The 72,089-nt window shown below is 37.1% G+C and overlaps 6 protein-coding genes across 7 annotated transcripts; 4 read left to right on the forward strand and 2 right to left on the reverse strand.

Moving 5' to 3' along the window:
• Positions 1-6,401: 6,401 nt before the first annotated feature.
• Positions 6,402-7,685, forward strand: LOC18013970 (putative F-box protein At3g16590). The gene is given in 3 exon segments (XM_024153506.1): positions 6,402-6,599; positions 7,012-7,362; positions 7,596-7,685. Coding segments are annotated over 3 exon segments (639 nt in total).
• An 11,789-nt stretch (positions 7,686-19,474) lies between these two features.
• Positions 19,475-22,484, forward strand: LOC112084653. The gene is made up of 4 exons (XM_024153928.1): positions 19,475-19,580; positions 20,335-20,396; positions 20,493-20,592; positions 22,064-22,484. The coding sequence occupies exons 3-4, from the start codon at positions 20,497-20,499 to the stop codon at positions 22,427-22,429; spliced, it is 462 nt and encodes a 153-aa protein (XP_024009696.1). The 5' UTR covers positions 19,475-19,580; positions 20,335-20,396; positions 20,493-20,496; the 3' UTR covers positions 22,430-22,484.
• A 5,591-nt stretch (positions 22,485-28,075) lies between these two features.
• On the forward strand, positions 28,076-28,726 carry LOC18013878 (F-box protein At2g35280). Its single transcript, XM_006418487.2, has one exon. The coding sequence runs from the start codon at positions 28,076-28,078 to the stop codon at positions 28,724-28,726; it is 651 nt and encodes a 216-aa protein (XP_006418550.2).
• A 7,863-nt stretch (positions 28,727-36,589) lies between these two features.
• LOC112084383 lies at positions 36,590-40,778 on the forward strand. The gene is made up of 2 exons (XM_024153508.1): positions 36,590-37,775; positions 37,879-40,778. The coding sequence occupies exons 1-2, from the start codon at positions 36,590-36,592 to the stop codon at positions 40,776-40,778; spliced, it is 4,086 nt and encodes a 1,361-aa protein (XP_024009276.1).
• A 23,370-nt stretch (positions 40,779-64,148) lies between these two features.
• Positions 64,149-65,445, reverse strand: LOC18013978. Of its 2 annotated transcripts, XR_002898322.1 has the most exons (5): positions 65,358-65,445; positions 65,033-65,277; positions 64,823-64,933; positions 64,555-64,716; positions 64,166-64,441 (listed from the first exon to the last, which is right to left on the reverse strand). XR_002898322.1 is itself a non-coding variant. In XM_006418490.2 (4 exons), the coding sequence occupies exons 1-4, from the start codon at positions 65,225-65,227 to the stop codon at positions 64,374-64,376; spliced, it is 507 nt and encodes a 168-aa protein (XP_006418553.1). In that variant the 5' UTR covers positions 65,228-65,277; the 3' UTR covers positions 64,149-64,373. The 2 variants fall into 2 exon arrangements, 1 of the variants encoding a protein (XP_006418553.1); XM_006418490.2 differs by lacking the exon at positions 65,358-65,445 and having other exon boundaries at positions 64,149-64,441; positions 64,852-64,933.
• On the reverse strand, positions 65,426-67,033 carry LOC18013979 (fasciclin-like arabinogalactan protein 7). Its single transcript, XM_006418491.2, has 2 exons — positions 66,934-67,033; positions 65,426-66,422 (listed from the first exon to the last, which is right to left on the reverse strand). Exon 2 carries the CDS (start codon positions 66,377-66,379, stop codon positions 65,609-65,611), a length of 771 nt encoding a protein of 256 aa, XP_006418554.1. The 5' UTR covers positions 66,380-66,422; positions 66,934-67,033; the 3' UTR covers positions 65,426-65,608.
• Between the last annotated feature and the right edge of the window lie 5,056 nt (positions 67,034-72,089).

A 72,089-nucleotide genomic window follows, 5' to 3' on the forward strand; every position in this document is an offset into this window, starting at 1 on the left:
TTCTTAGGGGTTGGCCACTACTTGATAGCTTTTATCTTCTCTTCATCTACTTTAACTCCTCCTGCACTTACTACAAAGCCTAAGAAAACAATTTCGTTAGTGCAGAATGAACATTTAGATAAATTGGCAAAGAGAGATTGAGAGCGCAGAACATCAAGAACCGATCTGATGTGGTCTAGATGTTCTTCCAAACCTTTACTGTAGATGAGGATATCGTCGAAATAAACCACTACAAACACGCCGATGAATGGTCTCAGGGCATGGTTCATTAATCTCATGAAGGTGCTGGGAGAATTGGTGAGGCCAAACGGCATAACTAGCCACTCGTAGAGTCCTTGCTTTGTCTTGAATGTCGTCTTCCACTCATCCCCTTCTTTCATTCTGATCTGATGATACCCACTCTTCAAGTCTATCTTAGAGAAGATTGTCGATCCACAAAGCTCATCCAGCATATCATCTAGCCTTGGAATCGGATGCCTATACTTCACAGTGATGTTGTTGATAGCTCGGCAGTCTACACACATCCTCCATGACCCATCTTTCTTTGGCACTAACAGAACTGGAACCGCACATGGATTCAAGCTTTCTCGGATATGGCCTTTGCTCATCAGCTCTTCCACTTGCTTCTGCAGCTCCTTAGTCTCTACAGGATTGGTTCGGTATGCTGGCCTATTAGGTAATGCTGATCCTGGTACCAAGTCAATCTGATGCTCTATCCCGCGAATTGGAGGTAGCCCTGGTGGAATTTCTTCCGGAAAAACGTCCTTATATTCCTGCAAAATCTCAATCATAGCACTAGGACGTTCCTGTGAAGGGTTAGTACTAAAAGGGATTCCTTGTATACAAACATAAAAGTAGTCATTTCAGGATCAAAGAGTTTAGAAAATTCACTGTAGTTTATGTAGAGGCTGTTGGCGAATTTCTCCTTCTCCTTGAGCTTCATCTGAATCTGATCTTGGTAAATCTCAGTAGGCATGAGAGGTAGGAGAGTAATCTTGCGACCTTTGAACTCAAATGAATGCTTGTTGGTGTAACCGTCGTGTATGACTCTACGATCTGATTGCCACGGTCTGCCTAGCAACACATGACTCGAACCCATGGGAATAACATCACATAGAACTTCATCTTCATACTTCCCAATAGATAAAGAAACCATAACTTGCTGAGATACAGTCAAGGCTCCACTGTCATTCAACCACTGAAGCTTATACGGTCTTGGATGAGGGATAGTCTTGAGCTGGAGTTTCTTAACCATCTCTTCGCTTGCAGCATTAGTACAGCTTCCTCCATCTATGATCATGCTACAAACTTTCTCTTTAATGAAGCATCTCGTATGAAATAGGTTCTCTCGCTGACACGTCTCTTCAGGTTGGTTCTGAACACTCAAAGTCCTTCTTGCAACCAGCATCTCACCCACGGCAGCAGCTTCTTCCTCTTCCTCTAGCTCATATTCGGCCTCTGATTCCTCTTGAGGAACTATCTCTCCTCCCTCTTGTAACAAGAATACCTTCTTGTTTGGACAATCTCGAGAGTAATGTCCCATTCCTTGACATTTGAAACACCTCACGTTGCTGATAGAATTACCACTTCTAGGTTTGAACTCGGTTTTAGCTTCTTCTTTAACCCCAGAAGAGGCCGGTTTGATGTCTCTGGAGTAAGCTGGTTTGCTGCTCTCCTTAGGCTTAGGCACACTAGGCGTGAATGTAGACTTGATGATTCACCTCTTGACTTGAGATTCAACCAATTCAGCCTTTTGCACCATCTCTTGTATATCTACAAAATCCTGAAGTTCTACCTTGTCTTGAATTTCTCGGTTAAGCCCTCCAAGAAATCTCGACATTACCATCTCTTCTTCTTCTCTCAAATCTGCACGAATGAGCAAAGTTTCCAATTCCTGATAGTAATCTCGAACAGACTTTGTACCTTGGACGAGGCGCCTAAGCTTGTTGAGTATTTCGCGCTGATGATGGGCTGGAACGAACCTCTTCCTCATCTTTACAACAAGCTGATCCCAAGTAGTAATCGGAAGTTCTCTAAGGAGATTTCTGGTGACTCCCAACTGCTCCCACCAGAGAAGCGCATACCCATGAAATTCTGAAACTGCGATCTTCACCTTGTTGAGCTAGTAAGTTCCTTGGACCAGAAAATTAGACTCCATCTTCCTTTCCCAATCTAGATAAGCTTCGGGATCATTAGTTCCATGGAAAGGAGGATACTGGATTTTGATATGACGCAGCTGCTGGCGTAGAGGATCATAATCTCGATCATGTCCTCGACCTCGATCTCTTCTCACAGTTTCTCTGCTATGATCAGAAGCTTCGTCCTCCTCATAGTACTCTGGTTCTGATTCCAGGGTAACTCGATGCCCAGCAATATATTCCTCTCTGCGGTGTTTGACGATCTACCCTTGGGCCATCTCGATCTGCACCAGTAGGGTTCCTTCTCGGATTAAACGTAGTCTCTCTGCCCCCAATCTGGTTTCGGTTGGACTTAACTTTAGTCCTGGCTTCAGAAGGTGTTGGGTGGCGTGGGAGTTTCCGTGAAGATCCTATGTGCCCTTTACCCTTAGCTAAGCGCATTGCTTCCGACGGAGTTGGAGTTTGTGACGACTCTTCTCCACTTGCACTAAGATCTTTGAGCAGATCATTCATCTTTGTCTCGAACTTGTCATTGAGTTGTTTGATTTGTTGTGTGAGCTGAGTTGCTATGGCTTGATTCACTTCTTTAATCTGTTGAGACATTTCTCGGTTCAGAGCTTCCATCGCCTCAGCTGAAAGCTCCATAGTACCTAAAAAAAATTAAAAAAAGAACTCGCAGTAACTTGTTTTAAACGAAATCACAAAGACAAAAACTTGATTTAATTAATCTCAACATAAAACAAAAAAAATCGCGTAACCTATAATATCCTATAATAAGTTAACACAGAAAAAGCACAATCAAATACTAAGTAACAACGAATGTTACCGAACTAGAACGTGGACTAACAAAACTCAACGAAACCCTAACACACTAGCTAAACGAAATCATGAAACTCTTAACAAACCTAAACGAAAACGAAAACACGAAGACTCTTGACAACCTAAACGAAAATGAAACACGAAGACTCCTAACAACCTAAACGAAAAAAACAAATCGATAACAGCAGAAACCCTAGACACGATCTATCAGACTCGACACTAAACAAATAAACAGCGATCGATACTGAGGAATGCGCGATGGAAGAGTAGACATGATGATGAAGACTCGAATCCACGAATACTACTATTAAGCCTAACGAAAACGAGAACGGCTGAAACCCTAGACACGAAACAATTAAAAACTCAACCTAACAAAAATTCAAGACGATGAAAGCGGAGATCGACACCAGGTAATCTAGGTTTAGAAACGAAAATTCAAAGCACAGAGATTAGGGTTAGAGATTTCTCAGCCTTTGGTTCAGAGTTGGCTCTGATACCACGTGATAAGATCCTAGGTGATCAACTCTGAAGAAAAAGGCTACAGATGCTGCGATATTCTGGACAGGATGCAACAATGATGCGATGGGGTGGTGATGTTGGCTAGGCGTTCGATTCGATGGGATGATATGGGTGATACGATGATCGGATCGATGATGGTGATGGCTTGATGATCGAGTCGATGGGGTTGTGACAATGGTGTGATGATCGATTCTCAAACAAGGGAATGATATCGAGTTTGTGAGATAGAAGAATCTCTTGTAAACAGATTAGTTTTTAAGAGATTCGAATTTCAGAGTTTGTCTTGTTCTCGAGAGCAAAGAACACAATAAGGTTTTGCTAAAAATTCTTCACTGATTATGACTTAGTCGATTTCTAAGTTATATAGACTTAGAGAAATCGCAGCCCTAAAGACACAATACTACATGAAGTTTGAAATAAAACAACAGGAAGTTTGATCTAAAAATAAAACAGCGAGGCATCCTTTCCAAAATCCTAAGTGGTGCGCCTAAAACTACTAGTGCAAAAGTCATTGTGACTTAGCACATTATTACCCATTAGCAACAACTTCTAAGTAACTCGACGTAGCAATGATTTCTGCCTCGTTAAAAACCTTGGAGAAGAACCTCCTTCCTTCCAAAATCCTCACCAAGGAAAAGAGTACAGAATCATCACCTAAGTTACCTAGTCATTGTTATTGGGTTCTTCATTCTTCAAAATAGAGATGTTGAAGATATGAGCTTTAGCCTCCAGTTGATCGCTGTCCTCTACGGCAATGAGAGCGTGAGCTTCCTTAGCCATCTCCCTAGCTCTGGAACGAGTGATCCTTCCAGCTATCTCCGGCTCCTCCTCCTCTGAGCTTGTCACGATCATATCAAAATTGCTATCCCACGTTTTTTTTTCTGCACTGTATTTTCTTGGCTAATAAATTATTTCAAAAAAATAAACTGTATTCTTTTTCCATTTTAAATGACATAACAATACACTAGCATAAAAAACATATTCATGTATGTTTTTAAATAATCAACGTTGACAAGCTTTTTTTGTGTATATTCATTCTGTGTAAATATGATTTACAATCTAGTAGTTAGGTTTTAATTTTTTTTTATTTTTTTGCATTTTTTATTCCTATTAAAAATATTTTTTTAAATATAATAGAGTTGAAGTTAGTATTCACCTTTTAATCTATTTTTCATTATTTTTAATAAATACAATCATTATTAATAATCAAAATTTTGATTTATTTAAATAACATATACTACAATTTATACCACGAAATTTTTACCAATCAATTATTTTAACAAAATAAAAAAAACTCATATTTTTACAGCAAATTTACCGCAGAAATTTACAGTTTATAAAACATAATTTTTACTGCAGGTTACATCAAATTACAACATCGATTGTAACTCAACTTCAAAACTAGCGGAACTAAACAATTTTTTTTAAAAAGGAAAAAATTAAAATTATTAGTTGATGGGTTTGAAATGGATCCAAAACAATTTTTGAGACTCGGACATTTGAACTTCTAGGAATATGAGAGAGTGTGAAGTTCAAGAAGCTTTCTCGGAGGTTGCGGAATACTTCCAACTCTGACAAGAACGATGGCCAATCCAATGGACATTCTGACATGCTTACCAAATCCAAGCAATCGATCTGAAAGTGGACGGATAAGATCAGTCTATCTTTCATGCAAGATATAGCCCATAAGAGGCTCTCCAACTCAGCATGAAGGGCCGAGACGCTTATACGACAGCCCTGAAGGCCAAAAGTCTCACCACTCCTATCCTCCTTCAGGCTCCGCCCGAGCCCACTAACTAGGCCTCTGCCTATCCAGGATGCATCAAACCAACAAATTGGGAACCTCTAGGCATCAGGTAGAGAAATCGGGAGCGAATGAATGGGAGTAGTCTCGTCTGTTGCGTCTTCTTCTTCTTCCGGGTCGTTTTCAATCATTTAGCTTTCTGATTCAATCTTGGTGTGGATCAAAGTATCTACTGGGGAAATTTCTTTCCCGTTGAAGATCTTGTCGTTCCTTGCTTTCCAAATATACCACATGATCCAAGGATAAATATCCTTTTGTGGATCTTTCATGCCTAGCTCTTTTGTTTTCCAAAAGAGCAAGCTCATATTTTGGTAAATAAAAGTACTCGGGAAGAGGCCCGAAAGGGACGGAAAGTCCGATAACGCCCAGACTTGTAAAGCCGGGGGACATAAAAAGAGTAGATGGTTAATATATTCTTCAGGACTCCCACAGCGGGGGCAATGCTTATCCGTTGCCATATGCCTGTAGATCAGGTTTTGGCAAGTAGCAATACATCCTGATAAAGCTTACCACATAAAATGCTTCATCTTTCCAGGCGTTCGTATTTTCCAAACGTAGCTTTGAAGAGCTATGATACTCGATTCTTTCACGACATCCAAATTTTGTGCAAGCTTCGTTCTTCTAATCAACTCATAACCTGATTTGACCGAATATATCCCTGATTTAGTATGGTTCCACACATATCCGTCTAGGATACGGTTCCTGCTAGGTCTCAACCCAAGGATAAGAGAGACATCCTCAGGTTGGAAAAAATCTCTTAGGAGAGGCTCATCCCATTGCTTCGTATCTTGACGGATAAGATGGTAGACTAACATTCCTGGATCCTGAAAGCTGATTTGAGGGGCTGCTCTTGGAGATCGGGCCCTGGCGTCGGGGATCCAAGGTTCACTCCAGGCTCTGGTGTTTAGTCCCGACCGATTGTCTTCCTGATTGCCATTTTGAGATACGGTTTGGCTGCCAACATACTTCTCCATCCATAAGATGGTGAGTAGACATTTTGATTCTCTAATGGATCTGATTGTCGATAATATCTTCCTTTTATTTTCCCTTTTTTAGTGTTAAAACTCTTATATTATTTATAAAACCGCACAATTTAACGTTTAGGTTAAGTTTAAGAACTAATGGCGTCAGAGAAGGTTCCATCGGAGTTGGAAGAAGACATACTCGTTAGGGTTCCACCTTTATCTATCGCTCGTTTCAGAACTGTTTGTAAATGATGGAACACTCTTTTCAACGTTAAGAGATTTGTCAACAACCACTTGGCTCGTGCCCGTCCTGAGTTCATCTTAAGGGCCAAATGCAACCTTTATTCGGTAAGTGTCAATCCGACAATCTAAAGGAAGAGGAGCGTGAGATAAACTTATATATTCCAGGTTTAGAAGCTCATGATATACATACCAAGTTACTGTGATGGCTTATTGCTTTGTGCTCTGAACAGTGGAGCAACTATTTGGAACCTGTGGTTGAGACAAACTAGACAGAATAAGGTTCAACTATTCAGCTTATATGGCATTAGATACGATAGTAATAGCCTCGAAAGAAGTACAAGATCTTTTTGTATATTTATCATCGAAAAAGTTTCAATCACACTGATGACTATGGACGATTTGCCATCTACTAATTTGCAACCAATGCGTAGTATATTGATGCTTCTTACGCAAACAAGTCATTGTCGAAAATTGCTCAGTGTCACTCATGAATGGAAATTTTTCTTGGATTGCTTATAATAAGGCCACTCTCGAGTATTTCATCAAAATCTTTGATTGTTCCAAGGAGATATTCAAGCCTTTGAGTATTCGACCATGTAAGTACTACGTAAGATACCACTCTCTGGCTGTTTTTAAGGGAGATCAGTTTTTGATATTAGAACAATGCATTAGAACAAAGAGGATTGAGATTTGGGTGACAAAGAATAAAATTAAAAATGAAGATGGAGAGATGGTGTGGATTAAGTTCATGACTGTCTCAATACCAAACTGTATGTTATATAACACATGGCATGGTTCTTCTCCAAGTTACTTCGTCGATAATAATATCTATGGAAAGATAATGGTCGTTGTTGATAGCGTATATCAAACAAGGGTAAAACAGTCATATTTAAATCGTCAATTTTGTTTTATTCTAAGCTTCTACATTCGGAAAAATACAATAAGAGATTAGGTCGTTGGAGGTCTAGGAACTAAATAACAAAGGGAAAACTAGAAGTAAACTTGACGATCTCAAAGCTCTTCACTTTGTGAGGTTTCTCTTTGATATCGAATTTTGGATGATGTGAATAAATGAAGTCCTTTCTATTTATATGATTGCATAATCAGTCTAATTTGCTTTTTCCCCCCGATATGGAATTCATGATTTTCCCTCCAACATTTCTGGCAATCCTCCGTGAAATTCAGAGCTCGGTGTAAATTTGTCAAATTGGGCTTTAATGGGCTTCTTTAAGAGACTTAGGCTGGCCCGCCGATTCAGACTCGATACTAATCATCATTAACAGAGGTTTCTCTAAACCGGTTTTGATTCATATCAGGTTAAATTAGGGGTGTGAAGTACACCACTAAGAGTCGTGTGTTGTAATGATGCATGTGGACAGGCTTGCAATTTTATTGTGAGAGGAGATCATGCCAAAAAGATTAAAATAGATTCTGTGGCAGCCACCGATTCTGTCCAGAGCCACCGATTCTGGTTATAAAGCATCGACGTCGAAACCCTAAACCCTAAACCCTAAAGCATCTATCCTACTATATATACATGTATTACCTACATATATTTTTACATACAAAATCCATCTTCTAAAGTCTAGCAATTTTTATAAAACTCGTCCACCTTGTATATCCCGATCTGGTTTAAATTATATATTTGTTTAGTTGGTTGTTCTTCCATGCTAACCTTTTAATTGTTTTGTTCCGATCGAGATTCTTCTATGCTAACCGGTCAAATATCTATGTTTTTTTTTTTTTTTATCGTATTCTATATTACTATGCATCACAACTGTCTTATTTTTTAACCCCTGTTTTACTCTCTATGCGATTGATCATCGAGATATCATATTTGTGTTCTCTGTTTTGCTTTATAATTCTATACTAGGAATTAACCCGCATATTGTGCGGGATAATATTTTTTAAATTATCTTTAAATTTAAATTTAATTTTTTGGTTAAATTAAAATTAATGGCGAAAATCCTTTAACAAAAATATAAATACTTAAAGTTAGTGACAATTTGATAACAATATATATTTATATATATATATCACACAGCCGATATTTATTTGTATAAATATCATCAAATAGGACTTTGAGTTAGTTTTGTTATCCGATATGTTTTTAAAATATGAAAGTGATATGATGGATTAGAAGTCCATATATATATATATATACGTATATACATTCCAACAAGGATTAGAATCTAAATTTACATATCTATAAAAAAATAATTTAATTGTGAATATTTTATTAGAAACCAACTATCATTTTTAATTAATGAATTATATAATATATGTTAATAATAATTATATATAGAATTTTCGAGTTGACAAACCCGTCTACTTAATCTATTTCACAATTTATTAAAATATTTGATTAGCCAACCTGTAAAAAAGCATAATTAAATTTTGAAAACATATTTCAGTTTTATAAAAATAATTGAATTGATTTTTGAAAATGGTACTAATTAATAATGAAAATACAAATGAAAAATATTGGACAAGTTTAAATAGATTTTTTATATATATGAATTGATTATTATTTAAAATAATATAATATATTTTAATATTTTAATAAGTAAATAAATTAAATACACTTTTGATTTATATCCATATATATTCAAAACATATATGTGAACTCTATATTTAGCTATCTTTTACAAAAGAATATTTAGTTGAGCTTTCTATATTTGTAAAGTTTATTTATGTAATATCTTCTAAATAAAGATTTATTTATGAAATATTTTTTAAATAAAGGTTTATTTATGTAATATATTTTGTAATATCTTACAAATAAATTTTCATTTATGTAAATTTTTACTCAAATAATAATTATATATATAGGATTTTCAAGTGGACAAACGCGTCTACTTAATCTATTTTGCAATTTACTAAAATATTTTTTGGTCAACCCGTAAAAAACACAATTTAAAAATTTGAAAACATATTTCAGTTTTTATAAAAATAATTGAATTGATTTTTGAAAATGGTACTAATTAATAATGAAAATACAAATGAAAAATATTGCACAAGCTTTAACAGATTTTATATATATATATATATAAATTGATTATTATTTAAAATAATACAATATATTTTAATATTTTAATAAGTAAATGATAACACCGTATTTTTACAACTTTTATGGATCGTTTTGAAATACTTTTTCTATGTTTTTAATTGCTTTTAAGTACTTTTATCATGTTTTTCTAGTAGTTCCAAGACTCTTTTCAGGAATCTTAGGGAAACACTTTACAAAATGGATAGAATACCAGATTTTTAGCTCAGAGTCAAACTGTCAGAAGTTCACCCCCGATTGAAGGCCTTCTCACCGTATGATCCAGCTCAAATTTGGAGATCTTAAAGATGGAAGTATCAGCTTTCCAGCACACTTTACAGCTTGGCAATCCAACGGTTCAATCAAAAGATACGCGAAGAGCAAGATGTCTCGTAAACCAGCCGGCAAGCGTTTCCGCCGCGGCCAACAGGTCATTCCCCGCGGTCACAACCATCTCGACCGCGGCCAGCCATCCATTCCCCACGGTCACGCACTTCCCGACCGCGGCCAGCGAACTCCGAGTTTGAAGGCCCATTTTTGAAGCCCGTATCATTTTCCCATCCTCAATTCCGGAACCCTAGACACCAGAGAGTATTGGAGACTATAAATACATGTCATTTAGGTCATATTTAGGGAGAGAAGAAGAGAGACGAAATACTTTACAGAAATTTTACTTAAGCTTTGTTTTTAGGTTATAGGGAGAGAGAGAGATCTATCTCTTGAACCCTTGTTCTTTCTTTTTCAATTTCAGTTTTTGTACTACTTTTTAATACTATGTTTTTGATTTCGTTTATCATGTCTGCGTAATTTTATTGTTGGGCCTCAAGGATTTTCGATGGGGATATATATGTTTGATGAGGATTCCATGAGCTTTTGAGCCGAATCTTAGAACTTTTTCTTCTGAATTGGAATGGAAACCTACCTATGGGCGATTTGTGAATGCTGACGAGTCTTAAACATAATGCACATCTTCTTTTCCAGGGCCAGAGTGGAAACCTACTGGTCAGGGTTAAGAGAGATAGTTGTCTATGATCACAACAGTGGCATATTCATACGTCCGTGACTCCAGTTCGAAAAGTTTAAGCTAAGATCTTATCAAATTTACTCTCTAGAAATGTTTTGAATCGTTCATACCCCTGAGAAAACTTCCTGAACCCCAGCGCTTTCTTTCCTATAGATTTACACTGATTTTCTTTCAAGTTTTAGTCTAGTATTTTCATTCTCCCAATTGATTTTTATTAAAGCAATTAGATTTAACCGTTTTTCTCGTTTTTACTCGTTTTCGTTAAGTTTAGTTATTAGGTCATTTTAATTCCCATATTTTCTCTTTAAGATTCGTTTTTGCGTTTTAAAAACACCACCAAAACCCTTACAAAACTCGCCTGGTTCTAGACTTCCTTACTATATATTTCTTTCGAAGGCTTTTGCAGGAAAGATCCTCCTTCCCTGTGGATTCGATCCCTAAGTACTACAATCGATCAGTTGTGCACTTGCGGCTATTGATTTCATTTAGGGTAAAACTTGAAACCCTCACCACACGACCACAATCAAGTTTTTGGCGCCGTTGCCGGGGAAGGCACGCGTTTTCTTTTCTGCGAAACCCTGAGAAAGGTTGGTAAATCGACTCTAGAACCCTTTTTTCTGCATATTTCCATTTTTCGGTTATTTTGTTTCCACTTCAGAAGCAATGGATCCTATAAATCGAAATCCCTACTATGAGGAAGGTTTTTACAACACTCCTCAAGCCACCAGACGCAGAGAAAAGCAGTACTTACGCGATCTCTACAAAGAAATTCGAACCGAAGACTACAGAACGTTCCAGAACGAGCCCTACGTACCTCCAATGGTAAACCCTAGACATCCTGTTTGTCGTCTGCCTCACCGATATGAAAACGTCCAGCTCAGTCACCGATTGAGTCGACTAGAGAAGGTGGTCATGCACTTAATCGCAGCTCAAGCCACATCAAGAGCCGCCCTTCACGATAAAATTGACAGCATGTCAATTCACTTTAACAAAAAGCTTGATGATCTTTCTGCTCTTACAAAGTAGTCTGTGCCCTAGATGAAGTTGAAGATAAGGTCAAAAAGCTTATGAAAGAATGTGAAACGAACGGTTCAACGCTTCCCATCAAAGATCTTGACCTAAAAGAAGAGGAAATAGAGTTGGAAGACCCAAAAATCAGTTTAGATGGCAAAGGAGAAGATGAAACGGCTGAACCATCTTGGAGTCTCTCTCTCGCGGTCACGACTCAAGCGACCGAGACCAACAACCCTCCAGCCGCGGTCGTGAGCCTCCAACCCGCGGCAACCCACTCTCCACCCGCGGTCGTGCAGCCTCCACCCGCGGAAAATAGTCGGTCAGTTTCGTTTCAGCCCTTTTCTAATCTTACAGGTCAATGTTCATTTGATACATCTGCTGAGACGGTCAAAACTCCTTTTCTTGAGCAAACGGTGGACGCCATCAGCTCCAAAACATCTCAAGAAAAAGATGAGGTACTTCCCTGTAACATAGTCTTAGCATATAAAGATGAATATGAAGGGCAATATCTCGAGGACGAAGACTATCGCCTGTTCATAGAAGGAGGCAATCCAGACAAAATGGTGGAACTAGAAGCACCAATCTCCAGGGAAAGACTCATTGAATTCAACAAGTTTGTGAAATCGATCCCTCTTTATACAGGTTTCAATGATATATGGCACCTTGGTTGTTTGCAAGTTTTCTTTAGGTACAGCAAGGAGACAAAAGAGGATATCCGAACCTATTTTAGGAGGGCCAGACGCCTGACTTTTCCCAGGACATCACCTGATGCTGCAATTTATTCAATCCACCTTCAAAGACCTGAAGACTGCAGCTACTATACCAACAAAATCAGCAAAGAGAAGCTCGACGAATTCAATGATATAGTCCGAAATTTGCCTGAAGAAATCACATTTGCCAGAGCTTGCAAGGACTTCATGATAGGCCATTACTTCTGTGAGAGCAAGGAATCAATCCCTGAGATAGAAGACTTGTTCAATCATGCTAGAGGAGATAAACCTGTTCGAACACTTCACAAAATCGAAGGTGTAGGTCAGTTTCTCATCTCTTGTTCTATAGAGGTGAAATGTTAAAAAAACGTGCTTTGTGATTCTAGAGCTTGTCTTAACATGATGTCCAAGGCAATTGCTTTGAGACTTGGTATTAAGCACCTACGCAGGACAAGAGCAAGAATTAGTCTAGCTGATTATTCCAATGCAACACCTCAAGGAATAGCTCATGATATTCCTTTGAGAATAGGAGATTGCATTGTGCCGGTCGACTTCTACATTGTCGAAACGAGAGACGCAACACATCCAGTGATTCTCGGATGGTCCTTTCTAGCAATTTCCGGAGCTATAATGGACTGGCCAAACTGGTGGATTTCGTTTGCTAATATCGACAAAGATGTCTTCACAGAAGCTGTCCCATACAACGGCAAAGCAGGAAAACGTTCTGCAACAGAAGAGTTTGAAGAAGAACTTTGGAGTGACGAAGAACCTGCTAGGCAAAGCAAGGAGATGTCGAAAATGACTTGTCTCAGGACAAGGCCTTCTTCATTGGACTAAGCCACGTCCAACACCAAAAGTCGAGCTAAACGACTTAAAACAGAAGCGCTTAATGGGAGGCAACCCATTTAGGTATTGTTTTCCTTAGGATTTTTCTTTCTTTTTCCATTGATCTTTTTCTTAGTTTTAGGTGTTTCTTATAAAACAAAAAAGCCAAAAAAATCAAAAAAAAATCGAAAAGACCAAAAAGAAGGATGGTCCCTGACTGCTCGGCTCAGCAGGAACCAAGGAGAAGCAGGAACAGGCCGCGATATAAGCCCCCGCGGTCGCAGATGTTCTGACCGCAGGAAATGCATGTTCCACCGCGGCCGCGTCTTTCTGACTGCGGCCGAGCACCACTTCACCGCGGTCGCGTGGCTCCTGACCGCGGCAAATGGTCGTTGAGACGAAACCCGAATCCAAACCACCCACTTCACCTCATTCCACCTCACCAATCCCCATTCCACCTCATTTATCACTTCCCACCACCTTCATCACCACATATCACCTTCCCAAACCTCTACGAATGGATCCGGTTCATCTCCATCAGCATCTCGGATCCAGGTAAGTTCTCTTTAGCCTTACCAATTCGATTATATATGCATTTTTCTCATCCAATCTCGACTTGTTTCACACTGAGGATAATGTGATTTAAGTCTGGGGGAGGATTTCATTCCTTTCTAACCACTTTTCTTTCATGAGTCTTGCATTATCTACACTTTTTGAATTTTCCTTAAAGTTTTTCAAAATTGGTTTTCAAAACAAAATACGTTTTAGAGGGAATGGTGAACATGAATCAATGATAGTTCATCTTTAGCTAGTACCCCACCTATGTTGATCCTGAATGGCTAGTTCATCTTTAGCTAGTACCCCACCTTAACCAATCCTCTTTCAAACCACAAGCACTCTTGTTTTCTATTGTCTTATATGCAGATAAGTGCAAAAACGTTGGAGAGAAAGAGGAACGACGCAATTTTCAGTCACCAAAGACAGAGACCTGCGATTTGCCGGAAAAGTTCCCGGAAGGATTCAACACAAGAGGAAGCTCAGTTTGCCTTAGAAAAATCTCAAATTTTGGTACAATCTTGTCCTATAGTCTCTCTCTCTCTTTAAAAGGAATTTTCTTTTCGTTAAAAAAAAAATCCGAAAATAAGAAAAGAAAGGAAACAAAAGCCTTAGAGAGTCTAGAGATGTCGAATTTTAAGTCCCAAGGCAACTGGAGTTCGATTTTATGGAGTTTTGGAGATCATTTTCTGATTCCCGGAAAGAATCTAAGTCTGAGGGAATAACTGTTCACAACAAAAGAGGAAGGATTATGCAACAACATTGGGCAAGAAGAAATGACTGAAAATTGTGGTCCTCAATAGGTCCTTATCTCTCTTGCGGTTTTGCATATTATCTTGCATCCTCCAGATTTATCAGGAAACCCGAAACACTTTAACTCCACCACTTAAACAACCTTTTAATGTCAAACGCCGTCTACCCTGGATGATATCTTTAATGAGAACTCACTATTGAACTTAATGAATGTAGAAAGCTAGTTGACTGGAATCAAGATTTAGATTGTTTAAGTTTTGCATGACGGAAAAAGTGGACTAGTATCTTTTGTGTATTGGTGAGAATTTTCGAGACTAAGTTGTGGATTGATGCACTATCTTTGGTCCTAGTTTAGGAGTTCATGTCTCTGAGATTTGTGCATTCCCTACTTTTTGTTTTCACTTAACCAGTTTAGACTTTTACTTCGTTTGATGACAAACAAAGGTTTAAGTCTGGGGGAGTTGATAACACCGGATTTTGACCACTTTTATGGATCGTTTTGAAATACTTTTTCTATGTTTTTAATTGCTTTTAAGTACTTTTATCATGTTTTTCTTGTATTTGTAGTTCCAAGACTCTTTTCAGGAAACTTAGGGAAAAGCTTAACAAAATGGATAAAATAGCAGATTTTTAGCTCATAGTCAAACCGTCAGAAGTTCACCCCCGATTGAAGGCCTTCTCACCGTCTGATCCAGCTCAAATTTGGAGATCTTAAAGATGAAAGTATCAGCTTTCCAGCACACTTTACAGCTTGGCAATCCAACGGTTCAATCAAAAGATACGCGAAGAGCAAGATGTCCCATAAACCAGCCAGCAAGCGTTTTCACCCGCAGCCAACAGGTCATTCCCCGCGGTCACAACCATCCTGACCGCGGCCAGCCATCCATTCCCCACGGTCACGCACTTCCCGACCGCGGCCAGCTAACTCCGAGTTTGAAGGCCCATTTTTGAAGCCCATATCATTTTCCCAGCCTCAATTCTGGAACCCTAGACACTAGAGAGTATTGGAGACTATAAATACATGTCATTTAGGTCGTTTTTAGGGAGAGAAGAAGAGAGACGAAATACTTTACAGAAATTTTACTTTAAGCTTTGTTTTTAGGTTTTAGGGAGAGAGAGAGATCTATCTCTTGAACCCTTATTCTTTCTTTTTCAAATTCGGTTTTTGTACTACTTTTTAATACTATGTTTTTGATTTCGTTTATCATGTCTGAGTAGTTTTATTGTTGGGTCTAAGGGATTTTCGATGGGGCTATATATGTTCGATGAGGATTCCATGAGCTTTTGAGCGGAATCTTAGAACTTTTTCTTCTGAATTCGTTTTTACTGCATGAGAGTATCGTCATGAACTACAATCTGATCCAGATGCTTGGTGACACGAAAGTGTTCATCCGGTGTCAGATCTAGTTTGGGAGAGCAAAACAAATATAGGAGTGGAAACCTACCTATGGGCGATTTGTGAATGCTGACGAGTCTTAAACATAATGCACCTCTTCTTTTCTAGGGCCAGAGTGGAAACCTACTGGTCAGAGTTAAGAGAGATAGTTGTCTATGATCACAACAGTGGCATATTCATACGTCCGTGACTCCAGTTCGAAAAGTTTAAACTAAGATCTTATCAAATTTACTCTCTAGCAATGTTTTGAATCGTTCATACCCCTGAGAAAACTTCCTGAACCCCAGCGCTTTCTTTCCTATAGATTTACACCGATTTTCTTTCAAGTTTTAGTCTAGTATTTTCATTCTCCCAATCGATTTTTATTAAAGCAATTAGATTTAACCGTTTTTCTCGTTTTTACTCGTTTTCGTTAAGTTTAGTTATTAGGTCATTTTAATTCCCGTATTTTCTCTTTAAGATTCGTTTTTACGTTTTAAACACACCACCAAAACCCTCACAAAACTCGCCTGGTTCTAGACTTCCTTACTTTATATTTCTTTCGAAGGCTTTTGCAGGAAAGATCCTCCTTCCCTGTGGATTCGATCCCTAAGTACTACAATCGATCAGCTGTGCACTTGCGGCTATTGATTTTATTTAGGGTAAAACTTGACACCCTCACCACACGACCACAATCAGTAAATAAATTAAATACACTTTTGATTTATATCCATATATATTTAAAACAAATATGTGAGCTCTATGTTTATCTATCTTTTACAAAAGAATATTTAGTTGAGCTTTCTATATTTGTAAAGTTTATTTATCTAATATCTTCTAAATAAAAATTTATTTATGTAATATTTTTTAAGTAAAGATTTATTTATGTAATATATTCTGTAATATCTTACGAATAAAGGTTCATTTATGTCAATGTCTACTCATATAGAGATATAAAATATGTTGCTTCCATATTAGATATTTGTGTTCCTCTTTATTAAGTTTTTCCTATGGATATATTTGAGTTATTATTCGTAAATATAGATTGACCTGAACTTTTTTATTGTCTTCCTTGAACCTAGAGTTCATCCCGCAAACTATAGGTGATTGATTCAAACTTTTGCAATCATATCTTCAAATGAATCTAACAGGTAATTATAAATAAATCATTAATACTTCTTTTTTTGTTCAACAAATTATTAAAATTTCTAATTTGCTTTATTGATATTCGTAAACTCTCTAATTTATTATTTTTATCTTTTTAGAAGGATCAAAACCATATAAATGAGTTTTTTTGTGTGTGTGTATATTTCATGTTTTAGTTTCTCCTTGGGTTCTATTATATATTTTTTTTATATTATTGTTTATGTTTATTTTCGTGGTAGCTTGTGTGGACATGCATTTTTAAGCAAAAAAAAAAGTAACCAGTTCGGATTAGTTTTGGTTTTATAGTTTACTAAAAATATGTAACATGAACAAAACAAGGTCTATTGTTTTATAATTTTCCCATTTTTTTTGCCCAAAGGCAATTATGTTGTTTCTGGAAAAAATATTTTATAGTTTTAATTTTTACCCAACACATTCTATAATCAGAAAAACATTAAATTACTCTCAAGACTAAATCTAGTAGGCATTAAAGCAATATTTTTGCTGGTAAGTCGATGATAGGGAATGTGATGTCTCATAACTTCAAAGAACAAAAGAAAAGCATGTGACAACGAGACTAGATTCGGTGTGACTATAATCTTTACACATCAAGTTCTTGTGTTGATATACAACAATCGTATTGAGAACAGAGTGCAAACCAATTGCAAATGACACCATCCAATTGGTGTTGAATTATACTATGGTTAATCCCTGACCCACTTCTTAGTTTCATCGTTTGTTTATGATCTCATCAATTTTTTTTAACCCCTGATGAGAGATTAAACCAGCTGAAGGAAGAAGAGTCACCAATACAGAGGAAAAAGAATGTTTGCTAGAGAAATATTCAGGTTGTAATTTTTATCATCCTTGTAATTTAATTTGTTTCAGCTTGTTGGAACTACACTTTTAGTGTTCCGGGCTTCATCAGTGTACATAATAAATTGATGATCCTGTGACACCAGAATCTAAGAAACATAGATGACTGAAATTCTTGTGAATTGAAGAATGACAAACTCAGACGTTGCATTTCTGATATGTTTCGATGTGTACAAAGTAATTTTTGTGTCGTATAACTCCGTTGCTTAAAAAATAGAACAGTCCATTCTTTGATTGCTTCTCTAAAACCCAAATCTTAGAAGATAAAGCTTATATTGTATCTTCGAAGAAGAGTTGAAGAATGAGATGAAATCTCGAATAGGTTTCTATGTTAAAAATTTTGTTATGTGTTTCTGAAGTTTACTGGTTTACTTGAACACGAGCCAACAGAGATTGAACACTCATACATTGAATTCGATACTACTAAAACGGGTCTGAACCCCTGACTGAAATGCGTGAAGAAAACACGGAAGCGAAAACAATGGATGAAACAAGAAAAGATAATTGGGTGGCAAAGAAATGTGTGATGATTGATATGAAAAAGTGGAAAAAAGAGATGACAATGGCTTGAAGGTAACAAAGAGAACAAAAGAGAGAAGGAGAAGTTGAAGAGATAAGGCTAAAGCCATATTGTAGAATTTATCATTAATTTAAAGATAAAAAGAAAAAGAAAAAGAAAAAGAAAAAGAAGAGAAAACCTAAGGAGATCTAAGTTATAAATATAGAGAGGGAGGGATGGGAATTCATATTATATAAAATTATGTTTTACAATTTTAAACCTCTCGGGGGTCCGTGTAAGATGCGGGCAAGACACCTAGTTTGTTTGGAAGTTTAGATCAAGAGAACAACAAGAAGTTTAAAGGGTAAGATTTTTATTACATCTTGGGTTCCTTGTGTTTGTTTATTAGCTAGATATCTAAGGAGACAAATATTGGTTTTGTGTAGTTGTCATTTATGATATTCGTTTAAATAAATACTAAATACTTAAAATATACTTATAGGCTAGGTTCATGAAAATTTGTACGAGATTTGGAAAGGAATCGAAAACGTGTTGGAAACATATTTTAAAAAATTATATATATGAATCTACGCCAACTCTCTCCATAATTCCGCCACGTCAGCACGTGAAAGGAGGCCACGTGTCCACCTTTTGATGTATATTTAAAAACACTTCCCCGTTGGTCTTAATTCGTGTACAACACCTTCTAAATTATCAAAACTTTTAAGATGACAAGCTGGGTTTCTGAAATCCACATTTAAAACACAGCCCATTAATAATCCACAAAAGACATTTACAATTGGACCACAATTTTAATAAAAACATTCGTCGGGTACGGTATACCCATCTTTTCTCAAGCAATGATAATTGCTACCACTACGTCTGCCTCGCTTGTTCAGATTCTTAACGCCTGTAATTAATCCCCACTCTTTCCAGTAATCAATCACTTTGCCGACTGGACTTCCTTATCTCGAAATGCCTACAAAATCATTCTCACCTGTTGATCTATGCCAAATTTGTGCACTTTCATCACCTCAAAAATTTCTTCATTCTCCCATATTTTGTGCTTCACGATTGTGAAATTGAGATGATTCGTCGCAAACTCGTGATTAAGCGACTTGCTCAGGCGAATCGCCGGCCAGCTAGCTTTGCGAAGATGCGTTCTCGGTTGGTAAAGAATGCTCGCCAGCTCTGTACTCTTTCCGACGCCGAGGTCGCGGTCATCGTCTTCTCCAAGTCTGGCAAGCTCTTCCAGTTCGCCAGCACCAGGTATTCATAATTACTCTTTCTCATTTTTCAATTTCCATGCGTTGCGTTGATCTGTGCATCCTTAAGCCGGCTTTCCACTTAGTTGTATTAGTAGTCCACGTCTCTTAATTTATCTCACCTGAGAGGAATAATGAATCCCCGAATAAGCGTCTCTACTCTCACCTCCCTTCTGCTCTCCATGTAATTTCACAATTGTCGTGCAGCATGACCCAAATGCTTATGAGATACCAGAATTACCAGCTCTCTTCACAAGCCCCTCTCATTACTTCTAAAGCAGAGGTCAGCCACTCTTCGGCCATGTTGAAATCGTATTGTTTTTTTATTTTCATTCATGTATACTGTTTTTATGGTTACTCCTCACTCATTAGAGAATAGAGTAATTGCGCCATTTAGTTGGTGGCAACTTCCATATTTTGTTATTTCTTTTACGGTTTATATTTCGGATGTGAACAAATTCATAGGAACCGTTTGTGAAACTATGTAAGCCGTATCTTATGTGTATTACATCTATAGAACACACATGTATCTTTAGCTTTCAAACTGAATAAAAGCACTGAATATACCTCGTCGTTTTTTAGACGTCTGTACGTAACTCTAGGCTGAAAACTTGATACGTAATATATCATCTTCAACTCTCAATTGTTCGATCTAGATATTCACACTACCTCTACACTGGTTTGTTTAATATTTCTCCCATATAACAGATTCAGTTGTGATTATTGATTTCCCTTACCATTTGATATATATGGTTCAGGAAGATTGTGCAAGGACTTCCCTTTCAAACGACGGGCTTACAAAGCTTCAAGAGAGCCAGTTGTATGGGTCCGAACCCCCACTTTGTTATAACATAAATTCCCTTTAAGCACCAGCCAAATTTGTGATTATATGGATTTGTCTTTCTCTGTTCTGCAGACACATGCATGGTAAGGAGTTCAATATTCTAAGCATGAAAGATCTGCAGCACCTTGAGCAGCAACTAAATGCACCATTGACATCTGTACGAGAGGGAAAGGTACTTAGTCTCTGCATTTACATCTTCAATTTGTAAACGTTTATTTACGCACTTCATTTCCTTCTTCATAGCACCGTCCAACATTTTGATTCTGGTGGCCACTTACCTTGACTAACTTAGGTACACAAACTTATAATTGGTTACACACACCAGCTCTCTCCTGGTTTATGGTTTTCCCCTTCTCATTGTTTTCATTTCATCTTTGCTGATGTGATGATGTGCATATTTGTAAATAGTTGTGTATTAAATAACTTATCATTATTTGAATATGTTTTCAACGACACAAGTGGTGACTTTATTTTAAACTCATGATTAGTGGCAGAAAGATTTTATATACATGGTTTATTTTTTTGTCCCACATTACTGCAGCTTCAAAGCGTGCACTTATGTGTCGGGCTTCCATTGTCCTCAGCTTCAAACTTGCTCAACGTGAAAGAAACTCTAGGTATCCCTGATTTTGTAAACAATTTATAACCGGTCGACACATATGATATTCAGCTCCCAAACTCATGTCGATTGATTGAGCACAAATACGCAGGCAAATCTGATTTTTCAGGATACTTAGCAGTTGCAGAGTGTGTAAAGAAGAAGGGGCTCCAGCTAAATGTTTCATTGTATTTCCACGATGACCCAGAACTCTGTTTGCCATCTGCTGTTGACGCTGCCGCCGTACCTGATCCACGGACTATAACGGAGGTTTACAGAGGTTTCTGCAAGAGCTTCAACTGCGCGTTGTCTGATTACATGTGCAACACAATCACGGTAATCATATTAGTCTTTCTCTTTGTATTTACACTCTCAACCTGATTTTGCTTGTTATGGCTCCCGATTTTCCCCGTATTGTTTTCCAGGAAATGACATTGTGTTTCAGACCACCTGCCCATGAAAGATTTCCTCCCGGAGCTCACATTTACCACAAGGTCAAATCTGTGCTAAGCACTAAGTATTAACGTTTATGTTAAGCATATAGTGTTCTTTAATACAAAGACTTCCCCTGTAATTTGGAATCATATTCTGTGATTTACAGGTTGGATCCCCATCCGCTTTGCTAATTCTTTTGGGTTCGCCCCCATCGGGAGACACTCAGGTTTTTCTGAAAACAAAAGTTCATATATTCCATCATTGTCATCTGTTCCCGTATTCATCCACCTTTGAAAAAACACCTACTCGTTTTGTACGTAATTGAGCATGCATACTTTTAAACATACCATTCCTCATTATGATTGTGATTTATATATTGATAGTACATAAACTCCTTACAAGCATATATTACATCCTCTGCTCTTTTTCTCTCTCACACAGAGAGCTTAGCAATTACAATTTTTGGTATTTAAATATATGCTTCGCAGACATATAACTATGATATAGTGCTAACTACGAATACTTTGCTTGTCTATATATGTGTGTGATCTTTGCTTCTTAAGTCCTCTACCATTTACTCTGTTGCTATTGTATATATATATATATCCAGGTTCCTTCTCCTTGTTGTGTCAGAGAAGCCATGTTGAGGTACCCTTCCAATTTGGTCAGTCCAAGAATTTCGACTTTTGCATTATGGATTCATCGAAACAAAGCTTTTGGAGAAATACTCGAGAAGACATCCTACGAATACCCAATAAAGTTTTACTGGGATAAAGAAAGTCATGCTTGGATTGAAAAAGAAGAGAGGATTTCAATAGCAAGAGGAGACACCAGCTATGCTACAGATGTACTTGACACAATTGCTGAATACTATGGTGCAATGGCAGAAGCTACTTCATGGGCTTCACCTAAACAACTACAGGCATTGGGTCTGACTGTTCTCTCATGTATTGGAAATTACGTAAATGGTATATGAGAAGGCCGTGAAAGCAATGAATACTATGACTACTGAACTTCATCAACATCTTTATTCTATATTCTACCTTACTTTTGTTTTCTTGGTACCTTATTTTCAGTCTGGCTATTCCTTTCGTAAATCCTCTTTTTAATAACAACCAGTGGTCTTTAGTCACACTATAATGTCTGAACGCTTAAACTTGCTGTTTCCTCTTCCATTTTCATCAAATTTATGTTATTTTCCCTCCTTCTCTAAGTAAATTATACAAGTTTATTTAGGAACTTTATACCCCTGCATACATAACACTCACTACAAAATCTTGAATAAAGTTATAAAAATATTAAGAAATCTCTTAAAAAGTCCTTAGTAACAACCAATAGCATCAACTGTTAGAGCACCTTCATTTCCTTTCTCCAAGCGATGTAGGAAACGCACACGATCCCTCTTCCATTTTCATCAAAAAAATGTTATTTTCCCAACTTCTCTAACTATATTACACAAATTTTTCCCCTAACTTATACTCCTCAAAACATAACACTATATAACTCAGTGAGTATGTAAATCTTTAATTCTTATCTGGTAATTTTCCTAATTTATTTTTAAAAACACAATTGGTGTTTTACCAAAAAAAATCCCAAATTTGTGTAACTAAAAGTCGACGTCACAAATAAAATTGAACTCCTACTCCACCCAATAATTAGCTACGTGTAAGACTAAATTAGTTAATTTTATTCACATAACAACAAGTGAAAGAACCAATATCTTTTTGATCCAATATAAACATTCTGTAATTACTTAACCTCCAATAGAAAACAAGTTTTTCATGAATAGATTGTCGGCGATCATTTACTTTACGTTTTGTAAAACATGCCTTCACTGTCATTATCCTATATTTGGCAAATTGTCATTACACCCACCAAAGTATAAGACTACGGCATGCCATCAACAAATGAGTAAACATTACCAGAATTTCATAGCCATACATATAACAACGACAAGCAAAATATGTTACCCAGTTACTAATAATATGACATACGATGAATACTAATTAAAATTAGAATACTGTGATCTGATATTTTTCAAAATAGTTAATAAAAAATATGAAATATTGGTTCCCAACTTATTGTTTGATTTCCACTAAAAAACTATATGGGTTATAAGAACATACCAATGACCAAATGATCATTTAATGGAAACTGAAGCCATTTCAATTTTCGTCTTTCTAATTATACCTTCCACTAATAAAAATACTCGAATATGTATTTGTACAATTATTAGTGGCTGATGAGATGAGGGAACACTGCTAATGCACTTTAATCTTCCTCCGCCCATCAAAACCGAAATTCTCACATCTCTTCCACCAATAATTACCTTATTAACTCATATTTAACCACCAATTAAACGAAAAACGTTACAAATTGATCAACTCTACTATTCCCACACAAAACAGACGTTAGTTACTACTAATTACACATATATTCAATACTTTAACAGTCATATATGACCTCTTCAATTCTGACTCACGCATACGTTCACCTCGAAAGAAAGACTCCTACACTTCCCACACAAATTTCCTTTATAATACCTTTAACACACCTATTAAATACTACAACAAATCCACAAAACTATAAATACTAAATACTCTGCCCATCTCCTTCACAATGTTTTAAACCCCAGCAAAAACAATCACTCACTAAATTACTCATTCCATATCAAAACAAAAAGACAATGGATTTTTCACTTCAAACCATTGGTCCTTATGTTGTCTTTGAAGATCTGTGTCTTGGTCTGAAAGCACAACATGTTGTTGGCCGCATGCTGAAATTCTGGACGGTTCGTAATGAAACCAATCATGAAGATTTCAAAGGAATCTCTTTTCTCCTGCTTGATGAATCGGTATTTACTATACTATTCCTATTAAATATTTTGTTTCCTTAAGCCTAACATATGTAATCAACCATTTTACTTTTTCCACAGAACACAACTATCCATTGCTTCATCTCCGAGGAACTTGTGGGACAATATTATGCTGATTTAAGGGAGGGGATAATTTTCCAAATTCACAATTTTGAAGTGCAAGGCTGCACTAAACACCACAAAGTGACAGACTATCCATTAGTCATCAATTTCACCGAGAACACCAGTTTGGTGGATGTCAGCAACACATGGCTGAGTATAGCCAAGTACAAATTTAGGATTAAAGGCTACGACCATCTACTTGCGTTGGCAAACACAAACCTTGCTCTCCCTGGTATATTTCTCAAAAAAAAATTTATTTTTACAATTAATTATTTTAAATTTATGGCAAACTTTCTATTTTGGATTTTTGAAACACATTGCAAATTTTTTGAAACCTATAACGATACATTTTAGATTTTAAACACAAAAAAATAATCACAAAAGTTTTGGTGTTGTAAACTAATTTACCTTTTTCCTATTTTTTAATACAAAAAAAAATTTGAACTCCTTAGATGTTGTTGGCGAAATCACAACAGTTGAAGGAACCAATCTTCATAACCCAACTTCTACAGATCGGGTTCTCATTCGCTTGAACCTCTTACCGTTAGTCACTACCCTTACTATTTAGGAATTTCAAGGATATAGAAACAAAATACTATTTGCTTACAACTAATCATTCCACTGTCTTTGCACAGAAATGTTACAATTTCTCTGTCATTGTGGGGTGATACAGCTTCACGATTTCGGGGTTTACTAAATACACCTAGCGAGGTTAAATCTGTTGCTGTGGTTACATCGCTCAACCCGTCCCTCCTTGAAGGTATGACTACTTTCATTTATAAATCTGTTTAATTCACTTCAAACATCTGAAATCAATTTGTTCACTCATTTTATTATACAGGAATGCTTTACTTGGATTCCACTATGTCCACCCAATTCTTTTTTGACAAAAACATCAAACCAATATCTGATTTCTCAAAGCGGTGCCTTATTGTCTTCTATTATCAATTACTTTAATAAAAATATATAAGAAATAATACAATGTTTTCTTTTTCAGTTTTGGGATCCAAGGAAGCCAAGGTTTTACTATTTACGACATAGCTACTAATGTTCACAAGCTAGAAAGTGTGACAATTGCAGACCTCACTGAATTCATTGCGCAGGCATATTTTCAGGTCTACTCTACGCCTCATCTTCATGTCTGTTAGTTTGTTTAATTAATTAATACAAAACTGCTTAAAATTATTTACAGAGAATCAAGGACGCTGACTTCATCTGCCAAGCTACAGTTGTAGATGTTTTATCAACATATGGGTGGAACCACATGTCATGCAGAAATTGTCTTGGCACCTTACAAGCTGATGACAACAGTCTTCTTTGTGCTCAATGTCATGAAGATGATTATTACAGAGATGAGAGGTATATATTAAAGGAAAATACCATTAAAACTTATTTTAGTCCCAACTAATAATCTTCATGTCTAAATATAACTCAGGTTTTATGTACCATTGGCTGTACTAGACGGGGGAGATATAGCCACTTTTTTGATGCCAAACGATGCGTTCATTGATCTTCTCTGTCCAAATGCATATGACCTTTTATGCAAGAAGGTTAATTAATATTTTCTTAATATTTAAAACCTACTCATATTTATTAATATTGGTTATTCTGATATACATAATATACAGGTCAAAGAAGAAATATTCCCAGATTTGAGTGACTACCTTGAAGACATCATAGGAAATTCATTAATTTTCCAGGTCAAGGTAACCGCTTAAAACTATGCCGTCACAAACCGCAGCTTCACAGTAGCAAAGATCAGAAACCAAACCAATATTGGTCAGGTCAATTTAGCCATACATTTTCTGAAATGCATTTCATTTGTTTTTATGGTAAAAATCTACCACCTTCAATAACACGTGTTATTCTTCAAAATTGTAGCCTACTTTTACAGCGGGCAATGCAGAGAATGATAACACCATGCAGTCTTTAAATCACAATGCCAACATTGCAAGTACCTCATCATTTATCATTCCGGAAGTGGGGAACAAAAATACTAAAAGCCACCGTATCTAACCAAAGGCGCCCTACACCATCTGTAGTTGCATGAAAAATTCCCATCAGCGAGGATACTACATGCCCATTCTGAAATTCTTATGTTTCCATTTTAGCATATCTTAAGTTATCCCATTATCATTTCGGTCCTCTTTTATCTATGTCTTGTTATGAAACTCTAATGTATCAGATTTCATATATATGATATATTCTATGCCCACAAAAGCCAATTCTGAGGAAACAAAAAAACAAAATAATACAATTATCTAGCTTCAATCATTATGTGATTCTCTGTACTACACACACGACCCTTTTTTCCCTAGATTGCCACCTCAACTGAGAAAACCCAGTGATCAGACACCTTAAAAACTTTAATCATATAAGGAAAACAACACATATGGAAATCGTTTTTCAAGCATTACCCAGGGGTCTCTGGATGTTTTGAGAAAAATTAGTGTTTGCTGATGATAGTTTTGTCCAATTTCACGTACACATCCATATTAGTTGCTATTTCTTTCCGGAAAAAAACATTTCGTCTAATTTACGAACAAATGACTGTCACAATTCTGATACTATACTTATCCGGAAAAGAACAAACTCAAAACACTCGCTCAATATCATACCTGAGTTGGAGACTGTATACTACTTCCTCATTTCATATCAATTTATCACAACCGCATTATTAATTTTTAATTTCAGATTATCATTTGTAACCCAAATAACAACTAATAACTCTTTATACAATTAAACTATTGAGTCTCATAATAGCTAAGCTATAAGTACCTACACAATTGTAAACATAGGTACAATTTTAAGTAAACATTTCACTATACTTGATCCGGCCTGGATTTTTTCGGCTAACTCCATCAACAAGGTTTTGGTAGGGGAAAATTATAGACAATTAAATTCATATTATAATTCCTGGTAATTAAAGGATGAACTGCAACTGAGAAAAAGAAGTTGAAGGGTGCATTTCCAAGTTTACTATAGTTTAGGTATATTAATGACAAATCCCTATGTTTTGGCGTCGATTGAACATTTTGGGATTGATTCGGCTTTATTAAGCAAGTTCAAGAAAGAGTCAAAATTATTATTAAGAAGGAAATAATAATAGTAACCGCCGTAAGGGAAATCTAAAAAACGCCAAAATATATAACCCAATGTCATTTCCCTTTATTCCAACACTATGGTGCCTCATTACTCTTAAGTTAAAGAAAACACACGTATCCTTAATTCCTAAAACATCTCCTCTTTGAATTTGGGGCCTTCTTTGGTAATTTCTTGGTGAATTTCAAACACCCCTCTGACCTGATACCATCATGTATTTAATTTAAATTTAATGTGATTTAAAACAATTATAATCATTTAATATGTGAAATTATTATTCACTTGTAATGAGAAATCAGCGGTTTAGAACTCTATATCTTCTCTGCATGTGAATATAAATGGACTGCATTGGGTAACAGCCATATTAATGCCTAAAACGAAACCCAATTACTATATAGAATATGGTTAGTCCCCGATATTAAATGACCTCGACCCATTTCTAATGACAACTCACCCTATAAAAGCGGTGGCCAAACTCGTCCAAAAAACACCAACCACCATACAATTTTTAATACAAGTTATAACAATAATATTACAGCTACAATGAAAAAATCAAACCAACCTACACCCTCGCTTTCCTACCTCCCTCAAGACATTCTCTCCAAAATTCTAGGCTTAGCTGGTCAGACATCACGTGTTGATGTTAAAAATGCCATGCTAACATGCAAGGTACTTGGAAAATCAGCTGATGATGTTCAGGTCCTAGCAACATTGGAGCTCAATGATATTGTAAAAACACCATTGCTGGCTATAGGCAATTATACAGATTTACTTGCTAAATGCTTACAGCATTCCAACCCATCAGCACACTACATTCAAGGATTGTTAGAGTATTTTTACTTCGGCAATCCTCTTGAAGGCTTGAATCATTTGAAGGTGGCTGCAAAGCACAAAAGTCCAATCAAAGAGGCTGTTTATCTCTATGGCATAATCAACTTATGTACTGGGGAATATGAAGTAGGAAAAGAGTTTTTGGACAAGCTTGGGTGGAAGGAAGACAAATCAGTAGCAGACCTATGCTGGAAGAATATTAAAACTGGTGTTCATGGGATTGGAATCATAAGGAAGCCAGAATATGCACACTCACTATGGGCAATGATGCCTCCATATGTTTGCAACTTAAATGACATGGAAAATACTTGCGAGAAGTGCTATTATTACAAACAAATGATCAAATTTGTTTACACAATTTAGGAAGAGTATGAAATGTAATTTCAAAATATTAGTTTTCCATATCTTATTTTGGAATTACCCTATTACGTTGTTAAACACCCCTCCATTTCACCATTTGTTTTACTAAATATCTATTTGTGTTTAATATATCTGAAATTTCTATTTCAAGTTTCAAATATGTCCTTACAAATTTACCCAGCTAACATAACAGGCCAACAAAACAAACACTCAAACCACGCTTTCTAATCAGTACGGATTTACTGATAATTATCGTACAAGACTCACAATTAGTCCTTGCTTTTAAATTCATATTTACACCGGTTTAGAAAAAATGATTACCAAAACACCAGCCTTCTGTTTGTAATTATTATAGAAGTGGTGCCCATTGTGTAATAAGAAAAACTATAATTGAACTGTAATTACATGTGATTCACCATTCAAAATACACAACGAGTCCCCTATTCCCTCCGAGAAGTAGAGCCAAATTTAAATTAATTAGACAAAAAAAATTTTAAAAAAAAACCTCGAAAGGGCCCAAAAAATTAGATAAAAAAGGATCAGATACACTCTTGTAAAAACCACAAAAACAATTACGGTACAAAATACCATGAATCCATAATAGTATATTGTCATTACGACACTTATGTACCTTATGTTTTCTAGAAGATACAGTGTTCTTACCGTAAATTCCTTTTTCACAAAATAATGACCAAAAATGACAAAGATTTTAGTTCAATATAGTAGAAAAATAAAATATAAAAACCTGCGTTTACACAAAACCGTTAATACAATACATCCTAACTAACATATTAATATAAACACACAATCATGCATAATAAATAGAGCAAAAGGGCCTACAAACCAAGAAAATATTAGATTTTTGGAAATATAAAATACATATATGCGGGAAGTAAAATGTCATTTAAATTCTACATCCTTTCCGATGGTCCAACTAAATGTGCACAAAAAACAACCGGTTCAGTTTTAAATTTCCTGCTGTGAGTAAACTCAGAAATACATAATCAATGACTACAAACACCCATGCATGTAATGTATATTTCCTGAAAACACTAACGTCACGTACTAATAATTTTAAATACATTATTATTGCAGGGAAGCTGAATAGACAGAAACAAGTTACGAGGTAGATATATTTTCTTCCATGATTAAACATCGTTTACAGAACATAAAGGCAATACTAAATTAAGGACATCAGATTTCACATTAACTTGTCATAACAAGCCTTCCCTTAAGGTATTAAAACATACGATCACCAGGAATGTAAGAAGGCCACAATACCTGAACAATATTAACTTAAAATTAGAGGGTTTAAGAAAAGGGAATGTCAGAAGTTGTTAACCGACCCCACTTTGTCACTAATTTAAACATTATTTTCAAGATTGATTCATCTTCTATCAGTAATAGTAACCGTTAGCAAAACGGTCTCACACACCCTTAAAATTATAAATACCGTCACTCCATCACCAAAACCCACCAAAAATACTGAGAGCTGAGAGTCAACAATAAACCACGTAATACAACTCCTCCTTTCACACCCCTTCATCTTTTTTCCCCCTTCTATATGCTGCACGGTTCATAGATTTATATAAATATCCACAAACTGTCCCACCTAATCTACTCTATAGAACTGCAGGTACATAAACAGTAAGACCAGAAATGGATGCCCGTGCTTCCTCTCCACCAGAACAACAACATGCTTCCACCACCCTTGCGAATCTCACAACCGGCACGAGTATGCGACATATCACAATCCGTCTTATGCGAATGTGGGAGGCCCGCAACTTCAAAAAAAATGGGGAATTGATGAGTCTGGACATGCTTCTTCTTGATTGTGAGGTAATCATAACAACTAAAACTGGTCAATAACAGCTTTCACATTTTAGATATTGACAAAACTGACAACGACCACAACAAATGTAGGACTCCCTTATCCAAGCCTCAATCCACCATCGTCGAATACCTCAATTCAAAAACCACCTTCATGTTGGGAAAATTTACAAAATCACCAACTTTGAAGTCATACCCGCATATGACCGCTACAAGGTGACGGACAATAAGAACTCCATAAGATTCACTGACAGTACTGAAGTAACGATTGAGGAAAACATAATAAGGCCCATCAAACAGGAGTTCTTCAGAATGTCCACATATGCTGAGTACATGGCACTAGCAAATACCAACATGCAATTAAGGGGTACCCTGAAAATTTTAAGTGATCATCGTTATAATATAACATGTATTACGATTACGATTCTTCCAATATAATATTAACTATGTGCCGACTGGAAAAGTTACTTACAACCCTGTTTTCCATACTTGTATGCAGATGTTGTTGGCCAGATACTAAGCATTCAAGGGCCAAATCTAGAAGACCCAAACTCTAGCCAAAAAATTGTGCTGCTTCTTTTGCTGAGCGAGTAAGTTTTTCAATCAGAAATATTACGATTATAGCCACCTTATTTATGAACAACATATAACGTTCACAACAACGTAACACAACATTTAACATTGAAAAGAATAGATATTACTGTACCCAATTAAATTAAAAAGCAGACACATTAACATAAAGAAATCTTATGAATTAAAAACACGTTTTCCCAACTACAATAATTTGTAAACTAAATCATTTGCTACACAGATATTGTCACAAATATAACAAAAAATATGTAATAATATAATCTTCTTAAATTGTTTTACAGACGTACTACTGTGCGACTAACAATTTGGGATGGCCAAGCAGCTGATTTCCGATCACAGTATCTATCATGTGGCCGACAAAGTGTTGTGCTTGTTTGCACATGTATGAACCCCAAACTTTTTGCAGGTAAAACGCTCACAAACCCAACACCCTGATATTGTTATACTGATTCATAACTAACTTTACTAAATTTAAAACTAGGCACAATGTACTTGAATAGCACGGGAGCATCAAAATTCTACTTTCAAACAGATCTAAAAGTGGTGAGGCAATTTATGGAAAAGTAAGTTTATTGAAAATCCAATCTCATTCTACATATTACTCTATTACGTAGGTTATTAATGTAATTATTTTAAAATATGTAAACAAAACAACTTGTCATGCAAGGATGGGCATTACTGATCACACAATCCCACCGTCTCTAGAAGACCACCGGCAACAGGAAGCAAACATGGAAAGATTGTCAATCAAAACATTATTAGAGTACACAAGGTCTACGGTGAGAAAAGTAAGCACTTTTTTCCCCTGTTGAACAAAGTTGAGAGGTGTAATTGAGGCATCAAGTTCTAAAGGAATTGCACCAAATTTGACTTAACAATTATAGGAAAAGGAGGTTTTATGTAAAGCTAAGGTCATTTCCATTTGTTCACGCAATGGTTGGTTCTACATATCTTGTGCAAAATGCTCTAAAAAATTGGTTCGTGGTGATACATCTTTCTCATGTTCCACATGCCACACCACAAATGCAGTTGGAGTGATGAAGTAAGAAATCATTTATATTGAGCATAATTAGATATTCAAAATTTTTTAAGTACAGTTTACTATTAATTGAATTCGTCATGGAATTTTCCAGATTCAGAGTGGAGGTAGTGGTTGAGGATTCCACAGGAGGTACAAACTTTGTTATTTTTGATAGAGCCGCTAAGAAATTAACAACAGAAATGCTGAAGAAGTCAGTTTACTCATGGTGAAGTTTTCAAATATTGTTACACAATCTCTCAAACACAGCCAACACAATATTTAAGAATATATATTATTAATTCAAAATTATTGAACAGGGCACAAATGAAGAAGACGGCAACAACCATGCGGAAATACCACACTGTATTACAGATATTGTAGGAAAGGCGATGGAATTTCAGATCAAAATCACGAATTACAACTTCACTACGTCATATCAAACATTTACCGTCACTAGAGTTCTACGTGAAGATGCAGAGATAGCTCATGAGGTTAAAAAAAATTATTTTTGAAACTAAATAAACAGGTAGATGAAATTTAAAAAACCGGAAATGATTTCAGGATTCAGAAGATGTGATCTTAGAAGAAAGTGGGGACCAAGGTCCGTTGAAGATAAAACATGGTATACAATTTACTGGGACAATGGATACAGCAAAGACAGATGGAATTTGTGGTGGCCAGATCCTGAACTGTTTACCTGAGTGCAAGAAAGAGGTATTTTTCACCGTTATTATTTCAATGTATCATTCAAAATATGTGCCCACAACACTAAATACACTTAAATATATTAGGCACCCCAAGGAATAGCAAGGACAAGCATGACGGTTAAGAACGAGGAATCAAAAAGTTTGGAAACAGAGCTTAAGCCAGCTATTGCGGCATCTCCAAAGACCAAAAAACGACGATCCAACTAAGTCAAAAGAAATGTAGACATTGTTACGACGACAGAGTTTATTTTAAATTTTAGAGCCCAAGGGCAGACGATTTGGTTACCATGAATCAGATTTGCAGCACCTATTAGTTTCAACAGTTGCTTATCTAAGCTATGCCTTGTCTCAAATATGTACCTACTATGAAAGGTTTTATATAAATGTCAGTACGCCATTTAAAAAAAACGCATAACAAGCAGAGAACACTATTATGTTTTCTAAATTTGAAAAATACAATGTTTATTCAATGATGTGAAAACAACATTTTAGTATATGTACGAAGCCTTTTTGGACCACATTTAATTATAATGCTACGATTATTCTTTATGGAAATAAGTATACCTAAATTAATTGATAGTTTAGAATTTAAAATTGGATCCATCTCTAAAAAATAGGGTTTTATCTGTACACAAAATTAATTTTATTGGTGTTCTATGAAATTAATTCAATGCTCAGTATTTTAAACAGTTAACAATAATATAAGCCATCAGTGAATATATGCATATGTTACAATACTAATCTTTATATTATATCAGTCTATGTATTTACAAACGTCAAGTCGTCATCTTCACCTCTAACAAAGTTAAATTCATGAAGCTTCTTAAGTTTTTCGTAATGATTAATGACTCACAAAGTGCTGCATATATATTCGCGAGGGACGAACAAACACATGCTATATTAGAATGATATGTTACCCAGTTACTAATAATATGACATAGGATGAATACTCATTAAAATTAGAATACCGTGATCTGATATTTTTCTAAATGATTTAAAAAAATTTTAAAAATATTAGTTGCCAACTTATTGTTTGATTTCAAAAAAACTATATGGGTTATAATAACATACCAATGACCAAATGATCATTTAATGGAAACTGAAGCCATTTTCAATTTTCGTCTTTCCAATTAAACCTTCCCCTAATTTAAATATTCGAATATGTATTTGTACAATTATTAGTGGCTGATGAGATGAGGGAACACTGCTAATGCACTTTAATCTTCCTCTGCCCATCAAAACCGAAATTCTCACATCTCCTCCACCAATAATTACCTTATTAACTTTTATTAACTCCTATTTAACCACCAATGAAACCAAAAACGTTACAAATTGATCTACTCTACTATTCCCATACAAAACTGACGTTAGTAACTACTAATTACACATATAATAAATACGTTAACAGTCATATATGACCTCTTCTAAACAAGCAAGAGTAAAAAATGAAAGAAAAACGAGATTTCTAAACGTCGTATGCCCAAGACGTTTTAAGCGAAACCCTTGCCGGTCAACGACCACACTGACGGTTGCATACTTGTACAACGGCCAATGACATTAAATAAAACGTACTTGTACGCGGTAAAATAAAAGACCCAAACAGAATCATACCGTGCCCGGTTTATTACCGCTGAATAGGTCAGAATTGAATGATTTAGAAACAAGGTCACCTAAGAGGCAATTAAACTGAAACCATGTTATCGGCGAAGAAATAAAGACAGCTCTAAATGATACAAACGTATGTTAGAAAGTAACTGTCATAGTTAATAAATGGTATAAACAATCCTCACTTTAAAACCCCCCAATCCTAACTACCCACTGGAAAACCTCAAGCAGAATTTTAAAGCCTCCGTTTGGAGAGGATTTGTAAAGAAATAAAAAAGAGCATAAGTGAGAACAATATTTGGGTCAGACATACAATTGCAAGCATACTCCAGAAAGCGAGATATAAGGAAGGGGGCAATACATCGGAAAATTGGGTAATTTTATCACAACTCTTATATTCTTACATATGGTGTATAATATAATAAGAAAACTTATTTAAAAATAAATAAACATGAGTACTACACAACAAACAGGATTAACGAGATGCACTTCCAAAGGGTCTTACCAAATAAATAAGGTATCATTGGCGAGAAAACCACCAGCTGACAATCATACCTTATCAAGTAACTATGCCCACATCATATTATCATTAATTAAATTTTAATTGATATTTCTGTATGACTGTATGCGTAATACTTCAAACAAGGCAAACCAAAACATGTTAAGTACCCGATTGATATCTTTGATGTATCATGTTAGGCTAATGAAATGTAGACCATGAGGAAGGGAAAAAAAGCTTTCTAAGAACAAAAAATTCAATCTTAATGAATGAAATATTACTAGGGAATGTTTAAATTTGTAGGACGGTTACATATTATACAAGGGTTTTAAAATAACACTACAAATTTGTATACATGAAGGGTGATGGATACACGCAAACGAGAGTTGGACGAATCTTCCAAAAAGGATACAAGAGACAACAGAGCAAAAAGACGGCAGATAATAAACACTAACCGCGAATGTAAAAGTAAGTCTGCTTACCAGGGACTGCTTCGTAAATTAAATGCTGCGCAAAAACTGTCTTCATTGATTTATGAAAGGGAAAAAGTACATAATAGTAACCAATATAACATCATAGAACTATATACAACTACATTTATCTACTCAAAACATATACCTACATCACATTACATATCTTAATACAAAGAGGCCATAAAAATGTAATTAAAATATAAAGATATATAGCTGGAGAGAAGGCAAAATTTTAGTCATGAACTTATTTAACAAATTAAAATAAAAATAATACAAACAAAGGTGTAATACAAGAGACGTAACGTCTACATGACACAATTACTATATCCCAAAACGAAAACGTTTAACACCTGTAGCTTTCATATGCATAATTGTCCTCATAAATAATACAATATTTAACAAACATTGCTACCCAAAACAAATACCGCAAAAAATGCTAACAATATCAAACACAATCATATAGGAAACTCCATCATAATTGGGACGTCATCGAAATCTGGATGTCCCTCAACTAAGCCAGAAGGCCCAGGACACAAAGGTTTGAATTACAACTTCAGAAATATGCAGATATTATTAATAAAGAAACTTAAAAACAGGCCTAACTTATTTTGCAGATGTTTGCGCAGAAGCAAGGAGAAGGAGAAGCGTTATTCTTAAGGAGAAAAAAAACAGGTGTCAGGAAAAAGGTAACAAATTACTAAATTTAAAAAAACTACAAATAATAAATTACTAGAAGACCATAACATGATCATTTTAATCATAACATCCTCTTCGTACTTATATTCTCCACCTCCAATAAATGCTAATAGCCCCGACACCAAAATCAAAACATATTGCTGGTCCATCAAAAAAGAAACCAATGACAAACAAAGGCCGCCGTAAGTCAACACTTCCCCCCTCCGATATACATATATATATCTATATATATAAAATCTCGTAGAAATTAACTCACAACTATGTATAAAAATAGCCATACAAAGGCAAAATAGGAATAAACCTAATAAACTACAAGAATGCTTCAATTGTGGAGCTTTGGTATGGGAAGCAGAAAGCAACGAGAGATCAACTTCGGGACAACCACTATTTACAATATGCTGTCAAAAGGGAAGAGTTCTTCTGCCAAGAATAAGACCAACACCAATGGAGTTACAAGATCTGCTGCCAACCCCTCACTTCAAAGAAAATATCAGGGTTTACAATTCCATCTTGGCGTTTACATCAATTGGGGCGAAGATTGATCAGTCGGTTATGAATGGTTACGGGCCATTTACCTTCCGGATTCACGGCCAAAATCACCATCGCATAGGCCCACTCCTCCCAAAAGAGGGACAAGCCCCAAAATTCAACCAACTCTACATCTATGATACAGCCAACGAAATTCAGAACCGGATAAGCACTATGTCAAGAAAAAAGGAGTCTGAAAAACTGGATGCAAAGATAGTTGGTGACCTTATTTCAATGCTGGATGCAAATAATCAACTAACAAAGGAGTTTAGAAAAGCTAGGGATAAATATGAAGCTGGCGAAATAGAAGAGCTGTCAATACGGCTTATTGGGCAAAAAGAGAAGGGTAGACAATATGATCTTCCCACAGGCGATGAAATTGCAGGGCCCATTGTAGGCAATTTTGAATCTTCCACAGGTCACAGAGATGTCTTAGTACAATCAAAAACGGATGGTTTACAGAGGATAAACACTCTCCACCAACATTATATGGCCCTCCAGTACCCATTGCTTTTCCCATATGGAGAAAGTGGCTTCCACTTGAATATTCCATACAAACCAACAAATGGGCCTAAAATTAAGAGAGAAAATGTTACTATTCGAGAGTACTATTCATACCAAATCCAGAGTAGGTTGTCTGAAGGGAAAACCCTTATCCTAGGCGGGAGGCTACTGCACCAATTTATCGTAGACGCATACACCGCTGTTGAAAAAGAGCGACTGAGGTTCAATAGAAACAACCAAAAAAAATTAAGAGCCGATCTCTACAACAACGTCCGCGATGCAGTAGGAAGAGGAGATACAGATTCTAAAACATTGGGAAAACGAATCATACTACCTGCATCATTTACAGGAGGACCACGGTACATGCTCGAGAATTACCACGACGCAATGGCAATTTGCCGAACTTATGGTAATCCACACCTATTCATTACCATAACAGCAAATCCGGCATGGCCAGAAATAGAAGAGCATCTCCAACAGTGTGGAAATGGATCATGTAATGATAGACCAGACGTTGCTTCACGTGTGTTCAAAATGAAACTTAATGAAATGATGAGCGATTTCAAGAAAGGGCTTTTCTTTGGAGACTTCCGTGCAGGTATTATGTACTAAAATACAATAAATTATATTAAAAAATCTTCAATTTAAATTATAATTAATTATTGCCAACTAAATTAAATAACAAAAAAATAAATAAACAGGTGTATACACAATCGAGTTTCAGAAAAGAGGCCTTCCACATGCCCACATCCTCTTGTGGTTGCAAAACTCAATCCAAAATCCCTCACCTGATGTTATTGACAAGATAATATCAGCAGAACTACCAGATAAAGAAAGAGATGCAGAAGGATATGAGTTAGTAAAAAAACACATGATGCATGGTCCATGTGGACTAGATAGACCACAGTCTCCATGCATGGAAAATGGGATTTGCAGCAAAAAATATCCACGACCTTATGCCCAAAACACATCCTGCGACAAAAATGGGTACATAATTTACAGACGCCAAGAAGACCCACTGAACACCGTTCAAAAAAGTGATACCACTCTTGACAATAGGTATGTCATTCCGCATAACTTGGATTTGATGAAAAAATACAGAGCACACATAAATGTGGAATGGTGTTGTACTTCTAAAGCTATTAAATACCTTTTTAAGTACATAACGAAAGGCGTTGACAAAGCAACAATTATTATCGAGAAAAAAGGAGCACCTCAGCAAGTAGGAAACACAACTGAAAAAGAAGTCGAGGTAGATGAGATAAAGAACTACCAGGAATGCCGATATCTATCAGCACATGAGGCTTCATGGCGGATCTTTGGTTTTGAAATCCACGAACAAAGACCAGCTGTTCAAAAGCTAATAATACATTTAGAAGGGCAACAGAATGTAGTCTTTGATGAAAGTGATTCTCCAGAAAATATTGAAGCAAGGATGGCAGGAAGAGGCACAATGTTCACAGAATGGATGGAAGCCAATAAACACTATAAGGAAGCACAAGATATTACATACGTCCAGTTTCCGATCATGTTTGTCTGGAACACATCAAACAAGATATGGACACTAAGGGAAAGAGGAACAACAATAGGGAGAATTGTGAACATCCACCCATCAGCAGGAGATCTGTACTATTTAAGGCTGATTCTAAACCATGTCAAAGGGAAAACAAGCTTCGCGGACATTCGTACAGTTGGCGACAAAACATACTCAACATTTATGGAAGCATGTAATGCGATGGGTCTGTTAGATGGAGATAAAGAATGGCACGAAGCTATAGATGAGGCATCGGGTTGGGCAAGTGCGTGGCAATTGAGAGAATTGTTTGTAACAATACTGGTCTACTGTCAAGTGAGTTCGCCAGGAAAGTTGTGGCAAAATTTCTGGCAGGTTTTATCCGAGGATATTACATATAAACAGCGCAAAAAAATGAATTTCTACCAATGGAACTTAACAGAAAAGGAGATTCAGCAATACACACTGGTGGAGCTTCAGAGACTCTTAATTCAAAGTAACAAATCACTTGATGATTTTCCGGATATGCCAAAACCCGAGAAAAACATAATGAGCGAGTTATCAAACTCCTTGCTTGACGAAGAGAGGAAGTACAACATCAAAGAAGAACTTGTTACGCACAGCACCCTCTTAGATTCACTAAACTCAGACCAACAAGCAATTTACACCGCAGTTATGGATTCCATCGATAACTCTAGAGGGAAACTATTCTTTCTATATGGGCCAGGAGGAACAGGGAAGACACATGTTTACAGAACTATAATCGCCAAGCTACGATCAACAGAACAAATTGTCCTCCCCGTAGCATCTTCAGGAATTGCTGCGACACTATTACCAGGTGGTAGAACAGCGCACTCTCGGTTTAAGATCCCAATAGATTTACACGAGGAGTCAATGTGTGACATAAAACCAAGAACAATGCTGGCAGAGCTTATTGAGCGTACAAAGCTTATCATTTGGGATGAAGCTCCTATGGCACACCGACACACATTTGAGGCAGTAGATCGAACACTAAGAGACATCATGGGCATGAAAAACCCAGAAGCTGCTGATAAAGAGTTTGGGGGAATCACAGTATTGTTAGGTGGTGATTTCAGACAAATTTTACCAGTAATCCCTCAAGGCAATAGACAGGATACTGTATCAGCATCTATTAATCGGTCATATCTATGGGAAAAACGTAATGTGTATGTCCTTAGCAAGAACATGCGTCTAAACGCTGAGGAGAAATTGTTTTCAAAGTGGATTTTGGAAGTGGGAGATGGAGCAGCCAAAAAAATAACAACATCTGATTCCAAAAATTCAGATACAAATGACATAGAAGTGGCAAAAGATCTACTATTACCTTCAACCCAAAATCCAGAAGAAGAGATTTTCAAAACCACATACACAAATTTCAATGCTTCTTTCAACAATCACGAATATCTAAGAGGCAGAGCAATTCTAACCCCAAGAAATGAAACCGTTGATGAGATCAACGAATTTATTCTGTCAAAGCTAGAAGGCAACATGAAAAAATATCTGAGCTCCGACAGCATAGCAAGTGAGGATACAAATGTAGAAGATAAGAACACATTCTACACACCAGAGTATCTAAATAGTCTTAAATGCTCAGGATTACCTAATCATCGGCTGCAACTGAAGCTCAATGCACCAATTATTCTGATGCGGAATATTAACCAAAAAGAAGGCTTATGCAATGGAACAAGGTTGTTGATAACACGGTTAGGGGAGAGAGTGATAGAAGCAGAGATACTCACAGGGACAAATATTGGGAAAAGAATCCTTATACCAAGAATTGTCATGACTACAGCCGACACCAAATGTCCTTACAAAATGAGAAGACGACAATTCCCAGTCCGAGTTTGTTATTGTATGACAATTAACAAGAGTCAGGGACAAAGCCTGGACAAAGTTGGTCTGTATCTACCTAAACCAGTTTTTAGTCACGGACAATTATATGTCGCTCTCTCAAGAGTTACATCCATGGAAGGACTCAAAATCTACAATGCAAAAAAAGAACAACCAGGAAGCAAAGGAATCACAAACATTGTTTACAAGGAGATATTCAATAATATTCATGCATAAGCAAAAGGTATATATTGGGTTCATAATTACATTTATATAAATATAAAATAACAAATACATGATATTTTCTAACACATAATTATATGTAGAGACAGCACCCCAAAAGATGCAACAAGAAACATATGGGACACCAGGTAACTAATAAATATGAAAAAAATATACCCAAATTACTTAATAACACGATTTATTTATAATGACTTATGCGCAGGGCTGAGTGGACAAGCAATCCTACCCAAACAATGCAGTTTAAAATATGAATAATAGTTAATAAAATTATTATTTCAGTGTTTAGTTTACCTATAATTGTGTACAGTTATATGGATAATTTCTTAAAATATATTTTAAAAATTAATACATTTCAATTCCTGATGAAGTTCAAAAGTAAATTCACACATTTCAATAACATAACAATTTTATCATACTAATTCTAATTTGAAGACATACATCAAAAACTAATTAAGGATAATTAAAAACACAATAATAATCACGGGTACACTCTCAGTTTAAATATAGTATCGCTTACATTAGGAAATACAAATATAAAAATATTAAAAATTAAAAACAAATATGAAAACTATAGAATAACAATTATTTTTAGAAAAAGACCCGCGCGACGCGCGGGTACTCACCTAGTATCAATTTAAAAGGCGTTGAAAATCCTACGGAAACTTGCATTTTGTTTTTGAAAACAAACAATTTAGAAACTTAGCATGAGAATAAATAGTTAATTTGATTCATTTGATAAAACTAATGTTCAGATATTTGAATTTTTTTTATAAATCTTATCAGCTGATCTGGTCAGTTTTGGTAGAACTTCTCTCTGGTTTAATGGTTCAACAGTCAAACAAACTCGGGTTAACAAGCCATGAGATCTATGAAATCCAATAGACCACCACATTGCTTATCTTGAGTTTGGAATGCTTTCCGACTTGGCAGTAATCAGATCGCATGTCACTTGACTACACTATAAACTATTTGTGTCTTTAGGCCTTCGGTTCAAACCCATACTTCCTACACAAATGTGAATTTTCTTTTCAGGGAAGCTCGAACCCGGAAGGGAGAGCTGTAACGCATTCCCAAAACTTGTTTACAACTGGACCACAGATTCGCAGACAAATACTTGAGTTTGAAGATCTTTTACACCATGAATCAGAGTTACAGAAAATTTTGTTTAAAGATCTTTTACTCAATGAATCAGAGTTATAGATAATTTGGTCTGATAAAACTGGTAAAAATAAAATGGTAAAATTGTCTTTGACTATAAATATTATGATTGTTTATATTTATTTTGATTTTTATATTGATTTAAAATAATTAATATTTATATACTGGATTTGTATTAATATACATTTATATATTATTAATATATTTTAGAGTTTTAATGCTTTGTTAAATGTAATATATATATATATATATATTTGTTTCCAAACGTTTTCATACATTTATTTTTATAAAAACATTAAGATGTTTTGAAATGTTTTGTATCCATTTTCATGCAACCTAGCACCAATTTTGGTGATGTGAATAGTGTAAAATTTAGTATTTTGGGTGAAAATCTGTAACCAGAAAATATTTTTTATTATATTATTAAATTTAAAATTTACTTTATTTTAAATAGTTTTGATAAATATTAATTATTCATAAAATATATTAACTACAAACTAAATATAGCCTTACATTCAGTAACGAAAAAAACTATTACAATTGATGAAATAAAAATATCGAAAAATAAATTATATTGTACTAATCTCATTTTTTGCATATTCAGACTATAAATGTTCAATTAATGCATTTTGGAGTCCATATTCTATTAAAGAATATAAACACTTATCTCCTGTGTGGCTTGATGTTTTCCAAAATCTAATCATAGTACCAAAATATCCAAAATCCGAAAAGTAATCCGAACCCAAATCCCAACGGTACCTAAATGCCCAAACCTACAAAATATAATTAACTAATAAATGAAAAATTAATTATATTAGTAAATGAAAAAAAATACATTAATATTTGGTGTAGTGAATAGTGTTACACCAAACATAAAACACAAAAAAAAAAATGGTGTTGGATTTGGTGCTTTATTGGAAAAAACAAACGACAATGGTAGACAAGTGAGCATATGTTTCAACTATCTATCGAGGTGGATATTAACTAATGTAGCTTCTTTGGAGTTGCTCCACAATTTGAATTCCTCCGGTAAGATGTTGTACAAGCTCTATAAATGAAAACATGAAACAAACAAACCAAGACGCTTTAGCATGTTTTGTTGCCACAACAAATATGAACCAAAAAGAAAAAGAAAAGAAAGTCTTGTAATAGTACCATTGGTATAATGTCTACAACATGAGAGCCAACTCTAAGATCAGTCTCCCATGAGTTAGTAAACTCAATTGCCATTTCAATTGCATTATTCACTTTAGATGATCCAACCATCCAACATCTTTGTTTAGGAACATTCTTCAACTTTCTTTGCATCACTACTCCTACAAACCCAAAAAAAACCTTTCTGAGTGGAACAAAGCCAAAAGTATGAATCTAATCCATAAGTATTTTCCTTAATTATTAATATGTAATATCACAAAGGGGTAAAACTGAAATTTAGATCGAAATTTGGTTTTATTAATATCAGATCGGAAAAGTACAACTGAGTTCGTTTATAAGATATTGATAAACGAACTAAGACTTAAGGAAACTAAAATGCTCGAAATATTTTTTGCTCTTAATCTCCAAGTCTCTTGGGATTTTCTTGTGTCTTCTGGTGTCGATTCCTTTCCCTTTAGATATGTATCCTAAGTCGGCTTATATGAGGTTTCTCCTCGATATGGGACTGAGAGAACTTTTCTTTTCTCTCGAGGCTTTCTTTTTTCATTCGGGAGTTTTCTTTTTTTTCCCGATCTTAAGAACTTTCTCGATTCCTTTGAGAATTTTCTACCGACTCTACATTCGTAAGTCAAATTTGGTCCAGGAGCTTGCTCAGCCCAATCTGTCAGGTACAATTCTTTCATCAACCGGGTTTAATTCATTCCGATTTCGGTTTGTACCTGAGAAAACCGGATGTGCGGTTTTTACCTCCAACAGTTAGCCCCCCCCTCTCTCCTCAGTTCGGCGAAAGGGGTTTGTTTATGTTGAACTTGTTTGAATTTGATTTCAAAATTAAGTAACAAATCGAGCTCGGCAGATCCGGTAGATTCATTTTACTGTGCATTCCAAAACCCAAATTTAATGTAGCGCGTCAAATCTGAAACGTCGCAAAAATCGAGGAACCACGATTCCCACTGTTACTTTATAACGCGAAGTTCACTTCGCATTCCTCATTTCTGCTTCAGCATATAAAACGTACGCCACTCTCACTTCTCTCTAGAATTGCTTCTCTCTCTAGTTTTTGCTTGTTTAATTTCTTAGTTCTCTCCGTCGTACTCCTTGAATTTTCCGATCAATCTTCAAACTTTTCCGATCTATCTTCAAACTTTTCCGATCTATCTTCATCATGTTCTTCCTGTTCTTCAATCTTTCTCTCTCCGACTCCACTTTTTGATCTGAAATGTCTTCAAATTCTTCTTCCAATGGTGTTTCCTTCGACGGAATCCTTCCCGAAAACCGTCGTGATCCTTCAGAACCTTCGTCATCCTCTCGATGCTCTAGGTCGGATGATATCCCTCCAGCCTTAGTTCGTAAAAATTCTAGGTCGGACGATATCCTCCGGCCTTAGTTCATAAAAATTCTAGGTTTGCTGACGCTGGGAGTAGCCGACCTCCTGCAACAGTCGAGCCACCCGAACATTTGGTGAATGAGGCTAGAGAAACAAGAGTCCAAGTCGCTCCAAGTGCTGATGAAAAGGACCTTGAAGTTGATGACAACGATGCGATCAAAGAAGATAACGAGCTCGGAGAAGAAGATCTCAATGAAGGAGTCGATGCTGTGGTTGGCATTGGGGCCGACGCAGTCCAAGCAGTAGACATCGCATCTGAACCAGTACCAGCTCAGACGACTGTCCGTCCTTGAGATGTGCCCGCATCCTCCTGCTCTCTAGAGCTGATCCGAGCTGTGCTTGAAGCAGTCAGACTCATAGAAAGATGCTGCCTTTATTTCTCCCGACGCTGGAGATCGCTTGTGGGATGCTCCCAAAGACTTCATTTGCGTCTATCTGGATTATTTCACCTCATGCGGGCTGAAGCTCCCGATCCCAGCTCCCCTACTGGGCTACTGCAATCGATGGTGTATGACTGTTTCGGAGATGATGCCAGCATTGGTGACAAACTACACGGGGCACAGTTTGCTGTGTGCTGAGCTGAACCGAGATCCAACCAACCGACTTTTCGAGGATCTCTTTTCGGTCAACTTGCACCCAACAAAAGAGTGGTTCTTCTCAGCCAATGTTAAGCGCTCGCGAGATATCGTCACTGGTGTGAAGTCCAGTAAATACAATGGTTGGGAGTCACACTACTTCTTTCTCAAGATTAAAAATCTCACTGTCAGCGAGACCGATATACCTTTCCAGTCGGAGTGGCGGATTCTAATCAGTAGTTTTAGACGATCTAAACTTTTTGTTACTCCGCTTTTATATGCCTTTTTAACCTTGTTCCGTCGTTTGAGCAGGTTGTCACCTTCCAAGCTTTCTTCTCAATTCCAAACTCCCAAGCGAGTTTCAGACAGCTTTCAGCAAGACCGGCAAACGTCGTTGGCCAGAGGCGTGGGAAGATATTTTACGACGCCGAGCATGGAAATCTGGTATGTGTTACTTTCCATTTTCTCTTTATTAAAGTTTGTTCGAAATCATTTACACGGTTTCTCCTCTTTCTTTTAGTTAAAGAACCGAAACCTCTTCCCTCAAAGAGCCAAGCTAAACCAAAGCTTCTACGACCCCCAACAAAATGAACTAAACGCTCAAAAGCTTAAACAATGCTCTCAATGAATGAGATTCCTAGCTTGTTCAAGGATGACCAGCCAACAGAGATGGCTCAGGAGCTCGCACCTGTCGCTAAGGAAGTTAACCCGACTGCTGATGAAGTGTTTCCTCTTACGAACTTGCAAGATCAAATTGGGCAGAAGAAGTCGAAGAAGAAAAAGTCCTCAAAGAAAGTCAAGAGGATAGGAGGCACTCCTCAGCCTTAAGAAACTAACGCCGATCTTAATCCCACGGTCCCCACAACATCCGAGCTCGCGGTTCAGCAAGATCAGCCTGAGCCATCGAATGCTCGTAAGAGACAAAATCGGGATCGTGCCGACGATTCTCCCCAATCCGAAACGGCTAAGAGGGCTAAAGTCTGGTTTGTGTACAACGAGGAGGTCCCGCTTTAGGACAATGTCGACGCCTGCACGGATCTTTATCACAAGATATCAGGCGAGGTGCTGGACATGCCCAAAGTCTCCGAGCTGCAATATCCGAATCTTTACAAAGTGATTGCTCATAATACTGCCGTGGTAAGTGTTCAGTTATACTCACTCGATTTAAGTACTGCCTCAGTTGTCTTAACATTCTTCTTTTTTTTTTTCAGCTTGCTAGTCAGACTAACACTCTGGTGGCGAGCTACGAATTCACTTTATACGAGGAACATTTTAAGGTTCAAGGACTAGAGATCCGAGGTCAAAAGGCGGCTTGCGACCGAACTCCTTGACAAGCTCCACAACACCGTCGAGCTGCTAAAGCAGGAGAGTGCCGAATTCAAGGCAGCAAAGGTTGAGTTGACCGAAGCTCATGCTCTCCCCTCGCAGCAGTTCAAACAAGATAAAGAGCGTCTTCAAGAGATGGTTGCGCAGAGGCGAGCTTGTGCACAGAAGGTTCACGCCAAGGCGTGCGAACGATTGGAAAAGGTCATCAAGAGCGTGGATGACGCCGATCGAGATCGCAAGCTTTACCTTGTGGTGAACCAGCTTACATCTATCTAAGATTCCTCGGCTTCATCAAGAATCTGAAGAAGAAGGGGATCTATAAGGTGCCTGCCGAAATGGTGGCGGAGATCGAATCGCCCTATGCGGCAGCTCTCGAGGAGTATAAGGCCGTCGATGCGTACATCCTTACTGATGACGACAAACGGATGTCACCGCTTTTTGAATCAGGCGCTGGTGAACCCGCCGAGGCTCAGAATCAGGCGGGAGTTGAAGAGTTCAGGTCGAACGAAGACATCATCAATGCCGACCAGGCCGCTGCACTGAAAGATAATTGATTTTTTTTGCTTTTGTTTATTATCTTTTTACTGTTGAACTCAATTGCCCTTGATGGGTTTTGTTCAGAATCTTTTTGCCCTTAGTGGACTTTATTTATTATTTTAGCGTTCTTTTTCCAACTCCTTTCGCATTCGTAAGAAAAAAAAATTATGCTAAGTATCAGAACGAACTCAGAAAATCTTAGATAGATGCTTAGCTTGGTTTGAACTTATTTACTTTCATATCTATCTTTATAGCGAGTTGCGTTAACTCGGCTTACGTTTGCGAGTGTTGAGAACTCGGCTTACAGTGCGAATCTGACGAGTTCGGTTTTTTGGTGCGAGCGTTATGAACTCGGCCTCGGAGACCCAAGTGAGCTTCATCATACTAGAAGGGCGAGATGGACTCGGCTTATTGTTCTTAGTGACTTATAAATTTTATTGCGGGACTGGCCCCAGCTTTATGATGTGGAGTTTACCACGGCACCATGTGGGTGTTCGCGAGATGGATCTCGCTTTTTGAGTTTGTATTCATATGGAATGCTATCGAACAACTGGCCAGGAAGCCGATGTGATATTGTTTGATTTTGGTGTTTGAACCTAAAAACTTTAAGTGTCGAGATTCTCAGAATAAAATTTTATTGATCTTATAGCTAGACTCGGTGACGAGTTACCTACGTACCTTTAAAAGGGATCAAGTCCTTCGTAGTTCTAAGTACAAAGGGTGATCTCTCCGAACTTAGTAGTTCAAAGGCCTTTTTTTTTTAGATCGAAGTTCTTTGAACTAATAGTAGTAGCGTTTGAGATTCATGGCAATCCACGACTTTTGGATCGGGGTTCCGTCCATCTTCATGAGTTGGTAGACTTTTGGTTTGATGACTTTCATGACTTGGTTAAGTCCTTCCCAATTTGCACCAAGTTTTCCTACATTCTTCTCTTTGGTATTCTGGTACACTTTGCGAAGGACGAGGTCGCCATCTTCGAAGTGACGGCCTTTGACCTTTTTGTTGTAGTAGCGAGCTGCGAGTTGCTGGTAGTTCTGTATTCGGAAGAGCGCTTGTTCACGTTGCTCTTCGACTAAGTAGTGCGTGTGTTCATGTCTTTCTTGACGCCTGGCTGTTGAGTGAGCATAGTTTGACGAATGCTGGAGACGTTGAGTTCGGCAGGACACATAGTCTCTGTTCCGTATGTGAGGAAAAAGGGTGATTGTCCGGTGGATCTTCGTGGTGTAGTTCGGTGAGACCAGAGAACAACGAGTTCGTCCGCCTATGTTCCCTTTGCAGTGTCGAGCCGCTTTTTGAGGCCGTCGATGATCGTCTTATTGGTTTTTTCGGCTAGCTCGTTATTTTGTGTATATCTCAGAGTTGAAAAACTTAGGCGAACTTTCCACTTAGCACAAAAGTCGGTGAAAGTAATGGAAATAAATTGAGTGCCATTGTCTGTGACGATCTCATATTAGGACTGGGCGCGGAGCGGATATCCTGGATTTTGAGGATATCCGTGATCCGCTCCGCTCCGTCCGGATAATCATGTTTCTGATCCGTATCCGCTCCGTAACTATCCGGATATCCGCTAAAAAATTGAATATTTGCCGGATATCCGATCCGCCCCATAAAAATATTTAAATAATAATATATTTAAAATAAAATTTTAAAAAATTAAAATTTAGCTAAAAATGACAATATTTTCTTTAAAAATATATTTTTTACTTAACTTATTAGGTTTTAATATTTATAATAATCAAATTTATAAAAAAAACTCATAAAAATTACATTTATATATAATAATTATACACTTTATATGAATTATTATCTATCTATATATACATATATTTATATCGGAGAGGAGCGGATATCCGTCTTAATTTATTTTAGTATTTGTGATTTGCTCCGTTTTTAACGGATATTGAATTTTAGTATTTGCTTTGCTCCATAAAATTACGGATATCCGGATTTTTCGGATCGAATCGTGACAGATAACAGATCGAAGCAAATATAACGGATATTTTGCCCAGCCCTATCTCATATGGTACTTCGTGTCGGTAGGTAATGAACTTCTAGACAAACTTCTTGACATCGATTCCGTGGATTTTGGGGTATGCCTCAGCTTTGACCCATTTGGTGAAATAATCGGTAACGACGAGCACATATTGCTTCTGGCTGGTTGACCATCGAAAAGGTCTGATAATATCCATCGCCCATCGCATGAAGAGATATGGTGCAGTATAAGTCATTTGGAGTTCGGTAGGCAGGTTGATCATTGGGCCGTGACGTTGGCATTTCTCGCAACGTGCAGCGATTTCTCACAATCCTAGGGCATCGGGGGCCACTGGTAGACGGCTTTTTTGATTTTGAATACCAAAGAATCAGCTCCGGAGTGATTCCCCCTTCGCATTCATGTACTTTTTGCAAGACTTCCATGATGTCGTTTCCGTGGACACAGTCAAGAGTGTTCCAGTTACGTCCCATCTGAATAAGCCTCCTTTGATGACGACGTAACGAGCTGCTCGAGCTTTGAGTCGCTGAGCTGCCCTTTTATCTGCAGGAACTGTGCCATCGCCTATGTAACCTACAATCTCCAAAGTCCAGTCTTCAGGTTCGTCTTCACCTTCGGCCTCAATGTCGACCAGAACATGTTGTCCTTCAAACTAATCATCAGGGTTGGACTCGGTATCATTAGGTGCGTCAGGTTCAACATTGAGATTGGCAACAGGCTCTGTAGTCTTCTTTTTCCTTGTTAGGAGTGGTGCCAACTAAGGAAATTCTTCGTAATCGTGACGTCGTGTAATGATGTTGCAAATAGGTGCCGGATCAATCCTAGGTCGTTCAATTAGTTCGACCGAAATGGTTCTTCGAAGGTCGGGGTCCGAGTTAGATGCCAGGGCAGCTAGGGCGTCGGCTGAGATATTTTCGTCCCATGGTATCTTTAAGTTAGTTCGAAGGTTGTGAAGTCGGACGCGAGATCTTTAAGTATCTTCAAATATGCATCCATACGATCATTCTTGGCTTCATACTCCTCGTGGAATTGATTTTCCACGAACTGAGAATCACAATATGCATGAACGATCTAAGCGCCGATTCCTTTGGCAAGTCGTAGTCCAGCGATAAATGTTTCATTCTCTGTTTCGTTATTCGACATCGGGAACCCAAGAGGGAAAGACTGTTCGAGGTTTTTGTCATTGGAAAATCTGAGACGAATGCCAACTCCAGATCTTTGGTTAGAAGAAGAGCCGTTGGCATGAAGGATCCATGGTTGCACGATTGGATTGGTATCGACGAGCTCTAGAGGTGAAATCTGCCTGTACTTGAGATTTAGTCGCGGTTTGGTTTCTGTACTCGATGTCGTATTCACTAAATTCGATTGCCCATTTAGCAAGCTAACCAGACTGGCTTGGGTTGTGGAGGAATTTTCCCAGGGGTTTCTAAGTCAAGACGAAAATTGCATGTGACTGGAAATACGGTCGTAATTTCAGTGCCTAGATGACGACAACGAAGACAAATTTTTTTAAAGTGGGATATCGGTACTTCGAGCCGTCAAGGGGCTTGTTAATATAGAAGATTGGCTTCTGTTCACCGCGGTCTTCCCGGACTAGAACACTGCTGACAGCGTACTCGGAGATGGCGATATAGAGGTAAAGTGTTTCACCGGTCTCTGGTTTACAAAGAACTGGAGGTGTGGATGGATACTTCTTTAGCTTGGTAAAAGCATCTTCGTATTTGTCATTTCATTTTAAGTGTTCTTTTCCTCGGAAGAGTTGATAGAAAGGTAGGCATTTGCCCATTGATCAGGATATGAATCGGTTAAGCGCTGCTATCCGCCCGGTCAGTCCCTGGACTTCTTTCTTTGTCGTTGGAGATGGGAGTTCGAGGATGGTTGTGATCTGTTTGGGGTTAGCCTCTATTCCTCTTCGAGTGACTATGTATCCAAGAAATTCGCCCGACATCACTCCGAATATGCACTTGATAGGGTTTAATTTCATGTCATACTGGTCAAGTATGTCAAAACATGTGCAGAAGTGGCCGACGTGCGACGAGAGATTTGACAAGCATGTCGTCTATGTAGACCTCCATAGTTCATCCGAGTTGACTAGTGAACACCGGTTGACAAGGCGTTGATATGTCGCGCCGGCGTTCTTCAAGCCGAATGACATGACTTTGTAGCAATAGATGCCATGGTCAGTGATGAATGACGTCTTCTCCCAATTTTGAGGATGCATAAGGATCTGGTTATATCTGGAAAACACATCCATGAAGGAGAATAGCTCGTTTTCGGCGGTCGCTTCGACAAATCTGTCAATGTGTGGCAAGGGGAAACTATTTTTGGGACACGCTTTGTTGAGGTCGGTGAAGTCGACGCAGATTCTCTACTCGCTGTTCTTCTTCTTATCGACCACCGGGTTTGCAAGCCAATCAGGATATTTGACTTCAGTGATCAATCCAGCCTTGAGTAGCCATTCGACCTCGTCATTGACCACCTGTGATTTCTCTTATCCGAGCTTCCGACACTTCTGCTTGATAGGTTTGTAAGTTGGATTAATGTTAAGCTCGTGACAAGCGATTTGTGGATCGATTCCCGACATGTCTTCGACCGACCATACAAAGGTGGATGAATGCTGCTTCAGGAAGTGAACGAAACTCTCTCGGATTTTGGGGTCGAGTTCGGCATCGATGCCGACCTGGCGTTCTGGTCGTAGCTCGTCAATGCAGACTTGGGTGATAACCTCTTGTTTGGTTTGGATTTCTTGAGGATAAGGTCGGTTGGGGTGCTTTGGAAACTGATCACACAGGCTTGGTTAGCAGGTTAGAGCTTGCACTCGTTGATGTAGTACGACCGAGCTATTGCTTGGTTGCCTTTAAGGGTGTATATTCCATCGATATTCGGAAACTTGAGGCATTGGTGGTAGGTGTAGGCTACGGCTTTCATCGCGTGGAGCTATGGCGTTCCCAAGATCGCGTTGTAGATTGCTGGTTTGTCGAGGATAAGAAATTTGATGATCTTTGCGACTCTGTCGAGGTATATTAGAATTTTTACGGTTCTGACTGTCATACAACGTTCACCATCGAACCCAGTGACGGCTCGATGAAGGGTTCGATTGTATTTGGGGGGAGGTCGAGCTGATTCAATGTGTCCTTAAAGATGATGTTGACCGAGCTTCTTGTATCGATCAGTATTCCGCTAACCTCGAAATCGTTTAGAAGGAATTCGATGACCAAGGCATCGCTCTGCGGCATGTGTAGTCCGATAGTGTCCGCGTTGGTGAATACCAAGGGCGGGGCCTTAGCGGTAACGTTTGTGAACTTGGATGCGTTGATGGCATGTTGGCTGTACTCTTTGATCGTCCGAACTGAGTAACTGCAGGTTTCGATGGCTCCCATGATCATGTTAACACGCTTTCTGGCTTTGGGAGCATGGTTCTCTGGCGCCGGTTCGTCGCGGTTACGCTTTTGCTACTCGGATTGGGCGGGTGGATTTGGTAAAGCGGGTGGAGCTGGTAAAGTGGGTAAATCCTTTGCCAGAGGTGGGCCGTTAGATGATGTGTTATTAGGTCGGGATGATTTGCTTCTTTGTGTGGACGAACGATGGAGGTCGTCAAGTGAGTTTTGCCCTTTTCGGTGCTGCGTGTGTAAATATTCCCTTAGGTGTCTGCATTCTTTGGTGCTGTGACCTCTGCGATTGTGGAACTCGTAAAATAAGGAGTCATCCTCGTCAGTCCGGTAATACTTGTTCCATTGCTTGCCCGAATGTTGGACCGCTTTGTTTTGTGTTGGTGTGGAATTTTTTGCGGTTCTCGTATCCTCTGCCATAGCCCGATTGGGGTTCGTATGTGTCGGTTTTTAGGGCTGCTCTTTGTACTCAGCATGTTTAGGCGTACAACTTTTGGGCGTGGGCAGCTTCTTCCTCCTCTTCTGTTATATATGTGTTAGCTCGCTGTAATGCGTCCTCTAGAATAAGAGGTGGGTTATGCTTGATCGCACTCCGAAAGCTTGTTTTTATCAGAGCTCCTTTTTTGGTATACATAAGAGAGCGGCTTCGTCGCTCATTGTACAGTGGGCGACCACCAATTTCAAGCGGTGAATAAAGTCACGCAAGCTCTCATTTTCTCCTTGAGCTATCTGCCACAGTTCGGAGTTCTTTGTGTTCTGTCCGATGAACATAGAGAAGTGCTTGAATAATGCTGTGGTTAACTCTTTTGTAATTGTTTATCGAGTATCCCTCGAGTCGTGAGAACCGGTCGAGAGTGATACCTCTGAGGCTTTCGACAAACAGTTGCACTGGACCACATCTTTTCTTTTAGCAGTTCGGAACTAATATCGGTTCATACAGATTCCGAACGAGGTCAGAAAATGGCGCGGGTCAGAGTTGCCTTCATAAGTTTTGATCTTAAGCTTTTTCAAGTGTCGAACAGGCGTGCCCACGATGCGTGGGGTGAAGGGCGTCATTTGTGTTTCCTGGATAACACGATCGATCTCCGGGGCCACGCTCGTTGCTCGATGAATTTTTGATGTGATTTGGTAAAGTTGTGCCTTCATTGCCTCAATTTTGGTGTCGCGAGCTGGATCTGTTAGGACCGGTGTGTTTGCTGACCCGAGAGCGGCGGATCGCATTGTCCCAGTGGGCTCTCCTTCTGTGTTGAGGTCATCGATGATGTTGCGTTCTTGCAGCAGAGTACGGGCTTGACTGAGTTCGGCGATTTGGGCTGCCATCTGGCTGAAGCGTTCATCACTTTGCTTGTTGATAGCTTCGAGCTGTGCAGTAAATGCCTAGAGGAACAAGTCTGCATTGAGGGTTCCGACGATGGAGTTCGTTGGGGGCATTTGCCTGTTCCCTGTCTCGGTGCTTATGCCAGTGCTGGTACTGATAGGGGTTCCCCCGCTCCATCTGCGGGAGGTCGGTTATCACCGTTGCCGAGAGGATCCCTCTCGTGCTTTCGTCCGAGGGGTTGGTTATCCCCCAGCCTTATAAGAGTTCCATCCCCTGCTCCGGTTTGATCATTGCCATTTGGCGTGTCAACGGGATCGGGTAAATTTTCCATCACGGATCTGAGTTTTTTTGTGCTAAGATCTAAAAGATTGTTTTTTGCTTTCAAAGAAAATCCCCACAGGCGGCGCCAATTATTGATATGTAATATCACACAAAGGGGTAAAACAGTAATGTAGATCAAAGTTTGGTTTTATTAATATCAGATCGGGAAAGTACAATTGAGTTCGTTTATAAGACAGTGATAAATGAACTAAGACTTAAGGAAACTAAGATGCTCGGAATATCTATTGCTCTTAATCTCCAGGTTTCTTGTGATTTTCTGGTGTCTTCTGGTATCGATTCCTCTCCTTTTATATATGTATCCTAACTCGGCATATAGGAGGTTTCTCTTCGATATGGGACCGAGAGAATTCTTATTTTCTCTCAGGTCTTTCTTTTTTTATTCGGGAGTTTTCTTTTTCGTTAGATCTCAAGAACTTTCTCGATTACTTTGAGAAATTTCCACCAACTCCACATTCGTGATAGAGTATAAAGATAGAAATGAATCCACTCAGCCTGACTGATTAACTAGTCAATCTACCAAGTCTTCATGCATAGAATAAAAGTCTTTTCCAGTCTTATCTCCATCTTAAGTATCCACCACATTGACAACTTAGGCCTATGAATGTATCATGTATGTAACCAAAACAAAGACAGAAAAACAAAAAAAAACACAAACCTGAGACTATAAGAGGATAAAACTAAAATGAAGCACTGGTGTTGTGGAGTTTATTGGTAGTAATCCAAAATAATATTTTCCTTGAAGAACATTCCCATATATGACTTTCAGAGAGCAATCTGAAATCTCCACCACATTTATTTTTTTCGAATTTGTCTATGTTTAAGGTCGTCCTAAGATAAAAAAACAAGACACAGATATATATTTCCAGTTGAAAATATGGCTCTTTTAAGTAAAGAGAAACAAAGAACATAATGAATGAGAAACACACAATCTAAACAAGACACAACAAACAAACAATTCTTTATCTGTTGTCCGTTTGTTGTAGTTGCTTGTTTTCCTTCTTAGGGATTCTTGAGTTTAAGAAGACTACACAAACAACGAATGATCAATATGTTTAATTTCATTTGATCAGATATACAGAAATTTTTATTATAATATTTATTATTAACTCTTACAAATTTAAATCATTACCTCTTTACTGAGTTGTAGTGCTTATGCGTCTGTGTTTATTTCGGCCAAAAGGGTTCACGAACCACTCTGGTTTCTAGCAAACCAATATGTATCCCATCTTCATTCCAAAGACAATACCAGGTATGAATCCAATTACAGCTGATATCCAACTTATAGTCTCTTCCTCCTCTTCCTCTGGCTCTGGCCTTTCAGAGTGTTGCGATGATGTCACATGGATATCTACGCAAGCTTTCTCAAGTGAAGGGCCATAGAGGCCAGGGTTTTCCTCTAAAGAAGAGCAAGTTTGCATTTGAAACTGGCTGCCACTTGGCACCAGACCTACAAGCTGGTTATGAGAGAAGTTCATATACGCAAGGTAAGAGAGGTTCCTGAGCTCTTGTGGAATTTCTCCTGAAAGCTTGTTTTGGGAAACATCTAGTGATTCAAGCTCTACAAGTTTTGCCACTAATGATGGGATGTGACTAGTGAAAGCATTGTTTGACAAATTGAGCACATGAAGCTCTATCAATAGACCAATGGACCTTGGAACCTCTCCTTCGACTTTGTTTCCAGAAAATTCGATTGCTCTGTAGAGTTTTAAGTCACGTACCAGATCCATTGCTACGCCTTTATTCATCAATAACTCTGTAGAGCTCATGTTAGGAGGAAGCGTGCCTGTGAATTGATTGTTGGAAAGTAATAACTCTGACAGATTTGTTAGATTTAGTAGTGTAAGGGGAAAGTTACCACTAAACTTGTTGTATTCAACAGATAAGCTGACCAGCTGGTTCATACAGTTGCAAATTAGATGGAATTTCACCAACCAAATTATTATTTGAGAAGCCAAGACAGTTGAGATGCGAAAGATTTTCAAATGAAGATGAGATTTTACCAACCAAATTGTTATGTGAGAGGTCGAGAAAGGTGAGATGCGAATATTTTCAAGTGAATGTGGAATTTTACCAACTAACTTGTTTTGTAAGATGTCCAGATAGGTGAGATGGGAAAGATTTCATAATCGTCGAGGTTGAGATCGACGTCTCGAGGAGGCTCTCCGTCTTGGCCGTCCGTCGCTGCTGGACCGTCGTTTCCCATCTGCACAACCGGAGCCGAAGTCTGACCCTGCGTCTGCTCACCGGAAGTACCACCGGCCTCAAAGATCCCTCGTGCTCGCCGTTGCCTCTCTCGGATTGGGTGGCCAACTGCGGAACCGCTTTCGCAATGATGTCGAAGAGGTCGTGCATCTCGGTGAGCTCCTGCTTCTGGGCCACTTGCTCATGCCTGAGAGTGGTGATCTCAGCATTGGCCGTAGCAAGCTCCTGGCGAAGATGACTCGGATCCTCCTGTGTGCGGAATCCTGAAGCCGAGGCGGCGGGATAGTCTCTAATAGAGCCCATCCCTAAGGTGCGGCCTTTCTTCTTCGGAGCGACCTACAAATGAAAATAAAAACGTTGATTGGATCATATATACGTACAGATAATTAAGTACTAAATATAATAAATTTTAAAAAATTTGAAATCGATCATACCTCCTCGAAGATCTGGTCTTGCTCAGCGAAGGTCAACGGTACTTGGATAGTACCGTCAGGTGTGACCTGGGTTTCCCGCTCGGCGATCCGCTGAATAGCGGTATTGTAGATCTCCTCTGACCGAGCATCTACAAAGGTCTCGTCCCTCTTCCGGTGAGTGGTCTCGAAGAGCTTCGTCATTGGAGGAAGTTCTCCTCCGTTCTCCTTGGCCTACCAAATAATATTATTCAATTAAATATTAGTAAAAATATATTTAAAAATATCTTACATAAATAAAAATAATTGAAAAATAGAAATAATTAAATAATTAAGATTACTTACCATCATTAGACGTCTTCCCGCAAATGATATTTGGCCAGAAGAGTGCGGAGTCACTAACTTCTGACCGTCAGGACCGACCCGGTTTCGGACGGCTGAACACTTAGCAGCAGTGGTTTGGGCATGTGGGTCCAGCCAATATGCCTTCAACCCGTTCCAGCAGGAAATGGGCATCGGGCTCGGCTTTGCGTCGTCGCCGTCGGTCTCCCACTTCCGCTTCCAATCGGAAACGTTGTTGACTAGGCGTTTCTGCGCCTTCAGACGGAATGCTTCCCGGACCGTCTCGTTGATCCCGATGTCCCAGTTCCACCGTTGCTGCAAAATAAAACAAAAAATTAAACAATATAAAACTAAGATTAAATTTAAAATAATTTTAAAAGATAAAAAAATATTTAAAAAACATTACCGCAAAGCATTTGTACCAGGTGTCGAACGTCTCTTGCGACACCTTGCTCCAGTTGTAGTGCGGCTCGACAAAATGGCTCTTAATTGTGTTGGAAACGCTCCGGCCGACACAATTATCCAAGTTAAACCTATGAAACAAAAAAAAAAACAAATTACATTAATAACTAATTATATTAATGCATTAATTTAAAAATATAATATAAACAAAAATTTTACTTACCAATAAGAGCCTGGTTCCGCTTTTCCGGGGACCAGACGTCGTAAAGCCCCCCGTCCCGGTAGGGCTAGTAAGTCTCAACCGTAAATTGGGCATACGGTTGAGGAGGGTGGGGTTCAGGAGCCGCGGCCGGTGGTGGAGGTGGTGGTGGAGGCGGTGGTGGAGGCGGTGGTGGAGGTGGTGGAGACTGCTCCGCCGCAGTATTCGGAACCTGGGAGGCTCCGGAAGATGACGGGATATCGGTATTTCCCGAGGCAGACGCCCGGGAAGAGTGTCCGTCCGCCATGAAGTTGATGTAGTGCGTTTTCCGTCGAGGCATCGTCTGCAAAACGGAAAAAATTAATAATAAATATAACAAATTCTGAGCCTAAACTAATTCTGATCCTAAATCTAACAAATTCTGAGCCTAAACTAATTCCGATCCTAAATCTAACAAATTCCAAGCCTAAACTAATTTCATACCTAATCCGTTTGAATTTCTAAATTAATTAAGAATAATTAAATATTAAATAATTTAAAAAAAAATATATTACCTCAATTTAGGAGGAAGGCGAGAGAGGTAGAAGATGAATGAGCGACGAAGTGAGGAGGGGTGCGTCCATTTATATAGAATTTATATTCGTCGTAAAGTCGACGTAAAATTACGTCAACTTTACGACGAAATCGTCGTAAATTCGTCGCAGAGGTCCCACCGAGCCAAAAACCGAATAAGACAAACACACGTGTCTGTATCTGGGTTTTGTGACGGTATTACGACGATTTGTGTCATTCGTCGTAAAATCGTCGTAATATTAATTAAGACATAAAATTATATCGGCTGCGTATCTACATTTCGTCGTAAAATCGTCGTAATATTACGACAATATTACGACAATTTTTTCAAAAAATAATGAATTGAAAAATTTATACATCCATAAGCACCTACAAGCATCCTTAAACATCATATATGTGTTTTGTAAAACTTTTAGCATGTTTAGACAACTTAATGATGAATTTGGTAAGATCTAAGATAAATCCTTACATCTTTCCATAAATGTATATAACCCCTTAAGATTACTTCATAAACACATATATGTCAAAATTGGAATTTTTTTTTTTTTGTTTAGGAAGGTGTATTACCTTATGAGATGGTAAGCCATATCATTCTCTTGATCTAAATCCATCATGAACCTCAGAAAAATTGATTATAAGATTTAGGGATTACATTTCGTCGTAAATTCGATGGTATATTACGACGAATTTACGATGAATCACACTTATTCGTCATATTCGTCGTAATATAAATTACATATCTACAAGTTCTTTAATCTTATACTACTAAACCTTATATAATACACGAGCTTACTCAGGAATATGCACCAAAAAATCATTCTATAAGTTGGGAAAGCGAAACCCTATAGGGTTTAGGGTTTGACCTTTACGACGAATTTATGACGAATCACACCCATTCGTCGTAAATTCGTCGTAATAGTCAACATATGTCCAAGTCAACACTTAAACAAATTTTCTTTTATAATTGTCTTCCCTTTAGCAAATTTATCAAATTTAACATATGTCCAAGTTTAACAAATTTATCAAATTTAACAAATGTTACATTTAAACGTTTAAAACATGCAAACAAATGTCATCGTGACTAATCTTCAACATTTTCCTCGTTGTCCTCATCATCTTCATCACTGCTTGTTTGAAATTCGTCAGCATCTTCTTCACTTTCGTCCCCATGGAGATCTTCAACCTGTCGATTACGTGGATCAATTAAAAGAACATGTTCTTCAACCTCAGGTTCCGTAATGTCGACACAATCATCTTGTTGCATTGGCGGGAGATCCACACCATCAATTATACCCCTTGGAGCAACTTTGACAACCGCCAGCCATGAAATTCTCGTACTTCGAACTCGAGGATATGGAACAAAGGTGACTTGTTCTGCTTGAGATGCAAGTATAAAAGGCTCGAACTTATTGTATCGCCGAGATACGTTTACATCTACCACTCCGAATTTGTTAATACGCACTCCACGACCCACCGTTGGATCAAACCAATCACATTTGAATAGAACAGTTTTCATTCTTACTAATCCGGGGTATTCCACTTCAATTATCTCTTTTATGATCCCATAAAAGTCCACTTCACCTCGTACACAAACTCCATAGTTCGTAGTTGCCCGTTGAGTGCCATGACTGTAAGTATGGAAAACATAGCCACGTGTGAAATACATAGCTGCAGTAGTTATCTTCGATATAGGACCATGGAGCAACTCATGAAACCATACTGCCTATGTCATGTCATCATGCTCAACCTGAGCTTTTAACCACATTGCATAATGTTGGTCTATCCGCTTGTTAATTTCATCTTCTGAAACACCGTCAATGCATTCTCGGACTTGACTGACAAAAGTGCTGAAATTTGAAAACATTGTTAAGGACATCGTCTATTCAATCAAAATATAATCATGCATGCTTATTTGTATGTACCTCTCGTAAGGTGCCAATTCCTCGCAATTCAGAAGTATATATGTATGTGCGCTGTGGAGGTCCTGTTCGTTTGACCAACAAGTTTCTTTTAGTTTCCCACTTAGACGTCCAATTGGTGAGAATATATCAGGCACACCTTCTACTGTGTAACTTTGTCCTACACCCCCTCGTCATAACGTCTTGGAGCCCGTTTGCGTGTACGAACCTTCGGAGCAAAATAATAAGACGTGAAATGAGAAGTTTCTTCTGTCAAACTTCCCGCCACGATAGACCCTTCAACTTTTGCTAAGTTTTTAGCCTTACCCTTTAAATGCTTCATAAAGCGTTCAAACGGATACATCCACCTAAACTGAACAGGTCCTCCCAACTCTGCTTCATGAGGGAGGTGTATAGGTAAATGTTCCATAACATCGAAGAAAGCAGGTGGAAATATTTTCTCTAAATTGCACAACAATATTGGAATATTTGTAGACAGTTGGGCAACTACATCTGCTGATAATGTCCTTGTACTTAGATCACGAAAGAAAGCTCCAATGCCTCCTAGTGCCTCATGGACATGTCCCGGTAGGAGTTCAGCAAACGTAAAAGGAAGTAACCGTTGCATAAACACATGACAATCATGACAGATTTAGCCAGATTAGATACATACCCATCAGAAAATTTCACGGCTGATGATACCCAATTAAACAATGCTGCTTTTTGTTCAGCACCCAACCGAAATACAGGAACTGGTGCTTTCCCATTACTCACCATATGCAACTCAATTCTATTACATATATCGGGCAAATCCATCCGTGATTTAACGCTGTCTTTGGTTCTTCCTTGGACGTTCAAAACCGTATGCATGATGTTATCGAAAAAAATCTTCTCAATGTGCATAACATCAAGATTATGTCTCAGCAAATGATCTTTCCAGTATGGCAGATCCCAAAATATACTTTTCTTGTGCCAATTATGATGAACCCCATATCCTTCAGGCATATTCGCTGGAGTGTGCCAATTTCCTCCTCGGGGGACCGTTTCAAGTCCACCCCAATGATCTATTTGCGCTTCAAGCTCTACCCTAGTTAGGTACACTGGTGGAGGGAGACGAACCAATTTGTTATTTATAAACAAACGCCTGTTTCTTCTATATTGATGGTTTGGTGGTAAAAACCGACGGTGGCAATCAAACCAACAGGTTTTCCGACCATGTTTAAGCTGAAATGCATCAATCCTATGAAGACAATAAGGACATGATAACCTCCCATGCGTTGTCCAACCTGATAGCATTCCGTATGCCGGGAAATCGCTTATTGTCCACATAAGCACCGCTCGCATCGTAAAATTTTTACCATTCGAAATGTCATATGTTCGTACTCCAACATGCCACAACTGGTTTAACTCATGTATGAGTGGTTGCAAAAACACATCAAGGGCCCGCTTCGGGTGATTTGAACCAGGGACTAATATACTTAGAAACAAAAACTCCCTTTGCATGCACATATCTGGAGGAAGGTTATATGGCGTAAGAATCACAGGCCATAATGAATATTGCCTACCGGACATACCAAATGGACTAAACCCGTCAGTGCAAAGACCAAGATAAACATTTCGCTTAGACCTAGCAAAGTCTGGATGTACGGTGTTAAAATGTTTCCAAGATTTCCCGTCAGACGGGTGAGTCATTTTGCCATCTGTTTGTGAATGTTCTGCATGCCATCTCATCGACGCAGCTGTCCGTTCAGATTGATATAGTCTTTTTAACCTATCAGTGATAGGAAGATACCACATTCGTTGGTAAGGAATCTTCTTACGCCCAGCAATGTGCGGTCTATATCTTGGCTTTTGGCAGAAACGACATTCTTCAAGCTTCTCATCATCTCTCCAAAAAAGCATACAATTATCAACACAAACATCAATCATCTCAGAAGGCAATCCAAGACTAAAAACCAGCTTCTGAATTTCATAATACGTTTCAGCAACCAAATTATCATCTGGCAAATACTCTTTAATAAGATCTGCCCAATCGTTCATGCAAACTTCAGATAGATTGTGATCAGTTTTTATTGTCATCATCCGAGCTGCCAATGATAATTTTGATAAACCTTCCCTACATCCCTCGTAAAGAGGCTGTTTTGCTGCGTTTAAAATATCATAAAAGCGTTTCGCATCTGCATTGGGCTCCTCAACAGTATCAGCATGTGTTTCATGAAATGCATCAGTAACCATTTCATGCATCCTATCATGATCTTCACCCTGAATTTGACTACTTTGATAATCATTTGATGCTTCAAAATCCCCATGTTCTTGATGATTACCACTACTCCGTGGAGCCATCTGACCATTACTTTGACCATATCCCTCTCCATGCTGATACCAAATAAAGTATTGGGGCATGAACCCTCTATTCAATAAATGCTGCCAGACAGTGTCAATAGGAATATGTTTCCTATTTTTGCATTTCACACAAGGACAATACATTTTGCCGCTTTCAATTATAGTTTGCATAAGGTCGGCCTGGTACATGAATATTTCCAATCCGTTTTTGAAGTCTTCAGTCAACGACCCATCACCATTTTTGGGCGTATACATCCACTTTCGTAGATCGTATATAGACATTTCAAAAACAAATAACTGACTTTTTGTTTTTGAAATTTGATATAAATTTCAACTATTAAAAATTTTACTTAAACATTCAAAGACTCAAAAAATTTGTGTCTTTATATGTTTTTTTTGGTTGATGGAATAATGAGAGAAGAAAGGGTATATATAGATTTTTTGTTTGGTTACCAACATATTACCATTGCATATTTACATCAAATTTACGTCAAAATAAAATTTACATTATATTTACATCGATATTACATCAATTTCAAGATATAGGCCAATTCGTCGTATTATCGATGTAAATTTTACGACAACATTACGACGAAATATAATTCGTTCTTTATTCATCGTAATGTCGTCGTAAATTTACGACGATTTTACGAGGGTAATTTTTTACGTCGAATTTACGACGAAATTTTTGGACATCGTACATACGAAGTAATTTCGTCGTAAATTTACGACGACCGTAAATCGTCGTAAATAATTCGTTGGAAAAGCCCTTCTTTCTTGTAGTGTCTACCGCATTTATTCGTCGTAGCATTAAATGAGACGCGTAAAGATATATCGTCAATTGATATTGTCGTAGCATTAAAATTAAATTATATTTACCAATTTCGTTTTTTTTTTCTTTCTGAATCATTATGATAAATCTGTCTTATGAAGAGAATGATTTTTTAAATACATTTGTGAGACATACAAATTGTCCGGTGTTGGAGGTGAAAACCGCACTCTCGGTTTTCTCCGGTACAAACAGAGATCGGCACGAATTAAACCCGGTTTACGAAAGAATTGTACCTGGAAAATTGGGCTAGGCAAGCTCTTGGGCTAAACATAGCCCGATAAGCCGAAGTCGGTCGAAACTTCTTAATGGAATTGAGAAGTTCTCTGAGTTCGGATGGAAAAGGAAAATTTTCAAGTAGAAAAAAAAAGAAATTTCTGAGAAGAAAGGAAATTTCCGAGAAGAGAAGAAATTCCCGAGAGACTTGGAGACTAAGAACTCAAGGCATTCATTAGCTTCTTAGTTTCCTAAGTCTTAGTTCGTTTATCATTTACATAAACGAACTCTGTTGTATTCTCGACCGATCTAATAAAATCCGAGTTTTGGATCTAAATTACTGTTTTGTCCTTTGTGTGATATTCACATATCTAACATCCGGTAGAAGACAACTTTCAATGTCCCAAAAGACACATATCTTACTAATTTTTGAATTCTAGGTCAGTGCAATGTGTGTCCATGTAGTAGGAAGACATTATAAAGAGTGAATTAGTTCACGAGATTTTGAGTTTTCTTGGAAACTGATGTTGTTTTTGGGGCAAAGGAAACAAGTTTTTCTTTCTTTTGTAATCCGACAAGAGAAGTCTCAAGCTATTCTCCAAGTTGCTTCGTCCATATAAATATTTATGGAAAGAGTTTCGTCATGTGTTGTAGCAATGAAGCTTGTGAGAGGAGATATGTGTAGAAAGATTAAAACAGATTGTATGTGGTTGGTCAATTTTGTCACTCTTTACCATTCTTTTGGAAAGTTCAGATCAAGAGAACAACAAGAAGTTAGAAGGTTAAATTTTTATAATAAGTTTTGAGTTTCTTGTGTTTGGTTATTAACCACCAATGTAAGGAGAATAATGTTGGTTTGAGTACTTGTCATTTCAGATATTTTTTTTTGATAAATTCTAAGTACTACTACTAGGTTAAACTTAAAATATACAAGTGCTGGCCAATTAAATTTGGTAGACAAGTGAACATACGTTTCAACTAATTATTGAGGTGATTATTAACTGATGTAGCTTCTTTGGAGTTGCTCCACAATTTGTATTTCTCCGGTAAGATGTTGGACAAGTTCTGTAAATGAAAAAACATGAAACAAAACAAACCAAGAGTTAGGCTTTATCATGTTTTGCTGCCACAACATATTTGAACCAAAAAAAAAAAAAACCCAAATCTTGTAACAGTACCATTGGTATAATGTCTGCAATCATGAGAGCCAACTCTAAGATCAGTCTCCCATGAGTTATTAAACTCAATTGCCATTTCAATTGCATTATTCACTTTGGATGATCCAACCATCCAACATCTTTGTTTAGGAACATTCTTCAACTTTCTTTGCATCACTACTCCTACAAACCCACAAAAAAAAGAACCCTTGTTTGTCAGAATTTTTTACTACACTTGCAAGATTCCTACTTTTTGAATCATAGAGTTAATAAGCAAACACAAGATTACATTCGATATGATTGTCTGGGAATTAGAACCTGGAATCGAGTTTCTAAGTAAAATTGAGATTGCTGCTTCTATGCTTTCTGGATTAACAGGCTGGAAATCAAACACCATTACCTGATCATACCCACAAAAACTGATTTTAGCCACAGAAACGTTTCGTTGAGGCATATACAAATACTTTGTAGTCAACAGAAGATTATGAAATGAAGAAACCTCTCGAGGAGTTGGAGAAGAAGGTTTGATGAGGACCATGAAATGCTGTAAATTCCATAGATTAAGTGAGTAAGCCATCGACATAACAAGCTGCGGCGGACCAGCCGCCGCTTTGAGTGGCACTGCCGCCACATAAACCGCGTTTCGGCTACCAATAGTGGCGTTTCCTGATGGTATGAATATCTGAGACGCCATTTTCTTCCTCTGTTTACTACTACGAGTGGACCAAATCCAAAGCTACGAATCTAATCCATATATGACAATATATGACGTCATAATTTAGTGGCTTATCTTTGGATATTAAATTAAGGAGATAAACTTTAACCTCTTATATAGGATGGTATCATCTTAACTTGGAAATGAAGCAAAATCAACTAAAGAAAGAAAGCAAAATGAAGGAACAATCTCGATTCACAAACACTGATAAATGACAATAATGATGATAAAATGGTATAAAATAAAAAATGAGGTTCAAAAATCAAAACGAAATGTGGAATATGATGTAATACAAATCTCTTTCACAAAATGTAACTTAGAGCATACTCAACCTGCAAAAACCAAAAAACTCCTCCTTTCTCACAAGAACAATGCCACCAAACCGGAAACAACCATGGCGATTGGGGCAAAAGCCAGCGTCTGCGCCGAGTTCTTGTGCGAGGATTTTGGTGAATTAGCATTGACTCCTTCAGAATCAGCAGAAGGAGAATCAGAAGGAGAGCTAACTACAGGAGCAGGAGCTGGAGCTGGCATTGGAGGAACATCAGTACCAAAGATTGCTTCAGGTAAAAGCACACGGTTCACTTGATAAACCGCTACAGGGTCAGTGGAGAAAACGCTGCTGCTGACTTTAGTCCTGGTCCATAGCGAATCAATCCGAACCGTACCCGAAACATCTGTGAATTTCAATGTGTATTGGCCACCAGCAAAAGTGCTAACCGGACCGGACTGGCTCAAGTTCTTGAACTCGGAAAGCGAGTAGTAATGAGGAAGAGCGTGGAAGAGAAGAAGCTGCTTGAGCTGATCCTTTGTGAGATTTGACAAAGGAGGATTCTTTTGAGCCTTGAAAGCATCGTCTTTTGGGACAAAGATTGTGACACCTTCCTCTGTGTTGTTGGCTTGGTTTTGCAATGTTTCGATGACTCCTGATGAGAGAAGGTAGTCGAGGAATGTGTGGAATGGACCGGCTACGCTTAGGAGCTCAGTGAGATTCACGTGGTGTGGAGCCGGTGCCGGAGCTGGTGTCGGCGGTAGCATTGGAGCCGGAGGGCTTGCGGTTTTGGCGTTTGTTGATGAAGAGAAGACGAGAAACGCCACGGCGATAAAGATTGATAATTGCATCTTTGCCATTGCTTCTCTGAGTTTCTCGCTCTCTCTCTCTCTGCTAGTGTGACTGCGTTTCAAGAAATCAAATCAGGATTTTATTATAGAACAAATGCAAAGATCGAAACTTCATCAAGAACAAGAACCCATGTCAGTGAATTGAACAAAATCTCAGATCCGGATCTGTGTTCAAGAACACAATGATGATCTTTCAAAAGCGAATTGAGTTATGTTGACAGGATCAAACAAGTGATAGTCACAGATTGTAACTAACGAACTAAAGTAGTGTTAGTTAATTAGTCAGATCTTGAACTTTTTCTTCGACATTAGATAGAGACTTTGCCGGAAAAAGAAAAACAAACAGACACACCAACAAACATAGAGACAGTAAAGCTTAAGTTCACGCGACCCAAGACATATAATGTAATGCATTGAGGAGAAACTAGATCTAGATCAGACAAAAAACAGAAACTTAATTAAGACAAGTGTAAAGAAGATTCGTGAAGTAGCTCAATGGCATTGTGTTATTCAACTGTAAGCAAAATGAAAGAGAGAGGAGAGAGAGCGAGAGAGGAGCTGACCTGAGCAAATAATGGTAAAAATGAAGTCTTTTTCTTGGAAGATGGAGAGAGCAGAGGAGGAAGAAGAGAGAGTATTTAAAGAAATTTTTTTTTATTTTTATATAAAGGAAGGAAAGACAGGCTGTGTTCTATTTTTCTCTGTAAATTGCTGCGATTTGTGTTACCGGTTATGCCGTTATCCATAATCTTGTTTTTTTCTTCATGATTTTCGTTTAACCCTAAGGCATAAATACTCATCTCATCCCTTAATCATCAATTGTTGCTTTAATTTGTTTGATTTTAAAATATATATCTCAATAAAAAATCTATGAAAACAAATATCTTAAAGACTTATTAGGAAATATTAATTTGTTTGCAAACAAAGAAAGATTGGAAGAATGAAAGACAAACATAATATTGTGTGTAGCTTAAAAGCTAATGGTTAAAAAGTTGGCATCTACATTGTGATTGATAATCATATTATAATGTGACCCAAAATAATTCATACGTGTTATTTCTTAAAAAGACTAATTTGTGCCAGCACATATTTTAACTTGTCTAGTGATGTAGCTCTTAATGAAAGTGTTAAGAATATATGTTATTTTTGGAATGAAAATTTGATTATGCATGCTCTCTTTATTACATCTCTATGTATGGTACACAAGTGTATATATAATATTGAATAAGGTCAAAATTGTTATGAACAATGTATAAATTATTGAAAATATTTTTTAATGACAGATCATTATAAAACTAATTTTGTCAAAAACAAAACTACAAATATAGCAAAGGGAAGATTATTTTGACAAAAACTAATTTTATAATGATTTAATATTTAACCACATATCATAAATCTTTAAGACTTGTTGGGAAATATCAATTTGTTTGCAAGCAAAGAAAGATTGGAAGTGTAATACTGTTTGTACCTTAAAAGCTAATGGATGAAAGTTGGCATCTACATTGCGATTGATAATCATATGTATTATAATGTGATCCAAAATAAATCGAACGTGTTATATCTTGATAAAATAATTAATTTGCACCATATTATAACTTGTCTTTGTGATGTTGCACTTTCGTTAACTCTTAAAAATATCACTTTTGGATAAGAAGTTGATTTTGCTTCCCTTATTACATCTCCATAAATTGTCATGAACTGTGCAGAAAATGTTATATTTTGTTAGAACTTTCGAAAAGTAGCAAAAGAACTTACTTGTGTACAAATAAATTTGTAAGAAATTATCTTTGATCCGCGAGGTTCAAGCAATTAGACCACTAATTTCACTTTTCCAAATATGGGTAGATATTTATGTTTTTGAACGCAGCTCCAGCACATATCCACAACTCATATTCCACTAGAAGTTTTAAATATTGGTCTGAAAAGTGAAAACCACTAAATATATGAGAGATCTCTTCACGTCTTAATTTGTACATAGTCATGAATGGTAATATCTTTTTTGCACATAGTCATGAAATGTTAATATCTTTTATAATGAAAAATTCTGTCTCTTTTTGTCGCCAACTGACATCTTTTGTATTAACTAGACGGATTTTCAAAATTTTTGATGAATTTTCGACAGATCATGAAACTGTTAAAATTCTATCGAAAATCTGTCACAAAAATTGGAAGATATAACTCTGTCATATTACCCTTTCTTGTCGTATAGAATAATAAACTAAACAAAAGGTAGATTCACCATCTAGAAGGAAAACTATACATTCACAAGTGGTAAACATAACGAGAAGATATGTACGTTTGTTTTTTGATAAATGTATAAAAATCACCATGTATGTATAGATGAAAGCTGATTTACAAATTTATTTCATTTGTGAATGTAGAATGCTCGACAATTGTTTCCTAGATTTACTTTACTTTGGAAATTCTTAAAGGTATAGGAAAGAGAACCTTAGATTTTAGTTTTCAATATATCTATTGAGTTTAATACACATGACAAAAGGAAATGCTTCTGGCAAATAATTTTTCCTAATTTGTGAATTGTAAGTAAAACTAAAATAGATATGGAAGAAACTTAGAAAGCAAATCGGAATATGGTGAGATTTCCTAATCACCCTTCCACATATTTTGTCTCCTCCTCTAGTTTTGCGCGAGACCAACCTCATGCTACACGCTTTATTTTATTTGTTTTTGACATCGTAAAAGCTGCATTAAATATTCTAATTTCTTTCACACAAATCATTTAATGTGTTTTATTTTGCATGCATACTTTACTTTGATTCATATACATAAAACTGTTTCATACTTCATTTATCCATTTTTCTGGTCAAATTATTTTCTCTCGATATCTTGTGCTTCTCTATTGATTGTGTGTTTCCATACATTATACTTTTATACATATTTTAATTTTATTTGATACACAAGCACAAATTTCCTAAGTGATTGCTTTATTAATCTACTCATGATCAATTGGTTTTGAATTAGAAATTTTGCAAAACTTATCATAGTATCTGAACATACAAACATTGGCATAATCAAAATCGAAATTAATCCTAATAAGATAGATCGGATAGTATAATATGAGTTAATCTACTCATAACCGATTGGTATTGAATCAGAATATTTATAAAACTTTAAATAGTATTTGGACATGAATAAACATTGGCATAATCCAAATCCAAATCGATATCGTCCAAAAATATTTGGCTAATCAGATATAAAATATATTCTGTATTTGGATATTGTTAAGATGAGTGACTAGAAAAGCTATCATTTTGAGGGGAGATATCAAGAATTTCACGTTATGGGATTTAAGACAAGGCTTAAAATAATATATAGATGATATTGATCAATCCATTAGTTTTAAGTTGAAACATATGAAACTCAATACAATCGTTAGAAATTAATTGAAATCTCAAGTTTGAAATAACATAAAACTTTAAATATTACATAAATAGAATAAACTAAGGGAGATTTTTTCAGTTAATTTTCTGTTAGCTAGAATCCTATATATCAGATTCTGAACACAAAATTTAGTGATCTGAAATTAATCCGAGCTCAATCCAAAAAGATATGGATATTCAATTTTGAATCTTACAATTTTTGGTTGGAAACTCATCAACTATGACATGATATCAATATCGAAATCAAAACTTAGATTTTGATAATCAAAAATCGAGTTGATCCGAAGCTGAACCAACCCAATCTAAAAATATTTGACGATCCATTCACAGCCAATTTGTTTGACAATACATTGCTTTTAAATTGTCTAAAAGTAGACATAATTCAGTTATACTTAATTACGAGGACGTTGTTACCAAACTCTTATAAATAATTAACTTGCCAAATTTTCGTCATTAAACTGAACAGCAACTACATCCAAATACGTAATCACTAGTTAATTTGACCACCCTATAACAAACTATAATTATGGAAAATTTATAATTCGCGTCGGCTAACAATTTTGTCATTAATTATGCTTTGAAACCATGCAAATAGCTCAAATATTTGCTTATATATCGATTTCACATCTCTTTATATCTTAATCTCTAGTTCTCACGGACAACAGTGACAAGCAATTTGCTCACATAAATTTTATTGATCAGACAGAATATCATAATATATATAATTGACCCATCCTGATGTTTTATTCAGTTTAAATAAATTCATAAGGGAAAAATGATTATCTCTGAGAGATACGACTGCATTGGTGGAACATACATATTGTGAAGCTGAAAGGGTAAAATGATTTTACTTCGATTTAATTAATCTTACCAACAAATGGGAACAGATGGAAAATAATCCTCGTTATTTGATAAAGAAAATAAGCGTACGAACAAACCAATATTATGCTGTTAAAAAAAGTAACAGAATATTATAGTGAATTATTTTGGTTATAGATATAATTTTATATTAACACAAATGACTTTTAATTATTTTTTTATAATGATTATAAATTTAAAATTTTTATTATCAACAAAACATTTCGTATTTATCCCTTTTAAATTCCCTAAAATTTATAATTTTCATTTTATTTTTCTTAATTTTACTAAATAATTATAATTCATTCTTTTTTAAAAAAATTATCAAAAGATTCTGAACCAAAGCATGTAATCATCTTAGGCTCGGAACCACAATATGTAATATTATATATATTAATTATGTCTCAGACGTTATTCAATCTTGTGATTTTTAGGCTTTGCCTAAAACCTTTTAACCAGTTGAGCTAACGATATTTGGAACTATATTCACTCTTTTGCTATTTTCTTTTTCCTATCCAATTTCTCTTATTTTTTCTTAATACTATAAAGAAAAATAATACATTTTAAGTTCAGTAAGCATTTTTGTAATTATTATACAAAATCATGTATTAATATTGGTATTGGGTTATACTATATAAAAAGGTTAATTACCAATTCATGTTGAAATCAGATTGTATGCTTAAAAAAGTATGGCATATGTCCAAAATATATTTGTGTCATGACAATACCAATATTATAGCTACATAATTTTTTCTAAATATAATGGCAAAAACCGTTTTGAACAAATTTATTACATTGTTATGTTTTGTAAAGTTTTGTTTTCATATTTTAACCAAAATAGAGATCAATGAAAAGTCTTTCATGTCGGGATTTAAATAAATGAAAATATAGACCTGGTATACGATTCATGCATTGCCATGAAGACATCAATATTATTATGTCTATATCTCACCGTCCAGGGATAATAGGAACAGCTTGAGGATGTTGTTACAGATAATATTTTTGGCCGGACAAGGTTAAGATTTTTGTTTTTTAATGGATGTTGTTAAAGGTGAGTGACCACGTAGAATCATCCAACCCTCAAACATAACTTTTAATCATTAGCCCATACTCCACTCCTGAGTCCTGAGACAAGACAGCTAATCATGCATCATTTAAACGGCATCGTATCTTTTTACAGCCGTTCGTAATCCCCCACCAAGTAGGCCAGACCCTATTACGTGGAAGCAAAACAGTGTTCATGTTAGCTTTCATTTATCACCGGTTTTGGTCGCTCTTGAAATTTACAAATTACAACTCTTAAAAATGGAAAGCCAAGTATAGTGGCGTAACGGTAGTTGGGCCACAACGGTAATTGTTGTGCTTAAATTAAATCAAGTCTAGTAGATTTTGGGAATTAGATTTCATAATTGAAATCATAAAAGTAATTTACAAAACACATTACATAAACTTATAAGAGA

The sequence above is a fragment of the Eutrema salsugineum genome, unplaced genomic scaffold (assembly GCF_000478725.1).
Source record: "Eutrema salsugineum unplaced genomic scaffold, Eutsalg1_0 scaffold_4, whole genome shotgun sequence".
Lineage (NCBI taxonomy): Eukaryota > Viridiplantae > Streptophyta > Magnoliopsida > Brassicales > Brassicaceae > Eutrema > Eutrema salsugineum.

What these genes read in the sequence shown, in the direction of transcription:
- LOC112084653 (XM_024153928.1), top strand. Translation starts at nt 20,497, where the DNA reads ATGCATGGTAAGGAGTTCAATATTCTAAGCATGAAAGATCTGCAGCAC. An exon ending in CATCTGTACGAGAGGGAAAG is followed by an intron (nt 20,593 to 22,063) that starts GTACTTAGTCTC and finishes ATATATATCCAG; the next exon opens with GTTCCTTCTCCTTGTTGTGT.
- LOC18013878 (XM_006418487.2), top strand. Translation starts at nt 28,076, where the DNA reads ATGAAAAAATCAAACCAACCTACACCCTCGCTTTCCTACCTCCCTCAA.
- LOC112084383 (XM_024153508.1), top strand. Translation starts at nt 36,590, where the DNA reads ATGGAGTTACAAGATCTGCTGCCAACCCCTCACTTCAAAGAAAATATC. An exon ending in CTTTGGAGACTTCCGTGCAG is followed by an intron (nt 37,776 to 37,878) that starts GTATTATGTACT and finishes ATAAATAAACAG; the next exon opens with GTGTATACACAATCGAGTTT.
- LOC18013978 (XM_006418490.2), bottom strand. Translation starts at nt 65,227, where the DNA reads ATGGCGTCTCAGATATTCATACCATCAGGAAACGCCACTATTGGTAGC. An exon ending in ACTTAGAAACTCGATTCCAG is followed by an intron (nt 64,717 to 64,851) that starts GTTCTAATTCCC and finishes GTGGGTTTGTAG; the next exon opens with GAGTAGTGATGCAAAGAAAG. An exon ending in TTGCAGACATTATACCAATG is followed by an intron (nt 64,442 to 64,554) that starts GTACTGTTACAA and finishes TTTCATTTACAG; the next exon opens with AACTTGTCCAACATCTTACC.
- LOC18013979 (XM_006418491.2), bottom strand. Translation starts at nt 66,379, where the DNA reads ATGGCAAAGATGCAATTATCAATCTTTATCGCCGTGGCGTTTCTCGTC.